The sequence below is a fragment of the Amblyomma mixtum genome, chromosome 2, assembly GCF_055824585.1.
Source record: "Amblyomma mixtum isolate Tamu chromosome 2, ASM5582458v1, whole genome shotgun sequence".
Lineage (NCBI taxonomy): Eukaryota > Metazoa > Arthropoda > Arachnida > Ixodida > Ixodidae > Amblyomma > Amblyomma mixtum.
Genome location: NC_143013.1, coordinates 158,988,480 through 159,049,847, shown reverse-complemented (window position 1 = coordinate 159,049,847; position 61,368 = coordinate 158,988,480). Strand labels below are relative to the sequence as shown.

Below are 61,368 nucleotides of genomic sequence, written 5' to 3'. Positions count from 1 at the left end.
AACATAAAATAACTACAGTTCTTGCGCACACTACAATACCCTATCGTGTGTGCATGTTTTGTCCTTTTTTTGCGTTGTCATCGTTGCGCCGTAGTATATTCGGCAACTTGCACGCCCAGCAATGTACGCGTCATCAAATACGTCTAAAAGAAAGCCTGAGCTAGTAAGTATCGCTCGCAGCCGGGATTCGATACGGGAAACTGTGCTAATTATGTTAGCGCTCGATATTCGATCGCTGCCTCAGCGTCGGTCCATTATGGAAGTCTTTTGTAGAGAGCATCCAAAATAAAATGTTCCTGCAGGATACATGCTGAAATGCCTGCCACTGATTTGTTCTGACATTGGGGAGTGCAAAGCGGCTAATATCAACCTTCCTGTCACAGAAGCTCAGTTACAGGGTTTTCAAGTCGCCGCTTCAGAAATGGGAAGGTAATACCCCTTTGTCTGGATGGACAGACAGAAAAACTTAATTTGTGGCGAGTTATAGAACCCGCTGGTTCCCTGGGCCACTGCGCAGTCCCGCAGAGCTGCAGATTGGTCATGTCAGGACAGGACGTAGGCATTCCTAGTCACTGCATCAAGCTGCGATGTCGGGTCTGCAGACGTGGGCAGTGCCTCCCAGTCTTCTCAGCTCGGTATTTTCATAAATATCACGTTACAAACGAGGGAAATCGCGTCCTTGGATATTTTCAACGAACCCTGCGACTAGTACCCCCATCACTGAAATCCCTAGCTTATTTAACACTTATTCGTCCCAAATTGGAACATGCAAGCGCGATCTGGGACCATCATCAAACTAACCTTTCCACTACTCTCGAATCTGTACAGAATCGCTCAGCTCGTTCCATTTTCTCAGCCTATTGTTATCTTGTATGTGTAACTGAACTAAATCGGAATGCTCAGCTCACCACCTTAGCGAACCGCTGGATAATTTCCAGAATGTGTTTGTTCCATAAGTTCTATTATCATTCATTTCTCAACTCTATTATCAGCCCCGCACATCGCATCTTCAGTCGTACAAACCATGGGTAGGCCGTCTATCCTCCCCCGCCCGCACTTCTGCGCTTCTGTCATCACTTTTCGTTCATACAGCACGGGACTGGAATGACCTGCCAAACGCCATCGTGGATCAGACGGACTCATCGTCATTCATATCGTCCATCGAAGAAATGGACTGCGGAGTATTTCACCCCCTCATGTGATACCCCCTCAATAGGGCCTTTGAGGTACAAACAAATAAAAAAAATTAGAAAAACAGATGCTAAGCACGGGATGTGGAGAGATTGCCACGGAGGCCGTCAGAAACCTGAGCCCAGTTACCTTTCCAAAGAGAGGCATTACCGCATCCTATTTGTGATTGAATCTGGACAAGTTTGAGCTTTATTTTGCTACTGTACTTTTGAGTGTTCATTTCTGCGTTATGTTATCTTGGAGCTGGGCGAGCTGACTATCAATAACGGAACTGTGTGGGGTAAAGTTTAGCGTTTCAGTATGCTGGCGAGTCTCTTTCTGGAACTGATTAATCGAAGTGTTTAGGTCTAAGGGTACCGATGTTGGCTGCGCTTGCCTAATTTTGCGGAGCTCGTACCAATTAGTGTGCTAAACGGTAAATTTGCGCTGAGGTGGGCGATTGTTTAGCGTTGTGCGAATTATATGGTGACCGCTGCCTAGTGTGGTGTTCTTTCCAACTGAAGGTGGGACAAGTTTCTACCAAGCGCGAGGTCTGGGCTAGTATCGGCAGTAACACTGTTACCAATCCGCGTAGGCAGGCGAAAATCAATAAAGATGGTGACGTGGAGCACCAGGGTTTCATTTTATAACACTATGCCTCTGTGGTTGCATGTTGTGCCGATAACTCCAGTCTACGTGAGATCCATTAAAATCGATCTAATGAGTAAGGCGTTCGATCCGGCAATTGCGTTGTGGAGTTGAGGAGTGGAGCGAGTGGGTTAATCCGCTGGCGTGGAAGACGATAGCAGTTAAGGAGCATGGGGGATTTTGCGGGGGTGGGCACTAAAATTTCAATAAATAAGGTTGTGAGCGATAGGGCAGCTAACTGCGTGCTGCACGCACTGCAAAGACATACACACGTATATGGCCACCCGAGGAACATCAATTGTCTGAAGGGATAAAAGCGCAACCTCTCAGTTGCCTGCAAACATTGGCAGCCTAAATAGCGTTGATGTCGGTGGGGATGATAATTGGTCATAATTCTCAGTAGAGGACAGCGCCTTCGCTGAGAAAGCCCCTGCAATTGCATTCAATACTGTGTAAAGATATATGGCCCGTCGGAGGAGCCATGTTGTTGGGTGGTGAGGGTAAGGAGCGGTGTGGAGTGGGACTGAGGGAGGAGAGGCTGGTAAGAGTAAAGGAATGATGTGAGCTAAACGCCCCTCTTACTTGGTCATGGTGCTTGGGATGACACTGTCCATTAGACTAGTAATGGTAGCTTCAATCATCTGGCAGTGTGCAGTGACCTGCGCTGTGAAGCGCTCTATGAGCCTGGCTTCCAAGTTTTCAGTGAACTCCTGAAGTTAGTGTTTAAGGTGGTCGAGCTGGACTGCGCTCTACTCAGGCCTCTGTATTTTTCGGGGGAGCTTCGGGGGTTGGGTAGGCTCAGTGGATCAGGTTGTGGATGAGGACATAGGGCAGAGATGGCAGTAGAAAGGGCTGTCCTGAGCTGCTTTACATGTTCCCGCAGAACTTCCTCGTTCGGGTCAAGGGAGGTCCTAGTGTTTCTCCGGAAGCCTTGGAGGGCACGTTGATCTGGACGGGAGGTTTGAGCGGAGCGAAGGAAAGTCCGTCTTATTGGGGAGCATTCTTTTCTGGGATGATGGGCTGCGTGGCTTGGCGGAGGGATTTCTTGCCTTGCACGAGCCAGTGCCCATGAGTGCCGGTCTCCACAAAGAATGCATGTCGGGATACAGGAGGGCACCTCTTGCAGTTCATGTTTGTCTACCGCGGAGAAAGACCAGTCTTGGGATGCGGGCACATGTGATACCTGTGGCCAGGCCGGCGGCATTTTTTGCACACGTCTGGACTTCCCTTCTACAGAGTGCACCTGTAAGCTACTCTTGTAGCCTTTGGTATGAGCACTGGTTCGTGCCTAAAATTATTAGAATCGCATGAGTCCTACGCATTCTTTCGGGCTGCGGTGATATAGCGTACGGGTTGCGAGTCTGGAGGTTCCATAGCATCTGCTCCGGTTTTTCATCCCAGCAGGTTTGCGAGATGACTCCGCGTAGCAGCCGACGGCTGTGCAATGTACGCTGCCACAGTGTCTCTTGGAGAACCACTTACTTTAAGCTGGACGAGGTGGAGGGCGATTGTCTCGTGCGGCGTAGCGACTGTTAAGGTGTTATTCACATGGGTGGATGCTGAGTTGAAAATCCCATAGGTCACGTCCAGCGGTGCTGGTTTGCATGGCTTGCGTGAGTGGCTGCCACTTGGTAGCTTGTATACCGAGGCCTCTTCTTGGTCGGAAAACGACCCATATAGCGCCGTGGGGGACTTACGCAATTTCTTTACTTCGCAGTCGAACTGCGTGCATCACGAGCAGCTGAATGAATTAATGAATAAAACTTTTATTAATCCACCGACAAGGAACTCCCAGATCCCATCCCGCAGACTCAGGACTAGTGAAGCTGCTTCACGGCTTCAGCCGCCAGACGGGTTACTTGCTGCTGGATGGCGCCGTCCTCGCACCGTAGCAAAACTTCCCAGGCTTCTGGACTGTTTGTTTATGCCGGCGCGCGGGGAATTGCCGCATTGCCATATGATGTTATCGAGGGTGCCCCTCTTTCCGCAGTTCTTACATTTTGCGTCGTTTGCATCCCCCGTCTGTGTCAAGCAGACCCATACAGGGCAGATGTTATTTACGGCTTGTATCCTCCTCCAGATACGCGCCTCATTGTTGGAGAGTCGCCGGACTCCAAGACATCGGAGTGGGCGAGAAAACGTACTACTATAGATGAAGTACTTCCTTCCAAACGGTCATGAAATTCAGAGATTTCGAATCCCCCAAGACAAAACTAGCGATCAAGGGCACCCCTCAGAGATCTTTCCTATCCTCGTTTCTATTTGATTCAGAATTGAGTGCACTCCCCATTTCTGCATTGAATTCAAGTCTTATTGTTCAGCAGGTACGCGGGCGATATAAACTTCTGGATAAACAAAGGTAGCGACGCGGAGATGGAACAAATGCTGCAAGCTGCCGCAGACACAGTAGCCAGGTACGCCGCAGGCATAGGTCTATCATTAACATACTCCCCGGAAAAATCGGAATTTTTTCGTCTATAGCCCCGGGAAAAAGACGTAAACGTAAAAATCGATGTAGAAAGCAAGGCCGTCCCGACAGTGGATGAATTTAGAATTAAGGAATGTTCATTCACGGAAATGGACCAAACGCAACTACACGGCGGAAGTAACGGGTAACAAGCGGGAAGCATAGAGCGGCAGTATCGGCAGTGGTAAATAGAGCCAATGGGTCAACGGCCTAAGTTCCAATGGCGCTCGCTCAGCGTCAGTACCCGACCGCATACAAATATTAGCGAGAGCTAAACAGCCGCATGAAACATCGAAAAATGTACAATTTCAGAGGAAGCCATGCGCATCTTTAAAATGAACCTAATTAATAGCGAAAAATCCGTAATGTGGACGACTGCGCAGGAAATTGTCCCCGGCAACGAGGCTGCGCACGGGCTCGCTCGGGATCTGTAGTGCCGAGGGGTAGTACAGCAACCCGAATAGAGAAGATTAAAAGATAGATAGTTACATGCAACGAATGTACCGAACACTATAAATCGCAGAGGACATTTCAACTCTCCGATTTTCCTCACGCGCAGCTGTTGTTGAGGCCTGTATGTCGACTTCAAATCGGAGGGGCAGCCGACGTGGTATTCTTAGCTGCAACAGACGCTGCTTGCGGGAATACGGCCGGTGTTTCCGCGTTTGACTCCACCCTCGTACGCACGGAGTATCATAGTCCACTCACTTCGTTCAAGGTCTTCGCCCCTGGGCTTGCATCTCCATGGCTGTTGGGGGTAGTTGTACTGACCTTCAGTAGATCAGCGTGGCGGTTAGGCTCGCCTTGTTGAGGCGAGGCTTAACTCAGCGGCGTGGCTGGCGGAGACGCTTCCACCGGAAGAGTTAACGTTGATCACCGCGCCCTGCTCCTCCAGTGGTAGATTAAAAAACGTTTAACCCAACTTCTGTGAAAGGAAGGACGGTGTAATACATTCGCCGAATTTCCTGCAACGAGCATACTTAAAATTTCTCTTCAATCATATGTATAACATACAGCAAAAGCGCACAATTTGTTTTACATGAAATTAAATTCCATGTTTGGAATCACCTTCCGAAGATACTTGTTGCCTGAAGATTTGTTCCCCTTAATTGACAAAAAAACATCTAGATCGAAAGCAGAACAGCGGCGCAGAAAGGAATAAAGGACGGAGTGAAAGAAGAAAGCATGAACGAGGTGCCGTTATTTTGTTGTTGTTAGCGGTTATTCATTAATAAAATTAAAAATGGAAGAAAGATTTTCCTAGCCGCAGCATCGTTCATCAAAACCTGAAGCACCTGGGCTGCGACTATTTATAGCGGGAATAAAAGAACAAGGAGAGGGAAAGAATGGGGAAGCGATAGTAAGAAATGAATGGGGTTGTGCAGCGATATACACTTTGTACAAATACAAGATAAGGGAATCCGCTGCGGAGCGATCCTGAATGCTGTCGACTAGCTAGGGATCTCTTCACATGCACAGACATCGCTTCACACACGGGAGCTTGAGGAAGAAAACTGATAGGGGTATCTGTCACAGCCGGTGTCGCCGCTTCTGCGAACGCGGTTGTTGCTACGCGCGCCTATTTTCTCTTTCCTCTCATATATTTAAACTCCGCTCTACCTGCATGTGGCAGCGGTTGTGGCTGAGCACGAGCCAGTGGGAAGTACCGTGCTATTTCCTCTTCCTCCTCCTTTCATTCGCAACAACAAAACATGGCTGCCTTATCGAAACGAGGCCAGCAGGGTACGAATAGCGGCAGCTGCAAAAATATCTGCCTACGAGATATGTTTCTTCTTTCACTCCCACCTTCTATCTCTTCCGTTAAGGCGCCGTTCGGGTGTCTAACGAGTTGTTTGAGAACTAGTGCGCCATTTCCCTTTCTTACATATTTCTCACTTTTGCACTTGTCGGTTACCCTGTGCGATATTAGGTAGGTACATGGGCGACACTTCTTCACGAAAACCAATACATTTTTCTTAAATTTATTCCAAAGCTAGCGCAAAGGTTCATCAAGTTCCATCACTGATAATGGGTAGGTCTTCGAAAAACTGCCAGCTTTTGTCATCTTAGGTGGTTTAAACGGGTTTGGAGATTTACATAGAGAAACGGGGTATTTTTAGCGAAAATTAGTTTGTTAGCTGAAATTTTCTTTGAGAGACACTGGCTGTTCAACCTGCCTGCACTGCCTCGCGTATTTTTCCGTATCTAGCTTCCCAGTGATGTTACTCCACGCGTATGGGGAATGTTTGTCGGATTATTCCTTAAATTACTTTTACTATTCTATTTACAGAACGGCCTGAAGTTTGAAAATGCTTGTTGCGCAGCTTTCACTGACGCATCATGGTTGGTATTCCGGCGGCTGCTAAAATCAATCTTCTATTAAATTATACTAATATGGCAACTGTTTAATCTTGTACTGTTAACATATTATTTTTTATTAAGCGAACAACATGCACCATTCACAATTCTCTGTATACTGTTAACGTGTTACACTTGGCTCAAGCATAGTCATCGTTCGCACAGCATGCACCATTTGCATATACTTGTATATGCCGCAGCACTGCCAAATCCAATCTGTTTATCGCTCGGTGCCTTTACAGAGCAGTTTTTGCGTAGCTTACCAATAACAAGGGTTAATGCATTGTAAGTATTTTTATTTTCGAGCACAAATCTGGCTTATCTTTCATAGTTTCACTGGCAGCATGCACCGTTGATGCTGACTGGTAACGCTTATATTTGCTGTCAACCTTATATATGCTATGCTATTTATGCATTTGGAGTGCGGTTTTCCAGGTGGTCGCAAATATTACGGTGTCATCCATTACGGTGTCTCTCATAGCCCTACGTCGATTTGGAACGCTCGAAGCCACCGTACCGTTATACACTGTACCGTTGCCATGCTAAGGCATTCCCAACACAACACCCTACAAATCGAATCGAATCCCTGCACCGGTAGGCGCATTTAGATGAGGCGAAATGCAAAAACATACCTGTGGTACGCGAGTCTGTGCATGTTCAGAATCAAACCGAAGCATTACGTCCCTCACACACATTTTCGCGCGGATTCTTCGGCAGCTTCCAAAGGCGTTATTTAGTTGAAATGCTAAATAGGTTGCACTGTTCTATTTTTATAGAACGGCCTCAAGTTTGAAAACCATACTGCAAGAAACCGGCACCTTTGACAGAGCTCCTGGTGGGTATTTTTCAGTGGCGGCGGTGCACTCATGTTCCGCACTACCGCATTGTGCGGGAAAGCAAAACTTCTATTGAGAGAAAAAAAATGCAATTTCAGAAAGATATAAGCCGTACATGTGTTGCTGAATTCTTTTTTTTTGTTTAGAATTGCTGCTATATAACTTAACACTAAACTGCGCTTACTGTAGTACATATATTGTACTTTTACAGCTATGGGGTCAGCTACTCGTCGCATCAGTCCACGGCCAGGATGAGCTGCAAGAATTACAGCATGCTCAAGTTACGTCATAATCTAATATCACCTCTATATGTCGCTAGTGATAATGCATGTGGAGGGTTCGACCTCCATCGCGACCATGTTAGTCCTTTTCTCGACAGGAAACGTAAGTAAACGCCCTGGACATGAAAAGCGCACTCTATGAAGCTTGCTGAATGTACTAACTCGTTTCTCTCCTGCGCGGGCGCTGCGCGGCTGCTGCATTGCACCCCCCCACCCTCTGGATTGGCAACCGACAATATATTAACTTCAGAGGGCGCTTCCTCTCAAGTTAACTGTTAAGGATTATTAACTCGCAAAAGCTGATTTCAAGTTAAACAGAAGCTCCGCATCTTGCTGTGGCTCGAAATCTGCTTCTACCGAGTTAAGTACCAAAGGCAGAACAGTTTTAGTTGTTAACTTGAAAGCGGGTCCCGCCGGCCCTCTTCAAGTTAAGAAAGACGACGGAGCGTAGACTATATATAGAATACCGGACGCAGCGTGTCGTACGTTTATGCTTTTGTTGGCGCAGTACTGTGTAGCCCAGGCGTGATAATCCATAGCACGCATGACAAAGCGGGTGCGTTATCTTCGCTTCTGGCGCAGAACAAGAAAAGCCAGAAGACAAAAATGGGACTGAAGAGCCGACCGTCGCGGCCACAATACCCACCAAGGCCCCCAGTCCAGGTACCTGCACACCTGAATGGGATTTCACAGGTAATATTGCAGGGTGGCTCATGTACAGAGTTGTCTTAAACGCCAAGCAATCAGGAGTACAGGAAATTTACAGAGTACCGAGGTTAGCCTCTCGATTCATATTTAATAAATATCGCCGAGTTCACTCCCCCTCAGAGCTGTGTCACATTGCAGACCTTCCCAAGTTAGAATTAAGGACGAAATTCGACAGGCTCAAGTTTATGTTCCTTATTATCAGTAACGCAATTAAAATCAATAGGACCGATTATTTCGACATTCGTTCTAATGAATCATCTAGACATCGCCATAGCATGTATATTCCGCCTCCAGTAACTCGTAACGATGCATTTAAATATACTTTTTCCCCAGATCAATAAAAGAATGCAACATGCTTCCCGATTCCGTAGTTCAATCTTGTTCGCTCAGTGCATTTTTCGTTAATTTAGACTCTTTTATGTATTCCGGGAGCGCGCTGTGCTAACATGACTAGGTTAAGTCCGTGTATTGTGTTTCGTGTATTTATTGAGTGTTTTACTGTGTAGATGCTCTTGAGTGTGCGTGATTATGTTTTTTGTTGCTCTCTTCTACAATGTAATAGGGCACTGAGTAACCTTCTCTCGTCCTGTTTAATGATTTGTTACGTGTACAATGCGCTTGATGACAGATTTGTTGGTATTTTTGCTCTCTTTTTTTTCCTACCACTCCTGTAATCACCTTTCAATGGGGTTAACAGTATCAGTAAACAAACAAACAAATTCAGCTCCGGCGGGCCCTTATCACTGCGAACAACAGACAGGCGGACTAATAGACCAACCGACCATGCTAACAGCACCGCACGTAGATAGTAAAACAAAAAACCTGCAGGACGCTTAAGCTTGGCCTTTAGGAGTGAAACACGAAAGCGTGTTGCAGCGCTTCCAGGGCGGCCTCTGAACGCCAGCGCCTGTTCGGCGCGACGCTTTGCCTATTGGAAAAATCTAAAATTGCTTTTTTTAGGAAAGGAAATGATGCAGTAAGTCACTCATCTTAGTGGGCACCTGAACCGCGCATTATACAGTTCTTGTTCCGCAGCCCGGAATTATAGGTCACCGGTTCCCTCAAATATAGGTCGCCGGTTCGAATCCCTGTCAGGAGCTAGGCTCTAACTTGTACGTTTATGGGGCACGCAACGCGGAATCGTATGACAATATCGTGAACATTCTGCGGCAATTTTTACGCAGCTCCCGATGATTTCCGAAGCGCGGTGCCGACTACTAATACAACGTCGACGGCTTTCGGCAGAACAAGCTCTATACTGTATCGCATAAAAATAAAACTAAAGGTTTAGCTCATTTAAACCTAGTTATACCAAACGAAAGCAGGTGATATGCGCGGGGTGTTCAGATGTCGTTTACTAACAACGTTGCAAAGTCTCCTGCGCAACGTTCCATGATAGCCCGGCTTCGCCCTGATGCCGCGAACTGCGTACGCGAGTGGTGGGCTCCTCTTGAAGTTGCGGACGAGCTCCCGACGAATCACGTGGTCTGACAGCGCGTGAGAGCATGCGCGGCGGCTCCAGCTTCGGCGACGGACAGAGCTCGCGTGGTGGTGGCGGAACCACTGCGGCCAATGACGTGGCTGGTCACATGGTCATGCCAGCGGACCTCCGGAGCGGTTGAAGGTCAAAGCGACGGAGTCGAATGCAGCAGGTCTCCTAGGATTAATGAAATCAAACTGCCCCTGGTAAACCTGACACTGGTGGGATGTAAATGGTGAAAACACCGTAACGCCTTTTTGAAAGTTGTCGCCTGAGGATCGCACATGCGCCCCTTACTCATGCCTTACACTCGTGAAATAAGCAGAGACTTTTTGTGACCTTTGTGTGGGCTTACAGTAAACACTTCTTTTCTTGCAGAAAGCTTGTAAAAATTACGAAAACAGCATCACACTATATTTTAAGAAAAGCTCTACTCCTTTACCGCACATTGAAAGGCTGCTTTGCTTTTATCAACCCTACCTTACACATGATGCCCTCAGCTGCATATGCGGCATAAAATGAAACACACATACGCACAGAAAAATACAGAAACGTGCTGTTCGAAACGGAAAAGGCAAAGAAGCTTATAGGAACATCAAAATTTGAACTGTCTGCGAATGCAATCACTCTCGCAGAACATTCAAAATCGTCGTCCATTTGTGCTGCATTGATGACAGTTTTCGCACAGCCGGGCAGCCGTGTACAAGATACGGACACGTGTTGCTGAGTAGAGCTACGGTACCAGGCTTACCTAGACATTTTTCCGTGGTTGCTGGCCGGGGCGTAGTCGCAGAGTGCCAAAAAAATTACCGACGATTACGTTACTTCCTAATGCGAAATTTGAGCGCAGCAAATAAGCTGTTTCACCTTTTCGATAGATTGAGGCAAAGAAATCGAGCAAGACATGTATGCGCTATCACAGATTTTTTTTTTATTTTTCACACGTATTCGCAATTTCGGCTCGGGCGGTGCACATATACAGATCCGCCGCCACCGATCTGGCTCTCTGATTGCCACCGCACAGGGGTTGCATTGGAGGAGGAGCGAAGAAAGGAACTAAGTTCGAGCCGGCGCTTTGACAACCGGAGACTCGCAGGAAGAGGGGGGAGGGGGGCGGCGTGTACACCCAGCGGGAAACGATGGGGTCAGAAGCGCGCGCACCAAGCGGACAACACGATAAAGCGAGGAGGGAAGAGATAGCAGCGACTGACTGATGCCGCTGACGCCGATAGCGCTGGGGGGATGAAAGGGGGGCGGAGCTGGTTACGAGGCCGACGACAACGCCGACGCCGACGACGACGCGAAACCCAGGAACGGACGCCAAAGAGCTGCGCTCTAAAAAAGCCACGAGGTTTGATACGACTGTACGACTAGTGACGAAGAATGTGGCCGGCTTCATTGCAGTAATAGCAGAGTAGGCGGTTCTCGGTGGGGAAGGGGGGGGGGGGGGGTCCTCCATACCTACAATTCGCTTGGCGGAGATTCACAAAGCATTGCAGGGCTGATGGGCGGCTGATGTCCTCCTAGTGGCACATAAGGCTCCTGGGGTTGGCTTACGGGACCCCTTTGGCACCGTAGGTCATGGGCTTGGTTTCTTGGGCAAGAGCCGTCATGCGTGAAGCCTGTCTGCTGTTATTGAGGGATAGCACCCTTCAGTGTTGGGACGTGAGGCACCGCTGCTGTCGGCAGCAAACAGCACAGTTATTAGTTGGAGTTACCAGCAGATGCTGGCGGGTGGAATGCGGCGTACAAAGTTTAAAGGTTTCATGGGCTTCTCTGAACATTCAGCGCCTTCTCTATAGTGTTTGCTTCCCGGAGATGTCCGACGGTCGTCGGGGGATCACGCTCGAGTCTGGCAGAAAGTTGCTCTTTGACACCCTGCATCAGGGCGTTTTGAAACACCCCATTCAGTGTAAAAACATGGCCCAAAATTTCGTGCGCGCTGCATACACCCCCCTCCCCGCTGACGATTTTATGGTCCCGGAGGTAAACGGACGACTTTCGATAATGTTCCGCTTTTCTAAGAATTTACAGAAGTCTTATTGATTAATGTTCTGCTGTATCTGCGTTTTCTGCGAATTCTCGGAAGGCTGATGTACGTAGGGGGGAGGGGGGGGGGGGCTTTTTAATCGAAATCGCGTTAACAAGAAAAGTCACTCTATTTCGCTATTGCATGACATGTGGCACTATATTTAATTTTAATTCTCACGTCAGCTTACTTTTCCGTCTTTCGAGTTTTCTCAAATGATCAGGAACTGCATCGAAAATCAAAACTGCTTTTATTTTTTTAAGCAATTCTGAGGCCCCTTACTGACCATGTCTACCAACACCCTATCAACGGTCTTCCGACAATTGGCCATCGTTATTCAAAAGACTCAAGTACGAAGAAAGTATAATTCCTACATCAACGTTCGGAAAAGTGTGTCTTAACTACACAGTACAACACTTTTACCAACATAGTGTTATCACTTCAAAATCATTTTGTGAACACTGTATCCTGGACTGCTTAAAGAATAATAGAAGCCAAATGGAAATTATTACATTTATTGTGCACAAGTGTACATACGCGCTAGAAGATATGCATGATGCATCAAAATATTTTATGGAGAACAATAGAGGAACAGAATATTGCCTTCGGCACAGTTCCCCTGAGTTCCCTCTCAGTAACAATGACTGACAGAAAGAAATTGAAAAACATAACAGGTTTTAATTCACGATGTTTCGGCTAGAGGTCCAGCCTTTTTCTAGTATAGTAAAGCATTCAAAATAAAAGCTGTGTGCTTCAAATGCTGTAGTACGCTTGAAAACGGCTGGCCCTCCAACCAAAACGTCGCGAATTAAATACCGCTAGGTTTTTCTTACATATATACGAGGTGTTTCAGGGAAGACTAAGTAATTTTCAAAAAACAGGTATTTTGAGATGAATATATAGCTTTTTCAGCATAGTATTACCAGTGTTGGCAGGCACCAGAAAACTGGTGAATCGTCTTACCTTATAAGCTGGTTAACTAATTTTTATTAATGAACTTTTTAACTATCAGAGTTAGGCGTCTAGTTGCAATTAGATATTTGTAGCAGTTACATGAACTGGAGGGGTTGCTCCCCCTGTGTGCTTTCAAAAGCGCATGTATTTTCGCACGATGCAGCCAAATTTTGTCGAGCCACAGCGGCGAAAGTAATGTTTTGTACATTCTAAAAACTGATATGGCTACTACTCACGACAGGCTAAAAGTCTCTAACTGCAACCAGTTGCAAACCTGCGTTAGTTAAAAAGTTAATTATCAGAAATTAGTTAACCAGCTTACTAAATACACCTCACCAGCTTTCTGGTGTCTGCTAACACTGGTAATACTACGCAGCAAAAGCCATATTTTTGAAAACTATTTATGCTTCCCAGAAACGCCTGGTGCATATAAATACTGCTCACTTTCCTGTACAACACAGAAATGAAAAAAATTCTTCTGTAACATGAAGGTTCCATGAGCCACATAACAAACCCGTGGAAAAAAATGGTGCATGCATACACACACACCTCTCCAAAAGAGCTAAAAAATCCCACACAGTGAAACAATGCTTACGCTGTCTTCAGACCAACATTAAAGGCTGCAAACAATAGTCAATTAAAAGTCAAACAGGATGCCAAGCATATGCTAAATGTCCACATGGATGTAGATATCAAGCTATGAGCTGATTTTAATAAACATACAGCAGCACAGAAATTCTTAAGCAACTTTGTTGGTGCACTATCCTGACACTAGTCCTCAATATGAGGCAGCCTGCTTGTTCATCATCATCATCATCCCGACTACGCCCACTGCAGGGCAAAAGGCCTCTCTCATGTCTCTCCAATTAACCCTGTCGTTACTTGTCTGCATCACCAGCGGAAGAGGTAGCGTCTTAGTGATGAGACGTGTGCACCAATTAACAGGTAGCCTCCTCCATGGCGGAATGCAGCAGCAAGAGAACTGCAAAAGAAAACATTCAACGCACACAGTTATAGTAACTTCTAATAGAATCAAACACAGAGATGCAATAATCAGTTAAATGTGTACTAAAATTCAGCACTCCGAGTGAGTTTGATAAGGCTGGTGAGTAATAGCATAAGCAGCAGTCACAAGACTAGAGCTAAATGCAATGCTTCCTTGAACAAGAAAAAGCTATAACATGCTGTAGTGTTCAATTCTGCCCCCCCCATTCAAAGACTGAATGATATTCACAGGAACTGACATTAACGTGTTACGCCTAATTAGGCTACCACAAAGATATTTAGCCATTCCAGTCATGTGAAGATAAGATGCAGGCCATCAAATATGAAAATTGTTTTGTGTTTCTGATTTGTCTGTACAAAAATTCAGGCAGCTTTTGTTTTCAAAAGTGATGGCACAAACACATTGCAATATAACGCATATGTTTCTTTCCCTTAGAGCGGCTAGGAGGGAGTAACTTAACTTTACTTGCTGTTCATTTTATTTACCAGCTTGTAGATAATGTAGCATCATTTGGAGCTATGCCAGGTGTGAGGGGAAAATGTGTGAACAAAGAGTACAGAGGTAAGCAAGTTCTCAGGGCAAGAGTGGCACACTCTAAAGCAAATGAATCAAAATATTAAGGCACACACTGCGTCAGATACAACACTTGTAAGTAAAGATGCATAGAACTACAAGCGATAAAAGCCTCAGCAACGTGCCCCTAAGGGAGCAGCTGGACTGGTAGTTTTTTATTTGTCCCACAGCACATCCCTCCAGTGCTGAGGCCTGCTCATATCTGTTTAAGGGGAAACAAGCAAACAAGTGTTCCAAAGGAGTACTTAGGTTGTTCTTTAGGAAATTACCTGTTACTAATTGCAGCAATAAATACCTTGAGAAAGTAAATTAAGTTGTTTACACAGCTTATTACAAACTTTGATGGCACGGGAGAGAGGCAACATCAAACGCATTGTTTCAAGTACAGCAAGGGGTCATGTTAAGGTCACAGCAATATTTGTTGACTTAAGCTCAGCTAGTTTAATGGAACCAGTAACTGAACTTCGGCATGAATAAAAATAACAATGCACCAATACTCAATTCCAAATGCATTTCAACTGTACAGTGCAGTCGGGTGTGACAAAACGAGTGTGAAAGAAAACCTCAGCAATGCTCATGACATATCGAATAAGCACCTTTCTTCTGTACAGCTTCAATATAGGCTTTACAGGGTTTCATGTAATGCAAGGATAATCTGGTAAGTTATCAATTATTGATGCTAGCAACACTTATGTTCTAAAGCAGAATGCTCCACTTGAACGCTAATATTCAAATATGCAATTATGCCTGTTAGGCTATGCCTGGCATACAGTTACCACACCACTGGTTCACTTCAAACATGCCATACCTTGTAAGAGGTAGGTACTGCTGAAGTAAACCTATAAAATTTATTTGCTGTTTTTAGATTACTGTATAAAGGTCATGAAGCAGATAATTGTTTTAATTTGGTCTATATTATGATCAAGATTCCCAAGCACGAGAGGCATGAGGGAAAAACTATAAAACAGCATTTCACACTATAACACCATGCGCTTGACTGGGGGAGTGCTTTCATGACGCCCGCAATATCTTTTCCCTTTCTCTTGGTCCCCTTTTAAAAGATGAAAAAAAAATGAAAGAAAGGGGGAGCCTGGACCAGAAGACTCTTGACAGGGAAGGACACAAGGAAAAAATACCCACTCGTGTACCTATCCTTTTACAAGTGGCACATGCTTGATATCCAGTGCCAATGGCTGACAGGCTGCACCAGCAGGTCTTGATGTCATTTGCCTCCGGTTGAGGTAGCACTGGCTCGATGACAGATGAAAGCTGGTGCAAAAGTAGCGTGATGATACCGGTGGAGCAGCCGTACAGAGCTTGACTGCTGGCACATTTGAAGAAAGGCTGTATTAGAGCCATGCTTTCATAAACATCATCACAGAAGCCACATCCCATTGCAACCTCCAGCTGTTCAGTGCAATGTGTTCAGGAGTGGAGGCTAACGATTAATTTGCCTACGCCTCCTATAGTTTGCAGAAAAATGGTTTACAAAGCTAGTCATACTTTTCTTAGAGCTATTATTCGCGAATCACGTTATAATTTATCACTTCGGGCTGAAAATATGGGAATGACATGAATGTACTGAATGTAATTCAAATAAAATGACTACAAACTTTCCACTGTGCGATTACCTCAGCTGCACTGCAAAGGAATGGTTCTGCTATTTTTAATCGTCGTTACGTTGACCAGAGGTATTAAGAACTACAGCACTTGACGTGAATGAGATGTGGAACGGGCAATGCTCCATATCCAGTAAACACTCAGACAGCAGAATCAAAAGACGCACGCCGATACAAGCACTTTTCGTTCTTACGGTCTCCTTTTCACGCACTGCTCCTGTTCAGTCGGAATGACGAATCAAGCAGCACCCCATAGTTGTCAGCACGACCGATAAAGCCGGTCGTGGTTCTCAGAGTGCAACCAAATTCTATCACATAACTTCTCCGCCGAGTAGATGACGCAAAGAGCGCAAGGCGGCGGGTTAAAAGTTGCATAGTTGGCAAGCGAGCGTGTCAGAACACCTTCTCTCTACAAACGATCGCGTGGTGCTCGCATTTTGCATCTCACTGCGAACAACACGGGAAGACCAACCCAAATGCATTCGCAGCCCTCAAGCATCCCCCCGACACATCGCAGAAGTCACTTTCCAGTCCTGTACTTACATTCGTCAACGTTCGCGGCAAGCCGTTTCTATCGGGCATCGGGCATCGGGCGCCGGCCGCTCTCGGCGTGGTTGGGTGCAGTACGTCAGAGCAGTTTTTGAGCACTGCATGCGCGTATGAACGTCTTCCGCAGCACTGGAGCCAACTGTCACCTTCCGAGTTCAGTCACACTACCACAACACTAACGAGGCCGCACATTCAACACAAACAAACCGAAGAAAGGCACCCACAACTTCACAACCGTCGCACTCCGTCAACAAACACTCGTTTCAGCGTACTAAAAGAGGTAGTGTAGCGAGCGGCCAACATGGTACGTGCAATCCGCCGCCAGCGAACGGAAAGGGGGCGCTAAGTTCGCCTATTGTTACACACTTTAAAAAAAGCATTGAAGAAGCCCTTTTTGTCAAATAATTGTGCATTAAATGACAAAATATTTTGTTTCAATTACAAAGTCATTAAATTGATAATAATTCAGGCGAAAAAATGCAACTATTCACAACCATCTGCTTCTGGCGGCGCTGCGAACGAAAGCTTGCAGAGGCGGGCAGCTACAGGCGATGCAGCTGGGCTCATGCGGGAAGCCGGAGCCACTACATGGCAGCACTAAATATTTAGTTCTAAGACTATAACCGAGCTCCCCGTAACTGCGTTGCAGAATCAGGAATGATGATGATATGGGCCAACGCTAATGGTTTCGGTTTTGATTTTCTCATATTGTGTCGCTTAGTGTACACGGCTTGGCTCATGCCATTTAGTGTAAGTACGTCTGTGTGCCTTGGGCACGCTAGCGTTCGCACGCCGCTCTAGCGTGACATGCGAAACTTTCAAGGCCGCGCTGCAGCATCGCCTCTGTTTTGTGTGTGTTTATATCACGCCACTGGACACCTTGCACTCTTAGCTCGAGCGAGCCGCGCCGACAGTCGCGCTACCGTAGTATTTTTGTGTGCTACCGTGATTGATTTTTGCCTCTGCCTTTCGCGGTCCTCTGTTCGGCCTCACGTCCGCTGATGCCAGTAAAAAAAGGCGAAGAATGAACACGTTTTCGCGCGTCTGCTCGCTATGAGTACGTTAAAACCCAACACTTTATTCCAGGGTTTCTTAGTCATTGCATTACGGGAAGATAGAAAATACAGATATCGCCACGTTTTCCCTAGCCACAGCTTCGTACCGTGTTTGCGTTGAAGGAGATGCAAGTGAAGATACAGAAGAGGCACTTCGCAGGAGCTTTAGCGGTGCTCAAAGCGGGGGCTGCTCTCACCCTAGCTTTTTTCATACTGGAAGCTCCTCTGTGGCTCAGTACTAGTGAAAAATGTAACAAGTCAAGAATGAGGGCTTAAAGTGCTCCAATTGCCGTGCACCTTCCTCATGCAAAGCCCTTGTTACCGGAGTTGAGTACAGCGGGCCGCTGTTACCTGTTTTGTTTCTCTATACTTCTCTTTATAGTATCGGCCGCCGAACATGAATAAAAATTAATATTGCCTTGCGCGAAATTTCGCATGTAGAGTCGCTGAGGAACAAAGCAGCTTGAGTTCTCGAAGCTGTAAGCCTGCACACGTTACACAGAATTTACTCAGAGCGCGAAGCGGGACGGCCCTTTTCGCGCGGGGTTTTCAGTCCCGTGCGATCAGCCATTGCTGGTCGCTCGAGGAGGAGGGTAGTGAGAGGGTTTAAATTCGGCGCTCCCACGTGGAGTGGCATAAAGTGTACCGGGCACTTTTGCATGGCGGGCAGTGTGCAGGTTATTGTGAGGGGAAGAAAGTGTGCTTGCGGTGGACGCTCAGGAAGGAGTTCTCCTGAAGCTGGCGATATAATTTGGGCGCCTTTTGAGCTAGCGAGAACGTGTCATTCGATGAGTGTGGAAACACATCGGTGCAATGCTAAACTTGAATTTTTTTCTAGCTCGCAACAATAATCCCTCTGGAACCTCAGAGCGAAACGCTCTTACCACTAGTGTGTTTTAGCACCGTCGTACGGTGCATTACTGTTCGACTGCACGTTAAAATATGACCTATCAAGAATTGCAACAATAGCAACACCATCGTGTTATCGAATTGGCAGAGTTGTTGTACAGCTCTGCTGAAACTCTTTGTTAGTTCTGAAATGTTAAATCTGATTAATGACTGCCTGAGTACAGAATTTAAGGCCGAATACGAAGCAGAAAGCATTGTTTTCGTGTGGAAGAAGCCATCACTGAAACTAATTCGCTGGAACGAAGTCATCATTGCGCTTATGTAACTCAATATGCCACTAACTCCTATTTTTGCTTCGAAAGTTTTTAACTTCCTTGAAGTGCGAGGCAATAATACTTGAGTATTCTATGAATTCATTCACTTTGTACCAAAATTATTTTGTTTGCTGGTAACTTTTTTCGTTCAATACTTCATACAATGAAAAAGTGTCACTAAATATCTTCGATTCAGGGCGCATTTCTGAATTTCGGGATGAATGTTCTGTTATGAACTTTGCCCTTTTTCCCGCACTCGAGAATGCGAAAGCAGTAACGCTAGTACTGAAAAAATTGGACTGAAATTTCTAAAAAACCACAGTGTGCTCGGCTATGAGAATGTGATTGCAAAGTTTTGTTTCGTCTTCAAGGTTAGTTTAGTTGCCGCTTTGAAGTTGTCGGCTACAGTACTTGATTACTTAAGGCTTTTATTCGCATCACCAAAATGCTTTCTCGGTTTGTAGCATATTTCTATTGACAGCATATAAGCAGTAATCAAATTGTATGAACTTTCTATCAAGAAATGTTGATAAAATATTCCCGGCTAAGAAAATGTGACTGCAAATGTTTGTTTCGTGTTCAAGGTTGCTTTAGTTGCTTTGACATGTTAGGCTAGAGTACTTAATTAATTTAGGCATTTATTCCCATGATAAAACGTTCTGTCGGTGTCTAGTATGTTTCTACTGACAGCAGTACATAGAAAGCAGTAAGGAAGTTGTATGAACTTCCTGTCAACGAATGTTAATAGAATATGCTCGGCTAAGAGAATGTGGCTGTAATGTTTGTTGCGTGTTCAAGGTTGTTTTAATAGATTTGAAGTGTTCGCCCACTGTACATGATTTGAGGCAACTATTCGCATGAGCAAAAATGTTTTGTCAGTTTCTAGAGTATTTCTGCTCACAGCAGTCCGTAAAGTACATGAAGTATTAAAATGGAATATATCTTCTGTATTAAAACGTTCTCCCATATCCTGATTTTATTCCAAACGCATTTCCTGCGAAAAATGTTGTTCGCTTTTCGTTATAGTGAAATTGTTGTCTAGCTGCAACAGATTCCACCATGCAATCAGGCAAGATGTCGTCACGATTATGCGAACTACATAGTGTTAATCACCTCGAACACAATGCAGTTTGTTCATTTATTTCTCTCGATGTGTCAAACTGTACCCAGATTTTCTAGTAACTTTCTATTGACAGGAGTAAATACAAAGAAGTAACAGTCTACCAACATTGTATTAACAAAGGTGCATAAAATGTAAAAATTATTTTCTAGTAACTTTCTATTGACAGGAGTACATACAAAGAAGTAACTTCTACCAACGTTGTATGAACAATTGTTGATAGAATGTAAAAGTTAATACAAGGTTACTAGAGTCAATAGAGTGTTAATACAAATTCTAAAGGTAGTTGATATCCATTTTTGTAAGGGTGCGCTCTGCCGAATGTCCTCACCAGGTACTGTTCTGCCAGCAATAGAACGTTCTACCGGCGTCCGTGACAATATAATGTGAAAAGTAGTGGAAATAGCCGAGATTTTTATACAATTGTTTTTCTCTGCCGCAATAAATGTCGTTTACGGATCAAGTCCTCAGAGTCCGGTATGGACTCGTATTTTCATGTAAATATTGCATTTATCCGAACAACTAGCCCTTCTGCTTTATTAAAGAAGAAGAATGACCAACATACTGTTTGCGCCGGCTCTTTCCTTTTCTAACCGCCGGCGTATACCCCCCAAGAAATATTTCTGGCTACGCAATTTCCCTGCTTCTTTCCCTATGTTATTTCGGGATTTGCCCGATGAAACGGACGCCCCATTTCTTCGACGTATGCCCCCACTCCTTCGTCCGGATCTTATTGTTACAGCTAGCGCTTTTCTTGAAGAACAGGCTCCCCAGCGCCAGTCCTCAGAATGCCCGAGTCTCATGCCTCAACCTGAGTCCTCGGCCTCAGATTGAGTCCTCAGGAGCTCATTCTTAAATGTGTCTCATCTCCTCAGGAAGATTTCGTGGCTCTCGTAGTACCTACGAGCAACCCCATCAAGTGCAAAGAAAAAGTTTTGAAGGTTCATAGCACCGTCCCAGTTGAATACGCAGACCTGCTACTCGCCCGTAGTGTTGCAACGAGCCATTAGCGTTCGGGGATGCTTGAGGATAAGCTGAGCTAACACCTTTAGCGGGGTCATCATCGAGTCGAGCCTTTTGTTCCGGGTTCGAGTAGGGTCCGGGAGAAGGCTGTGTTCAGGTTAAAGCTTTTGAAGGTGGCGGCTGCTTAGGAGGTCGTCGTCTGTCGGAGCGGCTTCGGTGGCCATCCCGGTGCTCGCTCCTTGAGGAATGCTTCGGCTGCTTCGGCGCCTCCTATCGGGCGTGAGTGACAAGCACATCTTTCGGAACTTCCACAAGATGTGACGTATTGGCGACGGCAGTCCAGCAGTGAAAAAAATAGCGAAAAAGGCATCCAAGAGAATGGTTCATTGGACGGAGCTGCGTCAGGAGATGACTGAATAACTCGGCTGCGGCTGTATCAAAAAATGTGCGCCGTGGTCACTGAACAGCGAGAAAACCGAGGAGCCGGTTATATAGGCCAATATTGAGAGGTATTGCAATAAATTTATGTAAATTAGCGAATTCGTTTGAGCGCAGGGTCCTGTGGTGCGCCGGAGGACCGGACGTAGAGACAAGGATTATTCGTTATAAAATAAAGTGTAAAAAAACTGTTGCCGGTTGCTATGGGATCTAACATTTAATAGTAGTCATTAGTGTGTAAGATTGTCGTGAGGTTTTCACGCTCACGCGATGACATTACGGTAAGTGCACGGGGTAGTAGGTCGGATTAAAGTGTAGACAATGTCATGTGTTCACGCAGATATATCAGCGTGGAAGGACCTAACTTGCTATCCAGAAAACAAGTGCGGAACGGGCACGTCACAGTCTCCCATCGATCTAAAAAGTTTGGTGCGGCTACCTTGGGTCTACAATATGACAGTGAAAGCCAACTATCAAGCGCTTTTGAAATTCAACGTGACATTCGACAAATTCCGTAAGTGCGCACTGGCAGTGTTTTTGTGCATTCCATATTAGAGTGCCTCCCTGGCAGTGAGCCTCTATTTTCTGCACTTATTGGTGGGGATAATTACGTTTTACGAGAAATTCGTCATTACCAGGAATTTGGGACTGCAGCAAGCCACTACTTGCGCATAGCGGCTAATAGCGCTGCAATGCCAGCCAAAAATGTCATTTTTAAGTCTGGTGCATTGGCGCACTATTTTTAAATGTTCAAAGCCATCCGCCACGTGGCTGTTGACCGCCAAAGAAACTAGAGGCTTTGTCCAGAATTCCTGGCAGTGAGACATCATTTATGGACACAACGCTTTTAAATTTCTGCTTTGATAAAATTTAGTCCGGTAGTAGTAGTGGACAGTGCCGTGGTGCACACAGCCGGAAATATGGTGTCTTTTGGCGCCAGCCTCTTTGGATGGAAGCGAATAAGTTGTAGCGGTACTAGAAGGGCTCTCAGATTAGCAAGCTGTGAGCAGGGCTTCTATTAAAGATTCGTTTCGCCGTTTCTTCGGCGGCATATTTCCAATGCTTCCGCATATCTTCTGCGGCCCCAAATCTCTATAATTGGAGGTAACACCAATTCGCTATTGGCGTTAGCAGCCACTTGTGTTGTTGCACTTGCACAGCTTTTGCGCTCAGTCGCTGCTGCATACGGCTGCTGAGACCGGACCAGGCGGGCTAATAGTGCAACCGCACGATCTAAGTTGACCTTCACATCCTTCATGCGTACCTGTCGACTTGAGCAGTTGGGATGCATTTTTTTTTTACCGGCCGTGCGAGGAGATTTTATTCCCCGCAAAAATTGTGCGCGAAAGTTTGCAGCTTTTTTCAGTAGCCTTATCCCGTCTTCTCTCGTCTCCCAATCGCAGTGCGAATGACTATTGAAGAACCCTCAAAGGCAACCATCACAATCAACACGATTGAGTTCTACGACCCAAAGAAGTACTTCTTGAAAGAAGTCCACTTCCGCTTTCGAGCCACGATCAAGGATGAAGACAGGAGCGAGGACATTGTATTTCCTGACCACACACTCAGGGGTCAACGTGCAGACTTGGAGGTGCGTTTGATTCGCAGGCTTATGCTGAGGAACGGCAAGTAATATCACGTGAAGCAGGAATCATTCCTTAAGCAGGAATTTTGGACACCGCCCAGCCCAATGATAATAGAATTGAACCAGTTTGGCAGCTTCCCATACTGGTAATCCGCGGAAGGTGGTCCTTGTAAAGGTCACGAGGTTAGCACTGCAATAATCTTGCTTCCCGTTGAGTGCTGTCGTCTCCTGCTGGCCTAGGAAAACGCAGGAACAAGAGGCGAAGTAACAATGCTCGCGTGCGTTTTCTTTATAGTTTTTAGTTTTTATTTAGCTGAACTTTATTCGATACTGATGCTAAGTGCATAAATCGCAGGTATTGGCTCTCAGCTCTGGCTGTAAACATAATGTCAGTTTCCATTGTTTATCATTCAGCGTCAAAACGTGTTGGCTGTATGAAACAGGTGCAGAAACAGTGGTCGTGCATCAGTGCTTAGACAAATTGTATTTCTAATTGCATGTATACCGTGAACATACTGAGATCAACTTTCAGACGAGCGTACAGAGGAGCTAATTGAGCTCTATATGGCGCTAAACGGTTTTTATGCGAAGCATACTAAAATAGCCCAACCCAGCTCCTCGAGCGCGGCGGTGTCGTTACCATTGACCTTTCGTGACCTCCATGTCATACCACGTGATGCGTGACGTCACAGCAGATGGAAAACAGGGGCCCAACTCGCGCCGTCGCGAGAGGCGTCGTGACCAAGGATGGCCACGTGGTGCGTGACGTCACAGCAGATGAGAAACGGGGGCCCAGCTCGCGCCGTCGCGCGAGACGTCGCGACCAAGGAGGACCACGTGATGCGTGACGTAACGACATAGGAGAAACGGGGCCCCAGCTAGCGCAGTCGCGCGAGGCGTCGCGACCAAGGAGGACGCCTCCTTGGTCGCTTCGCATGACTAGCTTCGCATCTGACTAGGCTTAACCTAAGCAAAGCCTCAGCCATTTTTTCTATTTCGCCCGGTAATGCACGCTAAAAGATGCATAGAGCTGGAGTTCGCGTACGTGGACCGTCTGCATGAAACAAGTTCCGCAGTAGTGATTTTAAAACGTTTTAATGCGTTCAGTGCTTTGTGAAATTGTGACAAAACTGCACGGCTAAGCTTCTTAGTGGAACACGCACCGGATTAGCATTATGGAGAGAAAACCCTCAGTAGTCTTTTAAAAAAAAAGATTTTACGGAGCATTAATAATTTGGCTATGTTTCACTTAAGTAAACTTATCCTCAGAAATCTTAAGGTCATTACAATAACTAGAAGGTATCATTATCAACTGCTACGCGAATATAAACTCCGCGTCAAGGAAAATCAAAGGCTGTTTTTGGACATGTCGAACTTAGAATAAATAGGCAACGCGGCCTATAATACGAGGACAACAGACCGTTGAAAAGTGTTAAAATGCCGCACGAACTATGGGTTTCACAGTCTTAGGAGAAACATGCCTCGATTACTAAATAAACATATTAAAGCAGAAACAGATATTTTATAACTAAATTTCCGGAACCTGAAGGCGCTGTTTTATTAATTTGCATGTCCCTAATACACACCACGCATCACATAAACAAAACACCTTGTAGAGATATTTCTCCACTGTTTCATTACAACTGTCTTTATTCCCCGACCGTGACATGAGCTTGTCGCCGTACATTAATAAAAATGTCAAGTTATAATTCTGTTTGTTTCTGTATGTCTGTACCTTTGTTTCTGGACTGTGCTGCTTCGTTGCCGTCAATGCCAGGAGGACCAATAATTTTTTAAGCCGTAAAGGGACGGCTTTTTTACTTGGCCCTTTTCCCAATGTGTACGTCATGTTGTGAAGAACAAATAAAATGAATGAAATGAAATGAATGCCAAATTCCGTCATAAGCTCTCAGGGTAACGAGGAAATGGCAGGAGTCTATTAATGGTCATATGTTTCCGAGATAATATCGGTAATTAGTTTGAACTGTAGTGAAGCTGTGCCGAACCCGTAGACGTAAAAGAAAACGAGGAGTGTAGCCACCCGGCAGACTACGAGGCAACAACTACGAGTCTCGAAACCAGAACATCGATGCTGCGTTTCTGACGGATACCTGTGGCACGTGCTTTAAATCCTGCCGTACACTTAGGGAGGTCGCAGGTTTCGATGTTCACTGTCCACCCTGGCGCTCCGTAACCATCGGCTCCACACCTCGATGACTGCCACCGGCAGCACCAGCTCCGGCCCCGCTTCTCCCTCCCGACAACCTCGCCCCCCCCCCCCCCCCCGACAGCCTCAATTCCATCAGCCCGCCTCGTTGGTTGCCGCCTCATCACTACCGGCTGCCTTCACCGCCGCCGTTCACAACGGCCTCTTTCCTAATCAAAGCGCCCAGCTCCTCGACTTCCAGCATAGATTCTGCACTTATTTTGACGCCCAGCAACCATCGTTGGGTCGAACCTCAACAGTGGCTCATCGCATCTTCACTGATGAGCATGCGCTATTACACCAACATCCCTACCATGTATCCGTCTCAGAGCGCCGCATTATTGATTAGCGAGTCGATGACATGCTCCGAAGGGGCGTGATTCAACCTTCCAACAGCCCCTGGGCTTCGCCGGTCGTCTTACTTTAAAAAAAGACGCATCTTTTCGGTTCTGTGTCGATTAACAACGTTTGAATGCAATCACACGCAAGGACGTCTACCCCCTACCACGCATAGATGACGCGCTTGACTGTCTGCATGGCGCCGAATTTTTCTCCTCTCTCGATCTACAGTCTGGCTACTGGCAAGTCTCCATGGCGGTGTTTGATCGGGCCAGGACAGCTTACGTCACTCACTATGGGATCTACGAGTTCAACGTCATGCCGTTCGACCTATACAACGCTCCCGCCACCATTGAACGCATGATGGACACTACCGTTCGGGGTTTGAAGTGGCACACATGTCTTTGCTACTTGGAAGAGACTTGTGGTGTTTTCCTCCGACATCACTACCCACCTCACTCGCCTTGAGGCGGTCTTGAAGTGCCTCAACAAAACTTGGGTAGGGCCTAGTTGGTACATGATGTTGTGAAGGTAAAGGATGCGCAATCAAAGGACGAACCACGAAGAAAGACACAGGGACACACACAAGCGCACTAACAACTGTTTATTTCTTCCTTGAAACGCTTACTTATACACCTGGCTTATACACCTGGCCTGACTGACGCCGGTCTGCAGCTCAATCTGAAGAAGTGCCGTTTCGCCGCCCGCCAACTAACCATTTTAGGGCATTCCGTGTCAAAAGAAGGCATCCTTCCTATCCCAGCCAAACTCCGAGCTGTCGCTGCGCTCCCGAAACCGACTTCAATCAAGGAACTCGGAAGGTTTATTGGTTTGTGTGCTTACTTTCGGCGCTTCGTCCGAAACTTTGCGGCCATCATTGCCCCCTTGACGCAAATTCTTGGTGGCCACAGCGACCTTTATGCCTGGTCGCCCTCTTGCGATAGTGCGTTCATGAAACGGCGCACCATACTTACCTCGCCTCCCATTTTACGCCACTTTGACCCGGCTGCGCCTACCAAAGTTCACGCCGACGCCCGTCATGCCGGCCTCGGCGCTGTTCTGGCCCGACGCAAATCTGTCCATGAAGAATACGTCGTGGCGCACGCGAGTCGGACTCTAACCAAGGCCGAGATCAATTTTCCGTCACCGAAAAGGAATGTTTCGCCATCGTCTGGGCACTTCAGAAATCTCGGCCGTACTTGTACGGGCGCCCATTCGATGTTGTTACTGACCACCATCCTCTTTGCTGGTTATCTTCAATGAAAGACCCCACCGGTCGTCTCGCCCGCTGGTCGCTTCGACTGCAAGAATATGATATCCGCGTCGTCTACCAGACTGGGAGTAAGCACATTGATGCCGACGCTTTATCCCGCTCTCTTGTGCCCCCCGACGTCCGGTTGCCGTCTGCCTCCAGCTCCGTCTTGTCTTTCCTGTCCGTTGACGACATGCCTGCAGAACAACGCAAAAACCCCTGGCCGGCGTCACTCACCGCACTCCTCACCAACTCGTCGCCCTCGTCGGCCCCGCGTGCCCTTTGTCGTCAGGCGCAGCACTTCGCTTTTTGTGACGACCTCTACAAACGCAATTACATGCCAGACGGCAGTAGGTGGCTGCTTGTCGTACCTCGCCACCTCAGCAGTGCTGTCTGCACTTCTTACCACAACGACCTCCAGTGTGGCCATGCGGGTCTGTTGAAGACTTATGAACGGTTGCGACAGCGCTTCTACTGGCGCGGCATGTATACCTTCGTTGTTAGGTATGTGCGCTCGTGTACCGATTGCCAGCATCACAAGCCTCCTACCCCACATCCTCATGCTCCGCTCCAGTCTCTCCCTTGCCCAGACCGACCATTGGATCGTTTTGGCATCGATCTCTATGGGGTTCTGCCGCACACGCCAGCGGGAAATCGGTGGATAATTAATAGTGGCCGTCTATAACCTCACTCGATACGCGGAAACTGCAGAACTTCCGGCCGCCACCTCAACTGATGTCGCCTCCTTTCTTCTTCGCCACTTCATTTTGAGGCATGGCGCCCCTCGCGAACTTCTCAGCCATAGAGGCAAACCGTTCTTATCTGAAGTTGTTGCAGCGCTCTTCCATGAATGTCACACAGTTCACCAGACCACAAGCGCTTACCATCCTCAAACCAAAGGGCTCACGCAACGCTTCAATCGCACACTGAGCGATATGCTGTCCATGTACATCGCCTCCGATCACTCCATTTGGGACCGGATTCTGCCATTTGTTACCTATGCCTACAATGCCGCTGTACAAGCAACAAACAGATTCTCTCCATTCTTTCTCCTGTAGGTTCGCGAGCCTTCGCCTCCGCTAGACACCATTCTGCCCTACCGACCGCATATTTCGGAGTACACGTCGTTTTACGAAGCTGCCCGGCACGCTGAAGAGTGCCGCCAGCTGGCCCGTTCCCTGACACAGAAGATCAGTGCCACAACAAAGTCCGCGTCGACAATAGTCCCTCCGCCCTTCTTCCTGGTGATCGCGTCTGGCTGTGGGTCCCTTCGGCACCACTGGGCCTGCCCAGCAAGCTGGTTGCGAAATATCACAGAACCAACGTTTCATTCAACAGACTTCCCGTGCTAACTACCTCGTTGAACCTTTAGCTCACTCCAGCGACCTTCGCCGCCATGGCCGTGAGATCGTTCACGTCGAGCGCTTGAAGCCATACTATGATCCCGCCATCATTTCGTCGCCCTGAGTTGCCAGGATGGCTTCCCCTTTCCTGAATGGGAGGGGGGGAGGGGGTGGAGATTGTAGTAAAGAAGTTGGGCCCAACCCGTAGACGTAAAAGAAGACGAGGAGTGTAGCTGCCCGGCATACTACGAGGCAGCAACTACGAGCTTCGAAACCAGAACATCGGTGCTGCGTTTCTGACGGCTACCAGTGCTCTAAATCCCGCCGTAAAGAAAAAGCAAATGGGCAGTATTGGAATTTATCATCGACATTTCCATTCCCAAAATTAGCTGATGCCAGATATTGTATGTCTTGAAGGATGTGCGCGCCTTAGTGTAGCTTTACCTGCGTATCTAGGACCCTTCCCACCTTCTACTTTTCCACGCACATTTAGCAGCATTTTCGGCACAAGACAAAAGCTATTTTCATATCTTTCGTTCGCAAAAATGCATGAAATGAACAGTATTAGTTTTTATTAATTCCGCATGTAATACAATCCCAATATTGAACTAATTTGGCTCTTCTCTTCTTCAAAAGCTATTTAACTACATAATTTGTCTCTTCTCATCTTCAAAAGGTGGAAGAAAACTATTTTTTGAAGCTTAACCAGAAAAAAAATCGGAAGAAGAGGCCACCTTGACTAGCTCTCTGCTGTAGTATGTTCTCCACACTGCTCTTGCTGAAATAATTTAACCGGCGCGTTCCTTTGCTGAGCGTCCGTCCCGGAGTTAGTGATCTCACGAACTGAAAACTGCTTTGTCAACAATTATAAACACCCAGTTATGTCTTCTGTGCCAGGCCTCGGTAGTTTTTGCTTGAAAACGATAGGTGTTGGGCGCTAAGCACAGGACGAGTCATCAACGAAGGGAGGAGAAAAAAGAGAAGGGGAGTTGTGTGAGCTTATGGGCAGGGTCCTCATTCCAGAGCTCCACTGGCTTGAGCTGCCCTGCGGACCTGTTGTATTAGGGGGCCCTTTTGTACTCCAGACTACCGCTGATCAGCAGCGCCTCCAACCGCTCAAAAGACGTGTTCTCCGTCTATATGAGTGTTGGCTTGGCCTCGCATCACCACAAGTTGTGGAAGAATGTAGGACGAGCCTGGCACCAGGGACACGAGACGGAGTATAATGTTGGGTGCATAAGATGCACACAATGGATGCTTCGAAATGTGTTCATCAATATCTACTGCGAAGAGAGGGTATCTGGGTGTCTAATTTCCTGTCAGGTGGGAGGAAGTTTCTCCTTTGAAGAGGCTGAAACTCGAGGCGTCGTTCGTTGAACCTGGAAGGTAGATGAGTAAAAGCGACCACAGTGTGTGGCCCCGCTCTGTTGATGATGCCTTTGAGTTAGAGCATGTGCCCTCTCGTTTACCTCCAGTCCCTCATGCTCTGGGGATAATGTTATTAGGTGGTGCTTGGTGAGGGCTTTAGTGCCCATGAGGCGGCTGACGTGCTTGCAAACTCGGCCTCAAGAAGTTTCGACACGCATGTTATGTTTGTTATTACATGAGCGCTTTGGCTTTGGGACTCGTAATGCCTAATGGCGGTGTTCTTCGCGGCGGCTGGTGTTTCGGCCCTTACTGAAGCAGTGAACAGTGTACAGAAGTGGTGGTCCACTGCCGCCACTGCGTACTTGTCGCGGTGCAGGTATGCTGCCGCGTCCAAATATTCCACGTTCGGCGAATTGGCTTTGCGAAGCCGTAATGTAGGACACTGGCGCTCGTCGTGTGCCTGTGTGAACGTCTTTAAGCATGTTTAGATATCGGGGTAATAGCGATATATTTCCTGTGTTGTTTTACTGAGGTTTCAACATCCAGTGCACGAGTCAGTGCAACTGTGCCTGCTCGGAGTATGATAGTTCGCCTAGCTTCGGTCTAGCTTAGTATTTGAGATGCACGGAAGGCTTCTGTTCCGCAAAATCCCAGGGTGGTAGGACGCTCCGTCGAGGTGTTTTTTGGAAGGGTAAAAGCCGTATTGTATATCGCCCTTATGATGGAGTCAAGTTGCTCTTCCTGACCCTTTGGTAGCATGTGAAACTGGAGTCTGATGTGACTTGGCTGAGTACCAGTGCTTACACCAGCCCCCGGGCGTCTTCTCGCATTGTTTGGCGATATTTGGTATTGCGGCTGATCATGTGAGCTATTTGGCTTGATGCGGTTTTGCGAGTCTGGTGGTGTGGATGTCACGAAGGTTGTATCTAAATGACCAAGAATGCGGATTAGGTTAACTTCCCTGATGGCTTGACCCTCGATCGTGACGCTGATGGAACCTGGAGAGACGTATCTCGGGCCATGTACCCTTATGACCTCTGGTTTCTCCAGGGCGCGGAGTAGGCTTCTTTCAGAGGCGAATTCCTCGATGATCCAGGCTGCTGATTGTAAGATGGCTTCTTTTTAACCCAGGAGGCCTTTTTGGCCCATATAATTATATCATTCGGGTACATGGTAAAGCCAACATTTGTAAGTGCTTGTAGTGCACGCGATAGCCTGAGGCGTTGCTTTGTGTGGCGTATCTTTGACATCGAAACGGGTTTGACCAATGCCCACTTTGGCCGTGCGACCCGTGAGGAACGCACGCATATAAATTAACTATTCGTCGCAGTTGAGGTCATTTATGGCTTGCAAGGGTCGCCTTGTGGGATGTATTGTCGAAGGCGCCCTTTAAGTATAAGGCCAACGCGAGATCTTCTTGACCTCTGGCGATGTTGGTAAGCATTTCGCGCAGGAGCTGGAAGGATTGTTGGGCCTACTGCCATGGCCTGAAGCCGACCATAGTAGGCGGAAAGAGATAATGTCCTGAATATAATTTTGGTTGGGGGTGTGAATGACCTGTTCATATGATGTTACGAGACACTGGCCCGAGGGAATCAAGAGACAGTCGCTTGCCGTGCTTGGCAATGGTGATAACTTCATGTGGTCACTTCCTTTTCCCAGAAGTCATCACTGAATAGTCAGTGATGGCTTTGGTATGCGGATGACTATGATTACGAATAATAGCGTTTGTGATTTTATGCGCTCCAGTAGCGGTGTTCGGCTGCGATGCTGTCTGCGGCATGCACCCCAGATGTTTTTATTGGGGCATCAAGGATAGGTGTTTGAGACCGTTCCCGGTGGTAGAAGAAGATGGTATTGGAGTGTCGCGAATATAACGCGCCTACAGGGCTTCCGTGAGCTCCTTGTCGGACCCATAGAATTGTTGAGCTATTGTTTATAGGGCACGATTAGTGGCCGATTTGGCTTTGTAGGGTTGAGTCTGCTGAGGATGGGCCAGATATGAGCAGTACTCAGGGCTCCTTAAAAGCGCCTTCCACTTCTTTTCCCTTCCTTTCACTGAACTGTACCCAATTCTGTTGGGCCAGTTGGCTGGAATAATGTTGTGCTTGCTCTCTGACCGAAGCCTATGCGCAGACACAGTTGGTTATTGAGTCTCTACTGTTTCCAACACCTAAAAAGATTTTCTTTTCCCACAACAGTAGAAGATGTAGATGGACTTCCGGAGTGGCGGCCGTGCGAAAGCATTATTATATCGTATGTTTTGTGTCCACTGTGCTATGTTCTTGTCCTTCTTTCGGGTGTGGGGGGGCGGGGGAGCATTTACGAAACGCTTCCCAATTAGTGATGTTCTTATCCCCCATGCTAAGTTTGAGCTTGCGAGAAGTCGTGATTGCTGCACTCAGGATGCAATGATCACTCCCTAGGGTCTCTCCGAGGTTGATCCATGTGGCTTTGGCAGCGTTCTTCGTAAAACATACATCAAGGGTGGTGTCTGTGCGTATGCTGCTGCCGATTCTGGTAGGTGTTGTGAAGTCCCTAGCTAGCCTGAAGCCATCCCTGTCCGATGGTTCCAGCAAGGAGGTGCCCTTTCTGGTGTCCTTTTTTTATATACCCTAAGGCCGTATGGGAGGCGTTCAGGTGGCCCAACACCAAAAGCTGGTTTTTGCCTGCTATTCGACCACATTCCTGGATAACGTTTCCGAACTGTTCCGCACGAAGTGGGCTATATAGGTTTAATATAAAAGTGCTGCGTTTCCCTCGCTTTTGCGAAAGGACTTCCAGCAATATGTGGTTAATCACGCTAAGTTTGGTGGCGTGTGCCACTGAGGCTATAGATTTTGATACATACACAATGACGCGTGGGCAATCCGGATTAAAAGCCTGTAGTAGCCTCTTAGGCAGGCAGATTGCGATACTATTCCTTGAAGACTGATGATCGCGAGTGGAGTAGGGAAGGTCTGAATGGAGGATTGTAGCGAGATTTCTTATTTATGTAAGGAGCCATTTTCCACTGCCATATTTCCATTTTATTTGGGATGTCAGGAAAAGTATTAGTAGAGGCTGCCGTCGAGGCTCCATTCTGCATCACTGCCGTCACTTGTATATATGCGCCTGTATACCTTCGCTCTTGGGTTATAGCGTGGGCTGTGTACCAGGACACGAACGCTGCGTTGGAGCTCGGTTACGGTTTGCCCTAGCTCTGTACTGGTCTACGTCTTAGCTTGCATCTGGTTGGCAAACTACTGCTACTGGGTGATGAGAGTTTGAATTGCAGCTTGTAAGCTTAGGGAACTAGGGAGTTCTGCCGAGGATGCCATTACTTGCGCAGTGGGTCTTCTCTAGTTTCCGACTTTTTTTGACAGTTGTGCTGACTCTGTTACTTGTGCTTTTACGCGCTGTAGGCGCCAATTTAGCTCACTGACTTGTTCTCTAAAGTGTGTGTTGTCCGTGCGTTGTTGGGAACATTAGGAGCAGATGTTTGAAGGACGAGAGACGCTCAAAGCTCGCCACACCACCTGGTCATTGGTGTTGGGTGTTGTCATTTTCGTGGATATCTTGAGGTTCTTCCCAGTAGATGTTGACGGAATGTAGGATCGGTCTTCTGCATGGCGTAGGTCAACCTTGGATCTCGAGTGGGAACGTAATCTCGACCGCGAGAGCGATGAGGTTATTGATTAGAGCTGAGCAACCTGAACCTTAGGTTGGATGCACTGTCGGCTCTGCAAAGATGTTCTGGATTTGGCTCGTTTGCAAGTTGCACGTTTTATTGGGTAGGACAGGATGCTTTTAGCGGTGTCGTGTGTCTAGCTTAAGGCGTTTTTGGCAATCCCAGGACCCTGTGTTGCGGGCCTCTCCGCAGGCTGCGTAGCGTGAATATCATGTAAGGAGTTCAGCTGCATCCCTCGCACCACAGTTGCGGCAGATCTTTTTTATTTTATTTATTGATCTTTTATCTTTTATCTTGATGTCTTGTGTTCGGCACATATATGACCAGTGTCCGATGCTCTCTGGCATACCTGGAAGAATTGATGGGTAGGCTTATAGGGGCAGCATGCCATTCCTCCCGCGTAGTATTAGACCCAACGGGGAGGAGTCGGCGAGCTGTAAGTGATGACCGCTGTCGTCGATTTACCGAGCATGCGGGCTTGCAGGAATTCTAACTCCTTGGGTGCGAACTCTGAGGTGGGACATGAGCTCGTCCGCCGGTGTGTTGTGTCCCAGTACGGGTATGACTCCTCTCAATACTCTGTCTGGTGCAGCCACGTATGTGTTGCGGTATTTCATGCATTCGAGCGTGATCTGGGAGATTTTCTTTAGTAGTACGGCTACCTCCTGGTGAGGGGTGCTGATTCTAATGATGTTAAAGCCGGGCCGAAGTCGAAGCAGGAATTTAGAAACTTTTGTGCGCTTGTAGACGTTTAGCGTTGTTAAAGCTATGGTCTTCCGGCGGCATCCGCAGTGCTGGTCCCTCCTCCTTCGAGCGTTGCTCGTAAAACTCGGGTGCAATGTCCTCTACTTCCCATTCAATTGAGTCTTGACTTCTTCCGGCAGCAGTAGGCATTGCACAAAATGCTCTGGGGCCAGGCTAGCAAGCGGTGCAGTTTCTATATGGCACGCAGACGTGACGCGGGGCTTGACGTGCACCGACGGAGGGGCGTTTGACTTAGCGCATTAGTGTCGCCTCTGTCTTCGAAGGCAGCGTTCCAAAAATAGGGAGCACTCACGGCCAACGAAGTTCTCTCAGAGGTCCCGGCCTGCACTGAAGATTTCGGAACCGCATATGAGGCGATTCGGCAAAAGGGCAAAAGGTTGACGGAGCCCATACAGAGCGTGTCCTCTCCGCTAGGCTCCTCAGGGTTCATCCCCGAGTCATTAAGCACTAATATATTCTGATGCAAAATTAAAGTTTCCATACGAAGCTATATAAGCGGGCTTTCCCAGGGAACGTGTTTTGGGTAGCACTATCACAAAAACGCGGTAGTATTACAGCATCAGGAGGTGCGGACAAATGTAAGCAGAGCACGCCTTCGAACCCCTCTCGAAAGTTGCTAACTGCAATTGGCAGCTATGGCGTATGTATGGAGGTTTATATTTCTTTTATTTTCAATTGGAAAGGCATAGCTACACTACAAACGAAATAGCGTACTGCGTTTAATTATGTCCCCACCTCTTCAACTCGCAAGGCGAAAGATTTTTATATATTTTCACGCAGTAGTGGTTTCGAGAGCAACCTAACGACTTCCGGTAAGTCAGAAATGTCCCAATATCAAATGCTTTCTTACCAACAATCGATCTTTGCAACTCTTTTGTACTTGAGGGGCATAGCCGCGGGACTCAGCTGATCTCGAAAGCTTGGCTACAGCGCACTGTGCAGGCAAACAAAGCATGAGAGCCAGCACACCTTACAGCCGCCTCTGTGGCTGCACTACCTCCTGTTAAATGGCATTTACACACACCCCTACTGCAGTCAAAATATTAGCAACGAAGAAAATGTGTCATGCAAATGTTCGCAAGGACTGGAAAAAAAATGTGCAAGAGAAATCAATGAAGGAAGTAAGTTTAATGTAAGCCTACTAGGGTAAATGACTCTGCGGCAATTTATATTTGCAAAACATCCAAAACAAAGCACATGAGTATATCTCGCTCTTTTATCCTTCTACCCTTAAATTCTAGTTAAGGAGAAAGAGGAATTGTGTAACGAGAAAAAAAATTAATCTCTTGCTTCGGCCGTCAAGAAAGCGATCACCTTCAAGTGTTTCGCGAGACAATGCAGACATAAAAGAGGGCCCCACAGGACTTTCGCGCACTTGCATTGATCTCAGGGCATTGTTATCGTGTCCCGGAACGTGACGAAGCGGATGTGACTTCCCTGCTTTGTTGAAAAGAACAGTTCATTCTAAAGATTGCACATAAAGCAAATATTCGTACAGCTTCACGTGCAGCAGACCACGCATTGGGCCGGAAAAAGACTCGACTGCAGCGCCGTTATTTGGCGTGGCCGCCAGTGGGGCCAGAGTTTTGGTGGAGCTGCGAAACTAGTTGCACTAACGATGGTCCAGCCAGTCTGTTAAGACTAGTGGCATGTAGCGCTTCCATGGCAGGCCCTTGCTAAATCGCTCGCTTTGTCAATGCGCCGTTTTTTATGTTAAGAGCCATGCACCACGTGGTTGCAGCCATGGAACTAGAAGCGCTTGTGCTCAGTTCATGCTAATGCTTAGGTCGACACGCTTTATGGCAGCTGGTCTTTGTGGCACTCTCTTGCCTTAGTGAAATCCACTGCACAACCATCATGGCCTACATTTCTCCGAGGGAAGGGGAAGGGAATCTCTTCGCAGTGAATCATAGCAGTTTTTGCGAGACTTTGTCACGCTATAAATCTATGTATACCGAGGGGCGTCTTCAGCCGGAGAGTGCATCTTGCAAACTTGTTTCTTTCTACACCCAGGTCCAATTCATCCACGTCAAAAACTACAAGTTGGACATTTTCAGAAACGCTGCACAAGGAGGAGTCTTGGCATATTCCGTCCCATGCCTTGCCCGACAGGGCAAACTGGTCAGTGGCATCAGCTGTCCTGGCGAGCGCGTTCTACATAGCGCCGCAAATGCGCTAAGCTCGAAGGAAGACCCTTACAGCTTATTTTCGCTTTTTCTAGAGCGAGTTCTAGAATTAAGACTTTATCGGTTAGGGGACAGGGAATATGCCTACTGGCACCCTGTTATTTCCTGTCCCGCTAACCGGTTGGGTCCCCCTATTCTAAAGCTCTTAAACATCTGATGGACTTTGGAGTAGGGCGAATGAGGCCTGCGGAGAGTGGGCAGTGCGACAGGCGGGACTGCAACAGGTAAACTGGTTGTTTGGGAAAGGAAATGGCGCAGTGTCTGTGTCACATATGTCGGTGGACACCTCAACCGCGCTGTAAAGAAGCCATAAAGCAGCGTGTGTGAGAAGGAAGGAAAGAGGTGCCGTTGTGGAGGGCTTTGCAGTAATTTAGACCTCCTGGGGATCTCTAACGTGCGCTGGCATCGCATAGCACACGGGCGCCTTTTGCGTTTCGTCTCGATCGAAAGGCTGCCTGCGGGGTCGAGTTCTTAGACTCGGTAGACGAGCGGCCTAACCACTGAGCCATCACAACGGGTCGGGACTGATCTGTTCCTGTGAAATTGGGTCTCGTGTCTTGTAACGCTGCCTTTGAAATCGCCAACCGGAACGGAACAGCTGAGGGATGCTTACGAGTGCTTTTCATACCTGCCTTTTGTTCATGCGTATTGTGTTCATCCGTACTGCGTTCATAGAGGTGGAGCAAAACCTGTGTTGAAAAGCGTTTTAAAATCAATCAGGACACACTTAAGCACTGTTGACATAAAACACGTTTGGAATAAGAGCACTCACTACTACTTCAGCCAGTGATTGATACTGAATTTCCTAACTGTTATCTGTGCCTCAGCTGGGTTGTTTTTAAAAGCAGTATTTAGTAGCAATGGATCACTGCCCGCGGTGTCTTGTAATGCTACACTGGGCAATTCGGGCAGTGAACAAAATTGGGTTTTTATTGCTTGAAAAGATCGATCACTGCAGAGATGCCAAAATTATAGCGCTTACAATTTCGTTCTATTATTGTTGTTTAGGTACTATCTAATAATCTGCTGACGAATCACAGCTGAGAGCGAAAGCAGGTTCTTAATGTGTGACTATACAAACAAGAGAGAGATAAGGAAATTCTTTCGCTTAAAGCATGCATTGTGCGGACCCGACCCATCCAGACAAAAGCATTTTTTTGCCGGAAACACTTTATGGACGCTCTTTTTTTACGTATATTGTAATATTATAGTATGACAGTTACTACATCCGCAGACCAGGACAATTTTCCAGTTTTTCTTGGTATTAAACTTGTTGCTGTTGTCAAAAGCGTTCCCCATTAGTTTAAATGAGAGTTTTAAGAGCTCGATGCGATAGATGGAGACAGGGAAAAGAAAGATTTCGGTACACAGCCCAAAAGACCATTACCTTCAAGATTTCCATACCAGTATTGTGCATTTACTCAATATTCACTATTTTTTTCAAGAATCTTAGACATGTGCATTCGTGCTTAAGCAGTAGCAACGCACTAATTATGTGGCCATATGTTCACGGCAGAATTACCTGTGTCCGACTATAATTTCTAATGAAATGAATATCGCAAATTCGGTACCTTCCACAGGATCATGACGCTGCAGGTCTCGAAAGTGTTCTTAAAGCCATCCTGGCAAGAAGAGGCCACGACGAACTGACCAAGGTAATGACAGCCGTTATTTCCACATGCGTGCAGTAGATATACCTTCAATGCCCACATCTGCTCACAGATGTACCGAGGCTGTTCTCTGCAGAGGGGCAAGCTCATAATCCTCCTCTAACTGCCACTGGTGGTCGATACACATGGGTGCTTGGTAAAACACCGAACACTCTTGACACAGGAAAGCTGTTCCTACTTCTCGCTTTTCACTTCCCCATGTCGCTTCCAATATTTGCTTCACGCCGTAACTACTGTGCCCTCTCCCTCCGCACAGCAGCTGCTGGGCTTCTTTTATGCAATAAGTGTCACCGTGCAAGTCACCCCTGCCACCGCAGTGTTGCCTTTTGCTGACGCCTGCGACAACGCTAGAGAATGGAGTATGAGTTTGACAACCCTCGCTGTGAAGTCTTATTTTGCTTGTTTGTGTACAAACCGCTTAACGAGAATTTTTAGCCTATGGGTTACATAAGCCTCTGTCCCGAATTTATGGCGTTTTCCCGCATGTGGCCTCTGCCCGTCCTCTAAATCTAATTGAAGCAGTAGAGCATAAGAAAAAAATCCAGAGGGGCCTTTTAATGTGATTATTGTAGAGCAGCCACTAGCCTCTTAAGGGGGGACACTGTGCCTAAAGTAATTTTCGATCCTTAAACACCGACAGCTCAATCCAGGCCGATCAATAATTTTTATGCAGTTTTCACAATATCGTATCATTTTAAGCTATCTGTTGAAATTGCTAACCAATTACAATTAACATCCTTGTAAAGTCATCCCGGTCACATTGAACAGTCAAAACAAACAAACTAGAGACCATAATTGTATTCCTCAGTGTCAATATTTATGCTTTCATTCTGAAATGCTGTAAGGACGAGTGGTCGCAGAAAATTTCAAAGCTGAGAAAATTAAACTTAATATATTTGCACACCACGTTTAACTCGACCAAAAGCAAGATCAAACCTGGCAGTAAACGATGCAAGCAAAGAGATGTCCTTTGTGTTTGCATCGTTTATCGCCATGTTTGATCTTCCTCTTGGTCAAACGAAGTTTGGCTGCTGACCAGGGGAAGATGGCGGAATGCCCCATTCGCAGGGGCCACCAGAAGCGAGATTCGCTCAATTGTCGACGCCCACACATTGATGAAGTGCATATTTAGTAGTATTTTGCTACGAGTCGGGTGAATACACGAGTATAGGAAAATTATTTTAAATATAGGACTACCACCGATTAACTTATAATCACTGAGCCCCTTCTGATTTCCTACCGCGGGGAAAAAATATGACAGTATTTGAGGTTTTGCTTTTAGTCTCCGGCTAGAAAACCACCACATCAGGCCCTATTGCTGGGCACGCCATTGGTCCAGTAACTCAGGCGCCCTTCGCCGAGTAAGTAGGAGGTATCAAGCCTGTTAAAATGCGCGCACACTGCAAATGGGACATATAAGATCGCGATACAGCATGCCGTTGGGCTATTTGGTGCATCGTAAAATTGTAACACGATGGGAGTCAGCGCATGCAAAGACGCGTGGACGGGCGCTAGCCTTCAAACTGTGTTCTTTTGAAACCTACAGGGGCGGTGAAAAGAAATGGGAACACAGCAGCTTTTTAGCAACCAGCTTAAATCACGATAAAAAGAAATAAAAGCGTAGCGCGTAGGCACCGCGTTGTTTGCGTTTCTTTCCATCGCGATAGAGCAACTACCGCGCGTAATATCGGACGTAAATGTATCCTCGACTACTCACATGCCACGCGCATTGATGACACCTCTCATCATTATTACCTACCGTCCAGGTAAGCACGCTTCAAAGATTTCCTGCTTTTGAACAACTGCCCAGTTTGCCTTATTTGAAGCTCCTGCAATAGACGAATGTCCTCCTATAAGTCTTTTCATCCTAGGGAGTTATCCTGCAAGCGTTTAACGCAACTGGTTTTCTGTCTTATATGCTTTCCCAAGTCAACGGACTGCGATAACTACACCAGCCTCGCACTCGAGGAAGGCTTTAACATATGTTTTATCTCACAGGCCCCTTTTTCATGAAAGTTTTTATAAAGTTAGACTTGTAATTCACAGTCGCTGTGTTTAAGAACAAGGAACGTGCATGCCTGGAGGGTACCTACTCCATAAAATGGGGCCTGGTCACGCCTAAAACACCGGAACAAGTCTCCATCGACGAAATGTCCACCGTGCTCTCGGGCCACTACACTGCGATGCCTTCCGGGGGGGGGGGGGGGGGGGGGGGGGGGGGGCTTGCCGCTTCAAATTCAATAGTCGCTCTCGCCACCCGGAAGAATATGTCAGCGACTAATTGCATCACTTAAAAAGCTTTCAGCAAACTGAGTAGGTAGAGCACCTTCCTTCCTGACGTGCTTAGGGACAGACTCCTCTGCGCCTGTAATAACGTGCCAATGCAGCGGCACCTGCCTGAAGAGTCAAACCTAACGTTCGAGTCAGAAGTCAAGCTCCTGTTTGAAATGAAGATGGCGAAAAAACTTTAGCATACTAATGCAAGCTCAGTGTATGGCCGAAGCGCACCCAGTTCACAGTGCCATGCCCAGCGCATATGAAACAGACGATAAATTGCTATCGCAGGGGATAGCTGCTCTATGCTGCTCAGGCAGGCCTCTTAGAATGAAGGTGGCCACTGGGGCCAGTGTCAGCGCAATTGGGGAGGCCGCATTCCAAAATCGGCTACCTGAACCGTCAGTAGACCCACGAGACATGATTCTGAAGAGTAATTGCGGAAGAATGACACCCGGTAGGGGAAAGGTAACCGTTCCGGTCCTGGTCGGACGAAGAGGGGCAATCCTGCCTTTATTTTTAGCTTCGGACCAGTCTCCAACCTTTCTCGGACGAAAGCGGATTAGTGCGCTGCAGCTCCATCTCAATGACGTCAGATACATTGAATCACGAGCGTTAAGGAGCTGCTGACGTGCTACAAAGAAGTATTTTCAGAGGCACTAGGAACATTCAAAGGTGTGAAAGCCAAAATTGTCGTCAAGGAAGATCCAGTTCCCAAATTCTTCAAACCACAAACAATTACTTTCGCAATGCAAGACAAGGTCGCAGAAAAGTTGCAAAGAATAGAACCAGAAGGGGTACTGACACCAGTAAGAACATCCGGCGGGGCAGCCGCAGTTGTTCCTGTGCTCAGTTAAGACGGCCGCGTGCGCATATGTGGCGACTTCAAGGTCACTAAGGTGACACAGTGCTCGAAAAATATCCCCTTGCTGCGATTCGTGAAAATCACCCAGGTGTGGAAAAAAAGAAAGCAATCGCGCGGAGCCAGATCCGGTGAGAAGGGGTCAACATCAACATTGCACCAAAAGTGCGATTTTTAAAAATCTTTCGACACCAGATGGCCTATCGGAGTAGCTTCAGCGCCAGCCATATTCAAGAGAGAACTAAAACATTTGCTACAGGACATGCGACACATCACCGTGTACTTTGATAACGACTTGGTAACGGGAATGGACTACGCAGAACACTTGAAGAACGTGGCCAGTGTGCCACACCGTCTACAGCAAGCAGGCGTCAGGCTTAATTTAGATTTATGTTCATTCTAGCAACTGTGGGCCATGTCATAAACGCAGATGTAGTGAGGCCAACACCAAGGAAGATAGAAGCTGTCCTGAATGCCACAAGTCCCAAAGACGCCAGGCATCTTCAATGCGTTTTCTACCTAAGATTTCGACAGTTGTCCGGCTCTTGAATCTGCTACTTACAAAACCTCTGTGGAAGTAGGTAAGTGTAGAGTATCGAGCTTTCAAAAAAAGTTAAGATGTACTGACTTCTGCGTCGGTACTACATCGTTTCGATTCGTCCAAGCAAATCTTTCTCAGCTGCAACACTTCATCATCAGGAATAGGAGCTACTCTCGAACACAGACAAAACACGGAAACATCCTATTGATTTCGCATCGAGGAGCCGAATTTGAGCAGAAAAAAATTAGTCAGCTATAAACAGAAGCCCTTGCCTCAATTTTCGGCGCCTCGAAGTTTCATCGGTATCCCTGGGGCCAACATTCTGATGTTGTAACTGGTCACAAAGCACTTCTGGGCCTTTTCGGCCAAGACAAGCCCATTCTCACCGAGTATGATAACTTGGTCAATTACCCTGTTAGCGTACAAATAAACGCCTGTGTACCACCCTGGCACCAGCATCAGCAATGCTGACGCACTGACGCGGCTACAGGCTCCTACAGAGCCCGGTACAGTACCCAAGCCTACTGGCATCTTCATGCTTGAATGCTCATATCTTTGACTTCGTCATCCGCCATCGCCAAAGCTACAAATCGTGCTTCCTACGCCGGGCGCTCCTTAGTGTAGATGAGCTGCCAAGAGGAGGTAATCGGACACAATTTCAGAAGAACCATACAGAGTTTACTGTTCAGGAGAACTGCGTCTGGCGAGGAGCATGAGTCTTTCCTGAAGAACTGCAAGCAAAAGTTCTTGAACTGATTCGTGAAAATCACCCAGGTGTGGAAAAAGACAGCAGTCGCGCGGAGCCAGATCCGGTGAGAAGGGGTCAACATCAACATTGCACACAAAGTGCGATTTTAAAAAATCTTTCGACACCCGAGAATGGGACGGAAAGCATGAATCCGTGGCTGTTTCCGAAGAAACCATGGTCTACACTGTTTGTCAAGTTTGGTGGTCCATTCCAAAGACAATACTTTTTCAGCCTAGCCAATGCCTACTCTAAATGGGTAGAGGTGCTTCCCTTTTATGCAACTTAAGCGGACGCCACGATTCGATGCCTCCGAAGCATATTTTGCGCGCATGGCATACCAGACATCATTGTCTCCGACAACGGCACCGCATTCAAGTAGACAATGAAGGCGGCGCCTGGGTATATCCAAACATCGAGCGGATCCTGCTTTCCTGCAGGACGACGCCACACGCGTTCTCTGGGTCCCCACCCGCTGAGATCCTCATGGACAGGCAGCTGCAAGCGCCCACTCAAGGAATGCACCTCGGCCTAAGAACGTATGTGGACTTCAAGCGATTGAAGCAAAAGATGCGCTGCGTTAGTAACGTACGCAAAAGCTCTTTGCTTTCGTCCGGCGAGCACTTCTTTGTTCAAAACATCCGTCCACGCCCAGCTTCGATTGCCGGAACGGTTCGCCATCCCACAACATCTTCGTCGCTTCAAATACGAGGAACGCTGTGGACCACGGACCACGTGCGGCCGCGAAATAGGCCCGCCGTTCTCTCAGACTTCTTCAGCAAAAACGGCATCAGGCGAAACCGGTTTCCGCCATTGCACCCAGCATCGAATGGAGCAGCGGAAAACGTCAAGTAGACAATGAAGGCGGCGCCTGGGTATATCCAAACATCGAGCGGATCCTGCTTTCCTGCAGGACGACGCCACACGCGTTCTCTGGGTCCCGACCCGCTGAGATCCTCATGGACAGGCAGCTGCAAGCGCCCACTCAAGGAATGCACCTCGGCCTAAGAACGTATGTGGACTTCAAGCGATTGAAGCAAAAGATGCGCTGCGTTAGTAACGTACGCAAAAGCTCTTTGCTTTCGTCCGGCGAGCACTTCTTTGTTCGAAACATCCGTCCACGCCTAGCTTCGATTGCCGGAACGGTTCGCCATCCCACAACATCTTCGTCGCTTCAAATACGAGGAACGCTGTGGACCACGGACCACGTGCGGCCGCGAAATAGGCCCGCCGTTCTCTCAGACGAGGAGGAGCCTCTTGCTGCACCTGGCGCGACAGCGGACAGAGCTGTCGTCCCCGCCTCAATGTGCGGGATCGCCCCCAGCTTCGCCGGTCTTCCCGGATCCGAATACTGTTAGCTACTATGGACTATAGAAGCGCAAACATGGCACCGTTTGTGCCCACGTGCCGTGCAGCAGGCTTCATAACAAAGGCAGGGATCTGACGATTCCCCAGAGCAGCGGGTGCCTTCTCAGCGGCACCCAGTTACAGGAGGAGAGAGAAACAATAATAAAATCTCTTCCTTTTACAGGAAGAGAAGAACTCCTCGGGGCACGTCGGTGACTCGTTTCATCGTTCGCTTTCAGGCTCGCCCACTTAAAATACAATAACAGCAGTCGTGCATGGAAATGCGTCATGGCGGTAAATTTTACCCTCAGTACAGTCGACGTTTAGTGGAAGTCTCAGCAAAATTAAGAGCTTCCAATTTCTCGGCTGCTATGTTACAAATCATGACCCTTTAGTAGCGCCAAATATGAAGCAGCATAAAGCCTGTTATTAGAGTTCCTTTGAAACACATGCGAGTACATGCTGGCTACACGTACTATCGCATCACCATATGAAAGAAAAATCGGCTCCTTGCCTAGTGGTTCTGAGGTAGCGTCTCTTTGCAAGTGTGGAATTCTTTTGCATAAGGCTTATTGCGTGCTTCTTTCCCAGGGCTTGTTTTTTAAAAACATTATGTGGAATCTGATCAGGTGAATTATTCCTTATATTTCAATCATAACTTAAGTGACAGTTTAGAGTTCAAGATCCTTAATGTTGAGATTTTTTTTAAAAACTGCATGCTTCTTTATTGTAATGAATCTCTATAGCAGCCTCAGCTGTTCTGTAGCCGCATTTCCTAGCATATGGAGGAGCTTCAACTATTTATTTTGCAGCAAGGAGCCTATTGTCATTTGCGTGAAATATATGGAGCACATTTTGAAATCTTTGGCTGGAAAATTATATTCTAGGTACAACTGCTTCGGGTGTCTGGGGTTGTACATTGTACCCAACAAAGGGCACGTCAAAAATCCTTCATGCATTTCATTCTTGACTGAATTGAGAAATTCGGACCTTTTTTTCTTCGTTGTGCATAAATATGCTCAAATACTAAAGTTCATATTTTTTTTAATCAGCTTGGGTGCCTTGGTGTGGTGCAGGGCGTGTCTCTGGCCGGTTTTTTTCGGAACGAGACGAAAGTCCTCATGTACTCCTACAAGGGCTCTTTGACTTATCCACCGTGCAGCGAGGGTGTCACGTGGCTATACAATACAGAGCAAGTGGAATTTCAAGAAACTACCGTGAGTCGCTTGCATGTTATACCAATATGAACTTCCGCCGAGGCTATCTCTGGAAGGAACCACTTTTTTCCTCGGCCGGAAGCGCCGGCCAGGTGTCAAACGTAAACGCAGGTAGCGATGGAGCGTCGCAAAGATTCTCTCAAAACAGCGACATTGATCGCACAAAAATAGCTTCCTTTCTTTCCAATAGATTTGCAATCGGGGCTAATCCATTTTTTAGGTTTAAGGTCATCATGGCAGTCAAAGTATGCTCACAAACTAAAAGTGAGCATCTCAGGACAAGTTCTCAGTGCCTAATCACTTAAATTCGAGATCTTTAAGCGTTTGTCGCAGTGTTCTACCACATATTTCATCGTTTCATGTGAGGTGAGCATCTGTGCCTTAAAACTGCAGACCCGAACGACGCAGGTTCGATCCCGGCCGCCGCGGACGAATTTCGATGGAGGCGAAACACTAGAGACCCGTGTAATGTGCGATGTCAGTGCAGGATGAAGAACCCCAGACAGTCGAAATTTCCGGAGCGATTCACCACGGCATCTCTCATGGCCTGAGTTGCTTTGTAACGTTGAACCTAATAAACCAAACCAAACAAAACGGGGCTTCTATGCAAACTACCAAATGTAGCAACATCAATTGAACCTTCCAGGTCAACTAAATCAGTGTCATGTGTGTGAAAAGCATAGAAACTCATTTGTGAGGAGTGCGGTGGGTTGCGGGTTGTGCGGTCGTTTGAAATGGTGTACATTGTTCAAATGTCTTGAGACGGCTGAAAGCATAAACTGTCACTGCAGAATAATACGTGCTCTCACTTACCCGAACACTGAGAGGAATATGGTAAAGAGAGATTCCTGAAATAGTGCACGGTGAAAGAGCTTGGAGAGCACGCAAACTGGTCGAGGCTTATAAAACGAAAATCCCTGGTAGATTAGCAGTGGTAACCTTGGAGGATTGTGTGAAACCAGGTTATTGGAGACGGACAGCAGTGCCAGGTGCCCCAAAGCGCGATTTCTTTCCTGTCATGACGCTCACAGAGGGAAGTCAAGGCGAAGATTTGCACTGCACATCACGAGTGTGATCGCCTGTTGCAATAGCTTAGTGCTCATGTGCAGTGGCCAGTGATGATTATCTGTTCGCCCTGCCTCATGTTTGAAGCAAAGTCACTGCAATAGTTATTCGATACCTCCACGTTGCCCAAGGTGAGCCTCATTCAAAGTTAGAAGGGTGATAGTTGCAGCTAGCAGGTCGTTCACATGAGGTTCCATGGCGCAAAATGACGGGACAAGGCAGGACACAAGCGCTAAACTTCAACTAAACGCTGAACTTCCACCACTAAACGCTTTATTGGCGCTTAGAGGGGTTTATAAAGGTTCAAAGCAAGGGCGTGAGGTGGGGGGGGGGGGGAGAGGGGGGAGGAATCAGACATCTTGAAAAACACATTGGAACCGAAGGAAACATAAAAACTAGCTAGCACGTTTTACAAGTTGCACTGTGCACTGCATACAAAAAATAAATGTCTTTTATTGATAGCGCTTAACCGCTTACTGCACGATTCATTTATTTCTCGCTAAAAAAATTAGTGAGCTCCAGTAAAGCGAAGGAACCGATACGAACCTTGGTTCTAAGTAAAACTATCTGGTTGCTGCGTTTCAGCAAAATATTTACGCACATCATGTTGACACTCCTTGGAGACAGCGGGTCTTTTGTGACAATATAACCGCACCACACTAAATCACAGAAAGCTTATTCATTCAGAGAAAAGTATTTTTTTTAGATACCCAGCCAACCTAGCGACTAAAATGCATGTGTAACAGTAGTGGTGCGTCTTTTGTTGCAACCTTTAGAAGCAGAATAGCATTTCTCATCCAAGTCGAACCTAATCACGCGACTACTCAAGGGCGGCGTTCAGCGCGCCTAGTTCACTAGGCAAATGGCAGCTTTTCTTATCCCTAAACTGCCTTCGAAGCCCCAGTGACACCAACAGGGCCACATGGTTGGCTGCTTCGACAAACACTCTGATTTAGTTAAATAGCGCACCTCTCTAAGATTCCTGTTCACCATTACATCTGAATAGGCTCGCGTATATGGTTTGCTTTGTTCGAACGCGGAAATTTTCCTCAGAAAATGTGTGCTGTCTAATCTTGTATCGGCTTTGTTGTTGCCGTGCAACAACTATGCCCGTTGCGTCACTGTGAAATCCAGTTTCTTTGGCATCCCTTCCAATGCTTCTCCGCAATTTATGGGCCGTATTCCTGCCTTTAATATAATGCACTTGCAGAAAACTACCACCATTATTCCTTGCTTTATGTCCGTAAAGACTATTTCCCTCTTCGTCTCTCTTGACTCCCGTGCTTTTGCTGCCTGTACTAGCTGTAGACAGTCCTCTTCCTCACACCAGCTGCCGGAAAGATATGGGAACTTTCCTTTCGGTATGGAATAGGCTAGTGTCCTGTAACCGCTTTCATCCTTTAATCAGGAGGAGTAATTAAGAAGGCCGCGTAATTTCGCCGAATACGAAAAAGCTTGTAACATCACTCGATTGTGGGCAATTTATTTTTAGAGCTTAATTCATGGAACACCACATAGGTACAATTATTCATAGCTGCATGCTGCATCAAATACAATACGGAAGTAAACACCTCTCTTGAGGGCAGTTTGACGGATTATCGTGACGACAAAGAGCTTATAAAATTCTGGGGGGTTTCTAGCGCAGTTTCGCATCTGCACTCAGGGCCAACGCCATTCCGCTAGCTCGACCACAGCTGCGGCCATGAAGAACCACACCACCGAGGAATAGCCCGCAGGCAAAACCATTTATTGGGATTTCCCAATTCTGACGGCCTTACTCGGTTAAGCACAAGCAGCAACGGTGGCCCGAGTAGGAAGGGTGTTTGAGTGCTGCCGGGCCCAGCAAAATACGAGTATGCAGGCGAATCAGAAGCCGCTTTTCTTCCTTTGAGAGACCTTCACAAGGGCGGGAATAACGGGCATGGCCATATTGATGAAGTAAATGTCTTTGAAGGAGTAAGCTGGTGTGAATTCGAGATCCTGAACGTCGGAATCAGAGGGGAATGTCCGGTTAGAAGGCGCGCCTCAAGGCCCATGCGAGGAGGACCCCAAACTATACGCCGGTGAGCGGGGTCCCCGGTCTAGAGGCTGTTTTGGAGGAGGTGGTAGGCTAGTTACGGTACCCAGCCCTGCTCGGCGTTGTGCCATGCAACAGCTTGCCCTAGAGGGTCTCACTTAATATGGCATGCGTGGTATGGTGATGCGGTTTTTTGTTGTCGACGTAAACAAGCCCAGGAAATCGCTCTTCTCTTTAGCTCAGCCGTCTCCACGTACCACGAGGCACTGAACGTTATTCAAAGTAACCGCGCGAATTTCAGATTTTCACTACATCTGATCGATTTTGTTGTCCGTCTGAAATGGTTGGTGCGAGCGCAGGAAGCATTTTATAGGTAAGATTTTTCAACGAGGAGGAAGAGTCTTCAGTGATGAGTGTCTCGCTCTAGAGCTTGGGTTTCTCAGAGTAAAACATTCCTACTCACTTACGAGGTGTTCGCTACTGGTGACAAATAGATGATGTTACTTGATAAATGTCAAGGTGTTATATGACTTATTAACACATAATGATATTCTTGCACTGTGGTCACTACACAATGTAGAAATGATCAAGGGGCTTAGTGTCCCAAAGCGGCTCACGCTATGAGGGATCACGTAGTAGAGACCTCCAGAAAATTTCGACCGCAAGGGGTTGCGGTCTTGCACTGAGATCGCACAATGGGTCTCCAGCAGTGCGACCGCCATGGCAAACATTGAACACGCGTCATTTGGGAACGCAGCCGAGTGGCGTAACCACAGTCACCGCGGCGGCATATATAATTAGGGAGCTCCTCTGGAGCTATTTAGTGGTAATGCATGTGTGAAAACTGCTTTTAAACCAACCTCAATGAAAACATAATAATTAAGAGCTGCAATTTTTGTGTAAAATATACGGCAGCGGTTCAGTTAGTTTTAAAGCCGACTCTTCTATACAAATAAATGCTTTATATATTGACTGCAGTAGCATTGAACGTAATTCTCCCTAGAGGAAAACGATTATATAGGCACATGTGCATGAAGGTAAAGACGTAATTTTCGGAGGCAAAGGAGAAACCGAGCTTTAAGTTAAGCGCAAGAATTAAATCACGGTTGGTGGTATGAACCGATACCACTGATCAGGGGCTTGCCATAGCCCATATAAGGCCGTCTCGGCGTATTCTTAAACCCAGAAAAGGCTTCTAAGCTGAAAGGGTGGAGATCCCGTGATAATGAAGCACAGATCATAGGACTCCAAGAGTTCTGAACGCATGAGAATCATTTCTAATGGATTATCTGCAGAGCTTAATTTTGTGCCTTGAGGCAGATCTGTCGAGTGCAAACATAAGCCACTTCTGTTGGCCGAATATAATTAGGTGTTCACGGCGAAACCACATAGGTCGTATAGATGGGAATCATATGATGCGCTGGTAGGACACTCACTGTACAAGGGAGGGAATTGTCAATTTCATACGTTTTAAGCATTTTCCATAGCGCCCTACGAATGTCTACTTTACAGTTTTCAGGCAGGTCGTTTGCAAGTCTCATTTGCGCCTTAAGCAAAGGACGCGCACACTCCAGGTACCCACTATCGACGCACAAGCGGAAGTCTATTGCAAAAGTCTTACCTATTGTATCTTTGTAGTTGTGTGCCTTACTATAGTGTTTGCCTCATGTTCCATGCGGTTTTTGCTTTCAGCTTGATGACCTACTCACCACGGTACCCAACAGCGGCTCGCGGCCAAAGGTTGATGTATGGTCGGAACATAATCTCCGCATCTATTCGGTATACAAGTCTAAATCTGCGTAAGAATAAAACCTCACTGACCGCATGCCAGAGTATCGAGGACACTTGCTGCTCGCCCCGCGAATCATACTTCCGTTACGAAAATGCATGGTTGACTTTATGTTGAAACTACAGCAGCCCGCAACACACCCTGTTGAAAGAATGTTGAAAACGTGGAGAGTTTTTGGTGATGCAGTGTGTACAGCATGTGGAGCGCATGTTGATAACTGGCACATGAATTGCTCTTGAGTATGCGCTAAATTAACACAAAACAAAATAAAAAAATCCTATTAATACATTCGCATTGCGCCAGGTGGACTGACGACCGATGCAATTCCCGGCGGTATATTCACATTTTTGCTGCCATATCTCGTTAACGTGACGCTGACCTCCCCACTCGTGTAGTGCTCCAGATATACGCACAAACATACTTGTCCATACATATAAATACACATCCATGAGATAAACTGCATGGAACAGTATTTCACACTAGGCTATGGCATGAAATAAAAGTTCATAACTTTTCAATCATAAGCGCAATCTCGGTTCAACCCTTATATAGTCCTGCCCACCGGCGTCCGGATCTGCGCAGGTAGTGCCCTGCCGATCAGCAAAGTTATGTCAATTATTACTATTAATATTTCTTTTCATGTAGTAGAAGTAATCGAGTTCACATGCATTGATCTGTTAGTTGGAGGCCTTGATTCATGCATAAACAATAGAAATGAACCCCTAAAAAAGCTCGCCTTTTTTATGAGCGCACATACGAATCCTCCTATGTAGGTATGCCTGATAGAGCATATTGCACTACAAGCACTTTTTTCTATGCCAGAAAATGACTGAGCGGTTTACGAGAATTTTAACAGGTGCTGCATGCGTTCTTAATATGTAAAATGTTATACAGCAGCCGAAGAGTTGTACACAAATGCATACAGTAGCGAATGTAATCATCAAGCTACTGAGAGATGCAGTCGAGCACAGCAATGAGATATCCCAGCAGTAACGAAAGGGGAAGAAAAGGAAGCCTTAGGATCAATGCGAAGGGGGAAAGCAGCTGGTGAGGATCAGGTAACAGCAGATTTTTTGAAGTACGGAAGAGACATTATGTTAGAAAAACTTGCCAACTTGCATACGCAATCAATGCCTTGTACCAGAAGCTTGGAAGAACGCTAACATTATCTTAATTCATATTAAAGGAGAAGTCAAGAACTTGAAAAATTAGACCTATCAGCTTACTGTCCGTTGCCTACAAAGTGTTTACTAATGTAATCGCTAACAGAGTCAGGACAGCCTTTGACTTCAGTCAACCAAATAATCAGCAGGCTTTCGTAAAGGATACTTTACAGTAGACCACATTCATGCTATAAGTCACATGACAAAGAAATCCGCAGAATATAACAAATCCCTATATATAGCATTTATTGATTACGAGAAAGCATTTCACTCAGAGCAAACCTTAGCTTTCATGCAGGCATTGGGGAGTCATGGTGTGGCACAGTGTTATGCGAAAATATTGGAAAATATTTGTAACGATTGCACAGCTACTATAGTTCTCCATAAAATCAGCAGTAAAATTCCAATACAGAAAGGTGTCAGGCAGGGAGAAACAATCTCGGCAATGCTATTCACCGCTTGGTTACAGGAGCTATTCCGGGGTCTGAAATGGCAAGAGTTGGGGATAAGAGTCAATGTAGAATACCAGAGTAATTTGCGATTCGCCGATGACATTGCCTTGCTAAGCCACTCAGGACATGAACTGCAAAACATGATCGATGAGTTAGACAGGCAGAGCAGAACGGTCGGGCTTAGAATTAACATGCACAAAGCCAAAGTAACGTTCAGCAGCCTAGCAAGGGAACAGCAGTTCGCAGTTGGTAGCGAGCTGCTGGGAGTAGTAAGAGAATATGTCTACTTAGGGCTCATAGTGACCTCTGATCCGGATCATGAGAGCGAAATAGCTAGAAGAATAGGAATGGGGTGGAGCGCATATGGCAGGTGCTCTCAGATCATGAATGGTAGTTTACCAATATCCCTGGACAGAAAAGTATACAACAGCTGCATCTTACCGGTACTCACCTATGGTGCAGAAACGTGGAAGCTAACAAAGAGGGTTCAGCTTAAGTTAAGGACAACGGAGCGACCTATGGAAAGAAAAATTGGTAGGTGTAACGTTACGAGATTAGAAGAGGGCGGAGTGGGTCGGGGAACAAACGCGGGTTAATAACATCCGAGTTGAAATCAATAGGATGAAGTTGGCTTGGGCCGGGTATGTAATGCGAAAGCAAGATAACCGCTGGTCCTTAAGGGCAACGGAGTGGATTCCTTGAGAAGGCAAACGTAGCAGGGGACGGCAGAATGTTCGGTGCGTGGATGAGGTTAAGAAGTTTGCGGGGATACAGTGGCCGCAACTGGCAAAGGACAGGGTTAATTGGAGAGACATGGAAGACGACTTTGCCCTGTAGTGGGTGTAGTCAGGCTGATGATGTTGATGATGATGATCATACAGTACCGGCGCTACGCGTGGCGCTGGTACTGTCGTGTATGTTTCTGTCTTCTCCCCGTATTTCGCGCAGTTTTCTTTTTACATGATTCAAGAGTACCCTTAGCGAAAAAGATGATGTGCTTAAAATGCATTTCAAACATATTGTATTAATTTCATATCTATTTCGCATTTTTTTGTCCTTATGCTTAAACTAAATGCTTTCTAAGCATACTGCAAATAGTATTTTGAACTTTTTTTAATATACGTGAAAAGTTCATTCTTGCCCGCTTGGCATATTTATAATGCATTAAAAATATACTAAAAATATACAATAAATACATTAGATAACACTAGAAATACACTAAAAATATACATTTAATACATTAACCCTTTGAGGGTCGAATTATTTTGAAGAAAACTTTCCCAGGTGGTCAAATTACTTTATTGCGGATCTTGAATCTACAAAATGTATATAATCGAGAATAAGTAGTAAAAAAATTAGGAACAGTACTTTGGTGACAGCATCACTCACAACTGGAAAATGTTCAATAGAATAGAATAGCAACGGTGATAAACAAGCTAAGAGCAGCACCAATAAAGATAGAAATCAACTTTCGCCGCCTCTGCAAAACAGTGCCCACAAAGAGAAAACACGTTTCGTGCGACTCCGTTGCGATCCCGCAGCGGTATCCAAACCGCGTAGGCGCGTTGCCACACAGGGCGAAAATACCTCGCGAGCAACGGTGATAAGCAAGCTAAGAGCAGCGCCAATAAAGATAGAAATCAACTTCGGCAGCCCCTGCAAGATAGTGCTGACAAAAAGAAAACTCAAATTTCGCGCGACTCCGTTGCGATCACGCGGCGAACCCAAAACCTACAAAAGGGGTGTTGCCGCAGTCTGTGCCGCCGCGCTAAAGCTAGACATAAGTTCTGCTTATCTCCGTAAGAAGGCAGCACAAAATTCAAACACTTCTTGTAAGTCCTAAGAGGTGGAAGCACCCCCCAGTGAGCACGCATTGTTCTATTGGCGCAAAATTTCAAACAGAAAATCGAAACCGTACCCGTACGGCAAAGACCTTGCGGGACAGAAACCGCCGCCGTACATATACGGCAAAAACCTTCAAAGGGTTAAAAATATATTGCTAGAATTGCTAGTCGAAACTTGCGTCAGATATAGGTCGGGAGTCGAACTGTCAACCAATAGATACACGGGCGTCTAAGTGAGCCGGTCGGCCTTCTCAATTGTGGTCCTTTTCGCTGGCATATTCAGGCCCGGAAATTCCCAAGGCGTCTTTGTCGGTATCATGCTATCACGTTCTCCGCACGTAGTGTAAATAAGTGGTGATTACGATCCTGCTAGAAGTTACCATAAACTATTGGACTTAGAACAGAAAAGCCTTGAGCAGGTTGGTAATTCATCGCAACACTGTAATCATAGCGCGGGAACAACGCAGGCGTTCTCATCACGTCTCGTCTTTGTCCTGCGATGTTCCCGCGCTATGATTACTGTATTGCAACGAAAGGACGACAGGAAAGGGGGAGTTTTCACTGTTTCCTAAAATGTCATTTCGAGCACTGGATTGTTCCATGGTAGCTTGAAGTGTAATGCAAATATTTTTACGCGGACTACCGATTTGTTAGAAATTAACTATACCTGGACGGATGAATTGCGTATTTACTTTAGAAACATTGCCAACATAAAAATGCAATTTCCCGAAACTCGGTTTCGAGCTTTCGGTTATTCAACGGCAGCTTGAAGTGTGCTGCAAATATGCTAAGGCGGACTGCCAATTTGCTAGAATTTAAGTATTGTTTGGACGAATTAGTTGCGTATTGACGGAAGTCCGCTTCAAATACGTTGACAACACGCAAATGCCATTTCCCGAAACGCGATTTCGAGCCACTCGACTGTTTAACAGCAGCTAGAGGTATGCTGCAAATACGTTTAGAAGGGCTGTCCGTTTGTTAGAATTCAAGTATACTACGGATGAATTAACTTCATATTTACGAAAGTAGACTTTTAATACATTGACAAGATGCTAAAACTGCATACATATACGCTTACAAGGACTGCCCGTTTTTTAGAATTGGAGTATACTTTGGATGAATTAATTTCATCTTTCTGAAATTACACTTTTAATACACTGACAAGATGCTAATGCTGAGTACACATTCTTTCACGTATTTGAAAAGTGCTAGAAGTATGCTTTAAGGGAGGTATATTTGGCATATTTTAAGAATATATATTTCGAATACCAAGCATGAAATTCCAGGAAAGTATTTCCTACATATTTTTAGTGCATTCATGAACACAAAATATGTCTAAAATGCAATCTAAATAGCCCGCCGTATATTTCAAACGTATTAGCTTTTGCTAAGGGTAGAAGAATATTTCTAACGTAGTATTACATTCTCCTGTCGAAACAGCTCATAGAGTCGCACACAGTGTCACGGATGGTTGCAAACCACGTATTGTCAAATATATTTCTCAAAGAAAAAACAGCAGTAATTCAATAGTAATTATGCACCATATTTGTTGAGTTTTGGAGCACAGACCATCTGTTGAGTGAGTGTTGTGTAAACATAACTAAAGTTAAATTTCAGTTAAATTTCTGTTGGCTGAACACATGCTCAGCATTGCGTGAACAGAAAAACAAAGCTCATTTTTATAACGGTTGCCGGCCATACACTGGAGTGACGCCAATTTGGTTCTATCGTATCTCTCGTGCCTTAGACACACTCTGTACAAGTCTGGAAATGATCCCTGTAGCCCATATGTTCGGAACGGCTAAACCCTGCTGCTAGCCGTGGCAGTGGTAGTAAGTGCTCACCCTATCTCCCACACTGTGCAAGTGCACCTAAAACTTGGGAGCAGACCCTGCCCCCCTCCATATATGAATCCATGAGAATAGCTGTTTGCTACGCCGTACTGGTGTACAAAAAATCTAAAAGATGTTGCCGGCAAATGCAATTGCCGGCAGTGCACCCGCCCGTGCATGCCCTTTGACCGTTACTGGCTGTCAGGCCCTCATCAGCTGGCTGTAAAACTCTCAATGCAATGTACTGGCTCCATCTGATGGCCCAAGAGGCAGGCTGCATAATTTTTCACAGGTTCATTGCGGTTCGCAGCGGCCGTACAGCCGGGCAAGCCGATCGGCGGATCGGCTGCTCGGCTTTGTGCAACTTAACCGTATGATTGCCCCTCGGTTGCGACGGCGAAGTGTGCAAGAAATAACACCTGAAAATAAGATCTGTTACTGTTTGGTCCTTAGACGAATATATAGAGTTTTTAGTAGCCAGTCACATGGGCAGGCCGAGAAAATCTCTTCATGCTGCCACGGGCCTTCAGCGTTCAAAGCTATGATTATCCCCAGATATAATCATTAGAGTTCGTTGAGAACCTGGTTAGCACAATGCTACACAAAAATCCAGTCAAACAGGTTAAGAGTCTTCCTTACAGTTATTTAATTAATTGATTTAAATATTTAGTGCAGTAGTAAGCTAGAACAGTTCTCCGGAGAAAAGTGGTTGGGAGAAAACCAAGCACATCGCAGGGTGTGTCATGTGAAAATGCAAATGTAGAAGATCGGTTTATACATCGGTCTTTCTCTAATCTGCAACCATAGTTGCCAGCCGTTCCCTTAATCTCATCAGTTCGGAGTGCCGGCTTGCCTAACCCAAACGTCTAGATATTTAGCCAATTTAACATGTTGCTGCGTAGCTTCAAGGAACGCAGATTCCACGTTCCCCGGATTCAAGTGGCTAGGAGAAAATTTGCGTCAAAGTGTGTGTGCCACAGAAAAGTGTGCCTGCGAAGTTTTATGGTATGCATTCTGTGTGTGTGCAAGCATATAAACCAGAGAAAAGGCTTCGAAGGGGAAACTCAAGATGCCACACTTTATGCGTGCCTAAAGAACTAACAAAACAGCACACTACACGCACAAAGATAATACTGCAGACAACCAACGCAGTCCTACCACACTAAGGGTCCTGGCGAGTAGATCACAAGCGCACTCATACAGGCTTAATACCAAAAGCGGGTGGTCCGCACGCTATGTCGGACGCGGAGTACGGACAAAATCCCAGGTGGTACCTTGTTTCATGAGACGCCGCTTTTCTACGACAGGAATTTTGAGGATTAGGTGAAGCTGGATGCCGACGTAGGAGCGTCCTCACACCGGTGACGAGGTCTGGGAGGTAAAACCAGCGGCTGGCTGAGTCGGCGTTTTGGAGGGGTTAACACAACGCTCACCTTCCGAATACGCGGTCAGCGTCGTGATCCACGGGACCAGGGCATCAGCCTATGGAACCGCTTCGAATCAGTGGGCCTTACGATGAAACACCTCTGGCAGCAGCCGACGGCCGTGCGCCAGCGTCCTCCGCACCTGGAACGTTCCTCCTCCTGTTCACCTCGCAACTCCTCCTTTTATACCTCTTCATTTTCTTCTTCTTCCGCCTCGTTTTCGGATTCGTGGTCTTCTTCTCCATCTCCTTAAAAATACCACTGCACTCACCTTTCTTCGCCCTTCTATTTCTCTCAAGTGTCACGTTCCAATTAACATGCCCTTTCATAGGTCTATCGTTTTCTTTTTCTCTCGTGACAGTGTTTCACGCGAAAAAAATGTCAGTGGCTTAGATAACCTATGCCAGGATATACGTAGCGAAAGGTACAAATTTATCTTGGTTACACCTTTTCAGATAGCTTTGGTTTCTCCCCCAAGTTGCGTGATAAAATCACGTGATCGGATACACGGCGGGCCTTCACGTCGTCTTCCATCGCCGCATCGCCTTCCGGCTAGGCCAGGGCACGCCGCTCCGCGTCGCGATGTATCTCCAGGCCAGGCGCTCTCTTTCTGCTCCGGCATCTCAGCCTCTGGCTTGGCCGCGTGCGGTTCATTGTTCCTGTTCTCGGCAGCCAGCCGCCAGGCCGCAACCTAGGGAGTCGGAGAGTTGAGATTCTCCAGTCTCCAGCGCCGCTTGACAGCGCCAGACTCTCCTTATTCCATATGCAAATTGATATAAACCGCGGCGGTGTCACCCTGCATTTATACGGCGACGCAGCTTCCCTGCGCATGCGCAGTAGCGCGCGCCCTGCATGATCACATCTGGCTAGGGGCCGGCGCGCGTAATGACTTCACTCGACTCCTCGCGCATGCGCACAGCTGGCGAAACGATGCGATCGGAGCGGCGACAAGGCGGGAGGTGAGGCGCGCGCCGACTGCGCACTGTCACGTCACTCAGCTCCTCGCGCATGCGCAGAACTGCACCTGTTCGAGTTACGCGAAACGGGGAATCTGTGGACAATGTAGCTGCTACAAAAGCTACAGATACTTCTCCAACAGTTAACATACGTATACTCCTCCGTAGCCTCACTCTAATCTTTGTGCACTACTGGCAAGACGAACGCCACCCGGAAAGCGCCACCCCTCACAATCATTAGGTGCGCTGCTTGTTCTAGTAGCCCATTGGTCACCTCCGCGGATCGGGCTTGGCCGACCCAGGCCTTCTGGCTCACCAGGTCGGAGCAGCCGATGAAGGCTGCCTCGCAGTCCTCCTGGCTGGGCTTGTGTTTTGGGGCGAGGTTCTGGGTTGATTGACATGTACACATCATGTTGAAGGTGTCCGATGACCTCCACGCATAGTGCGGGCAATGTCCTGTACATGCAGTCTCCGAAGATTTTTCCCCTCAATGCAGGCAATGTCCTGTACATGCAGGATCAGTGTTATAAAATTTCCGTGCACAGCAGTGTTTATGTAAAGGCGGAGGAGAGTGCGTTCGTCTACCTTTGTAAGGCCCCTACAGTTATTAGAATAAATTTCCGGACCGAATTGTTATAACTGAATAATTTCTCAAAAATTGAGGCCATGAATGGGTTGGAGATCCGTTTCGGAAGGTTCTGCAGGTGTTTCCCGGAGAGTGAGAGCGTGGGTGATGGCGTCTACCGTTTCATTGCCTTCGAGGCCCACTTGAGCAGGAGCCCACACGATCGCTCGAGACGGGGAGGCTCCGAGGTAGTCGCTATATTAAAGGATGTGATAAGCAAAGTGAGCAATGTACCCCTATTGAATAGTTCTGCAGGCCCCTCTCGAGTCGGGGGTGATGACTGTATGGTCCAGGGACCGTATTACGGATCGCTCTTACTCCAAAACATTATCAAAAACGTTGTCACTGCACCGTTCTGGTCAGCCGTGACCGGCAGTCATATTGATTTTTTGCGTTACCGGCTGACGTCGTAAACGTGCCGGATGTTGCTTACCTAATTATGCGAGCTGATTAAGAATTTTTTTGACAGCGAAGAAAGTTGTGTGGATGTGTTTGAGACCGAGAATGGCGGCTGTTTATATCACGGGTGTCCCCGCGAGCAACAGTGTAGGAGGTTGCATGAAGACTGTTTTGAAGCGCACACGAGTTTTTCAGTTGTTTCGAGGCTTCGACATAGGAAGGAGACTGCACAGTGTCTGTGCGACGTACTCGCCGATGAACTGGGAGGTGTGCTTGTCACAGCGTTCTCATTGGAGCTGCAAGTGCTGTGCGCGCTGCGCTTCTTCGCCACCAGTGTTCTAGGCACCGTAGAAAGTGAAGCACGCGTCGGCGTTGCCCAACCGACTTGTCAACGTTGGATGGCAGAAGTTGCGCGCCTTCCGGCGAGACTCTAAGACAAGACACCACATCGGGTGGCTCGATGGCATCCTCATCGCCAGCAAAACGCCCCGGGGCTCTCCTGCAGACATGCTGCAAAGGGTTCTACGCTGCGGGCATCATGATAGTGAGTAGACCTTAGCGTCGGTTTTTGATGACATGAATTCGGTTAAATCCTGACCATGGCAACAAACCTTCAGGGGTAGCTTTGTGCTGTGCACGTTTTCTTCTAACATCTGTGGCGCTACCATGCGCACTCTGGCCATGGGCCCGCGCTAACCCGTATCCTTCAAAGACGCGTTCGTCTCGCAGCATTCCACGATGGCGGAAGGCCAGCTACACGACGGAGATTTTTTCATTGTAAGCAGTAAAAAAGCCCTGTCAACCGTCGGGCCACCTAAATTGCAGATAGAGAGCTTCAGCACTATGGATTGGCCCGGATCTGCTTACAGCTACGTTACACCAAAGCAGACTGATTACAGTATGGTAGTGTATTGCCACCCTTTACATTATTTATAATTGTAGCAGAAGCACAGGAAGCATATAACATTGTTGAAATACATGGCATTTCCTGTCTAAGAAACCAACACAAAATGTACCTGACGGCACTTGTGTTGTATAGACAATCATAGCGCATCATTTTTCTCAGTATGATGGTAAAAGTTGTCCTTACAGCGTGCTCAGTCGTGCATCTCAATCATGCATTGTCTGGCAGTGGGCTACTTAGCACGAGTCGTCCATTTTATAGAAAAGCGTCCCGCAAGGCTTTTTAGATCACCGAGGAAGGGCATGCGCAACAGCGTAATTTTTTGTTATGCAGGAGACAATGTCTGCCCACTGGAGTCATGGCTGCTTGCGCCAGTGGCGTGGCACCACATACCCGACCCAGCAGATGGCCTGTACCACATTCCAAAAGCTTTCACGCAATTTGTCGTTGACGCTGCGTCGGTGCGCCGCGGAGCTGCTTCTGGTGCTTGCGAAGGTACTGGACACACCAGTGTCAGTGGGAGTGCGCAGTGTGCATAAACATCGCGCGTAACGCACTTCACAACCTCTGTTTGGATGCGCCCATGTTATCAGAGGGTGCAGGTGACCTGCCACTGACCAAAATTATGGGCCGCAACTAAATGCTGGCAGCCTAGTAGAGTGCTTCCCTCCTGACCTACCTCCTTGGGAGAGCAATGTGCTACGGTATTCTCGGCCTCTTTAGAGCGACCCGGCTCCAGAGGCAGGCGTACCGAAAGATGGTGCAGCTGCAGTGATTGCCGCGTGTCGGCGCACAGCACGCATCTGCAAGAGTGAGAGCAACTGTATGATTTTGTGTCCTTGGCCAGTGTGTGTGTGGCGAGAAGCCTGCAGTGACAAAAGAAGTACCCCCACCAGCTGCCACTCCATTAACAGTGCGGTCGCCAGTATACCTCTGTAAGGAGCCAGCGCCTCACTGCAGCCAGAGAAGGCGACGAGGTGGCGGACGAAGAAAAAAGGCGGAAGTGGAACTTGGCGAAGAGAGCGTGCGAAGCAGAACAGGAAGAACGCGGTCGGCGACGGACGTGGACCATATCTGCTGGCTTCCCAATTTCGCCGGCTTTGGCCTCAGCCGCGGACGCCCCGGCTACCAGACCTGGACAGCCGTCATCAAGAGCCTGACCCACCAGACCCTGGCGCCGCTGTTCCCTTCCTGTCCGGCAGCCTCTGAACACCGTCACCCCCGCTGCTTACCCGGCTGCCGTACCTGGAGGCCATGCCCGTAACACACAGATGTGACGGCTTCCTGCGCCAGCGTTGAGACCCGCCGGGACATCGGCGTCAACCGTACGCCAACTCTGTGGCGCTGACGCTGCCCCCGGGGAGACTGCCGTCAGCACCACGTCTCCGTTAGGGCATAGACCTGAGCCTACTGACTGCGCCGACGCCCCGCCACACGTCCTCGCTCGACGCACCAACTACCCGCCACACTCATCACTCGGACACGAAAAACTTGATTGCAGCATTCCTTTTTTTCAGCTCTGCCTTTCACCTATCGAGAATGTTTTGTTTTTCCGTTCTCGTTTTTTGTTGTTTCCTTTCAACTCCTCCTTCCTTCCTCTACAGGCCCTCGTTGATTTCTTTTACTTTTTACGCGTGGTAAATTTATCCTGCAGTCTTTCCCCACAAAATCTGCCAGCCCGTCAGCACCGTGTTGCACGACCTCTTTCTCAGCACGGAATACATCTTGAAACAGCGCGCCAGATGTGTGAAAAGCATTATTGTGCACTCTCTTTTGCCAATGCTTACGTGAACCCACCTGCCCCTTTCCTGCTATTACTTTCCAGCTTGGTAGAGTGCCTGCGGTCATTATTCGTGTGATGAACATGCATAAGGCAAAAGTGTAGTGCTGGAATGAGGCACTAAACATTTGTGGCGCTTTTTTAAGTGCAGCATACACTGAGTAAGCCTGTTTATTTTTTTTAGGAAAAGCATTTCAAAAGTGCGCTTCTGTTGCAAAAAGGCAGTGTACATACAAGCACGCTTTAATTTTGACACACAATAACCGTATTGCATTTCGAAGTGCAGTTGAGAAAAAAGTTGAGTTCAAAATGCCTATTCGCTTTTATACAG

At 47.0% G+C, this 61,368-nt stretch overlaps 1 protein-coding gene across 1 annotated transcript; it reads left to right on the top strand.

The window, feature by feature from the left end:
- Positions 1 to 7,701: 7,701 nt before the first annotated feature.
- LOC149361400 (carbonic anhydrase 6-like) lies at positions 7,702 to 49,672 on the top strand. The gene is made up of 7 exons (XM_089568068.1): positions 7,702 to 8,453; positions 21,758 to 21,931; positions 22,821 to 23,008; positions 35,959 to 36,066; positions 37,712 to 37,786; positions 44,647 to 44,787; positions 49,562 to 49,672. The coding sequence occupies exons 2-7, from the start codon at positions 21,871 to 21,873 to the stop codon at positions 49,670 to 49,672; spliced, it is 684 nt and encodes a 227-aa protein (XP_089424194.1). The 5' UTR covers positions 7,702 to 8,453; positions 21,758 to 21,870.
- The last annotated feature ends 11,696 nt before the right edge of the window (positions 49,673 to 61,368 follow it).

Bases quoted from the DNA above. Each gene is read 5' to 3' on its own strand.
- LOC149361400 (XM_089568068.1), top strand. From the start codon at position 21,871: ATGACAGTGAAAGCCAACTATCAAGCGCTTTTGAAATTCAACGTGACA. The intron at 36,067-37,711 runs GTCAGTGGCATC...TACCTTCCACAG, and splicing joins TTGCCCGACAGGGCAAACTG to GATCATGACGCTGCAGGTCT. The intron at 44,788-49,561 runs GTGAGTCGCTTG...TTTTGCTTTCAG, and splicing joins TGGAATTTCAAGAAACTACC to CTTGATGACCTACTCACCAC.